Here is a 72,089-nt window from a genome sequence, read left to right as displayed (position 1 = left end):
TTCTCAAAGGAGCGGGTAACTTGCGTTTCCACGTTGGAAGGAATGGGCTTCAGAGTGGGACAAGGTCTGATTGAAAGGTAATGACCTGCATTCTTTATTTTGTCAGTTGATGAAGGCTGCAAGACATTGAACTTAATCATTTTGTCCAGGAGGTGGCACTATGAAGTAACTGTTGCTCAGAGCCATTAAATAGGTCCTTCTTATTAACTGTCAGCCTCACTGTATTTTGTGTAGTAATTTACCCAATAGATTGGGGCTTGCTGTCGTGTGCAAATGTTTGGAAACACCATTGAAATGACATGTTTTGGTGGTTATAAGTGGAAATAACTGAACACATCCTGTAAAGGAATCAGATGAAAGCACAATTTTTGTTTATGTTCTAAACGTAATATATTTGGGGGGGAAAGTACACGCCAGATCTTAAGTTAAATTAAGCAAATAAACAGTGCTATTACATTAAACTGTGTAAGAAGATGTTCTCCTCAGAGATTGTGTACTTGTTTTACCCTTCCCTTACACAGCCTTTACATAGGCCTCTATCTAAGCTCTATAAATGGTATTGTCGTAATCCTTAAAACCCTCTGGTGGGCGGCAGTAACACATACAAGGCAAACTTTGTATATGTGCAGTCAGACACCATTATAATGATGCGATAACATGAAGCTGTTCATTCTTTTCAAAGATTTACAAAAGATTGTCCCACCTTCAAAGATGACTTGGACATCATGAAGTTCGTCTGTAAAGATTTCTGGACCGGTATCTTCAGAAAGCAAGTGGACAACCTGAGGACCAACCACCAGGTCTGACCTTTTTTTTTTTTTTTTTCTTTTCAGAATCAGAATGCATAAGCATGACTCTTTTGGAAGGATTCGATCTGAACATGACTTCTCTCTGTCTGCAGGGCACGTATGTTTTACAAGATAACAAATTTGCACTGCTAACTCAAGTGTCCAGTGGAAAGCAGCACCTTGAAGAAGCTCCTAAGGTAAGACCACATTAACACTGTGCAGTAGTCTTGGGCAGGAATATTGCTTTCTGGAGCAGTCTTGATCAGTGATACTGTTTCGGTGTTGTGATGGTAACTGCCAACTTTGCTAACTTGCGCACATAATGATGCAGAACAAGCTGTCCAGCTGCCACACGCTACGCTAACCGACCATTACGGAAAAGAGCATCTGCTAAATATTACACTCTTACAAAAAGGTACTACAAAGGGTTCTTTGAGCGATGCCATGAAAAAAACATTTTTGTAAAGGAGATGTGATGGACCTTTAAATTTGGTTACTTTTACATTCACTCCTGTAAACTTTTAAAAGGTTCTTCCCACACAGATCTTTTCCAAAAAGGGGAGTGTAATGTTTACATCATATATTAATGTAACATATTGACATTTTGAACCAATAAATAGTTGCCAGAAAATTCAAATTCTCAGAAACTAGTGTGCTTATTTGACCTTCTGACCCAATTGATAAAAAAGAAATAAAAATAACATTTGGTATATATGATTTTGTGGTAACATATTTGACATATTAGGAATTTATTGCTCACATCTGTTTATTATTATGTGATGAATAATAATAATAATAATAATAATAATAATAATAAATCATTATTTTGTTATTAAAACACAAAAACAAAACACAAAATAAGTCTGTATGTAATTTTCTGGTGCATGGGTAATCCAATATTTTAACTTTCTGAGTTATCCTTAGGCTAGGCCATTGTAGGCAAATGAGACTTCCAAATTCATTGATGGATTCCTCTTTTACAGTATTTGGCGTACTCTTGTGGGTTGATTCGAGGAGCTTTGTCCAACCTGGGTTTGGAGAGTGTGGTGACTGCTGAGGTTTCCTTAATGCCATCATGTGAGTATCCGCTAGGATCTTAAAGAGTTTACAGTTTGTATGTGTCCTCTCTTGTCCTATGATTGCAAAAATGGGATTATTGTGCTCTTATTTTTTTCCCAGGCAAATTTCAAGTTGTGATTCAGAAAACCTAAAAATGGACTGAAACGACTGTGGATAACGTTTGGTGTCTGGTACTCTCCAGGTCAAAATATTGTGAATGTAAATGAAATATGTCTTTAACGTTTACGAAACAGGCAGGGAGTTTTCGGCATATATTTTTGATAAAGTGATGTTTGTCGTTGATAATCGTTGTGGACAATGTTACATACACATTTTCTCACGCGTGCATAGACTTGCAGAGGTGGAGGTAGAGTAGTAAAATCTGTATTCAAAGTGGGGGAAAAATACTAAAGTAAATGAACAGTAGCACTTCTAAGTTAAGTAGAAATAAATAAATAAAATAGCTAAATATCGGTTAAATAGTTTTCTGATCATTTGAGCCATATTAAGATCAAGAGAATCCCCCCAAATGTTAACTTGCTATTTTTAGTCTTCAGCACCATGGATAAAAGTTATTGGATCGGGACATGCCTACTAAATAGTGCCCAACAGTACTGTGAGTAAGTAGTCCAAATATGGCAAGTCAGTCAAGATGCCTTTAGTTTTCACCATTTAATTCTCTTTGATTGGTTATCATCAGGGTACAGTTGGCAAAAATATGTTAAAACGAAAAGACAGAATATGGTTGTTAAAAAAAGTGCAATATGGTCAAATGAAGGCTTTCACTTTAGCACAGTTGAAAATAAAAGAAGTACTTGTTGACGTCTTGGTACGTTCCTTTGTATTTCATTACATTAAGCCAAACATACAGTGGCATGCCAACATTGTGGGCACACCTGGTCAAAATATCTATTAGTGTGAAGCTAAGCGAGTAAACAATGGCCTAATTTCCAGAAGTCATGAAGTTAAAGATGATGCATTTCTTTATTGTTTTAGGCAAGATTATTTTTGTCATTTCAATCTTTTTGAGGTTTTAAAATAACAAAATAAAGACAAATCTTTAGCTTGCATCTCCTGAGGTAGTCCATCGTGGATTTAAAGGTGTGTCATTATCCTGCTGTAGAAGCCATCCTCTTTAGTTTTCAGCTGTTTTTTGTTTGTTTGTTTCTTTGTTTGTTTGTTTTTTTTTGTTTGTTTGTGGGACTTGCTTCCAGAATTTGCTACATTTTATTTGAATCTAATGTTCCCCGTTCTACTGGCTGCAACACTAGCCCAAAACATAATAAATCCACCCTTTGATGGTGCTCAACAGTTGCGGAGGTGATATTTTCATGCAATTCTTACTCCAAACATACCTTTACTCATCAAATGCATTAGGGCTTGTTTAGATGTTCCTTTGTCATGAGGTCACAGGAAAGGTTTTCTTCTGACTCTTCAATGAAAATGTTGAATTTTAAGCTTTTTGGAGACAAGTTCAACATGTACTCACTTAACTATTCACAATATGAGAAACTTTGACCAGGCTTGTCCACGCATTTTTATGCCATTGTCCAAATATCCACCAAATTATTTAGAATGTACTCGTCTACCTCGATTTAAAAAAACAAACAAACAAACCAACCCTTAAAAAAAATTGTCGCTGCCAAATAGTGTCATAGAATTTTAAATGAATGAAGAGTCCTGCTTGATTATAACTGAATTGACATGTTGATGTTCCCAGTGTCATATGTATTTGATGTTCTTTCTGTAGCATTAGTTCTGAAGTCTTAATCGTTATGCTTATAGAAAATGAGGTCATTTGGTTTTTGCAACCACTTGCTTTGCTCAGCTGTAGGAGCTGTGCATCATAATCTATCTCACTGGGAGGGCTGATCATTTTTGATTATGTGGTACTTCAGGACAGAATGGATCTCTTGAATGTGATGTTCAGATCTCTCTGCCAAATTAGGCTGTCGAAAAGAAAAGTAGAAAAGTCTGTCTAATAGAAGCCAAGTAATGTCCTCCAGATGGTGCTTGCATTAGCAGCCTCATTTGCACTCAGACCTTTTTTGTGGTTCCGAATCAAGCAAAGCTTAATTGGTCCATTATTTCATAGGCATTTGTGGTAAAAGCTGATGAATGTAAGTCTACTTCGTCTACTTTGTTCACTCGCGTTTTCTTTTATTCATTCTCTCAGTCATCAGTGTCTGCTAAACCACAGCCGGGCTGATTTGTTGCCGCTACGTTGTAGTTCTGATAGGAAATGGAAACAAATAATCCCACAGATGGTATTCTAAAGCTTAGCTACACGCATATGTGCACGTGAAAACGAAAGATAAGCAGAAGAGAGTCCCAGCTCGGCAGTTTTTCTTTCTGATGGTAGCCAGAGCTCCAGATTATGGAGTTAGTTTGCCCTCAAATTGGTCATATTTGTCCCTCGTGGTGAAAACACAAACCTTTAGAGCATAGCTGTTGCATCAAAACCTCCTTAACATTCTCAATATGAAGCTGAAATGGATGTAATTAGGATTTCTATGATGTTTTCAAACATGTTCGGTCTTACAGGCAAGGCAGTTGATGCATGTACACATACTCGTATAGTTTTAAGAACATTCGGATCCATTTGGTCCGAGCATCATGACAAATGACTGCTGCGGCTGAGACGAACTTGGCTTTCTTGCGAGAAATTGATTTATTTTTTGTTTTTTTGAGTGTGGACTGATATGTTTATTTGTTTTTGGGGGGTTTGCAGGTTGATACATGTGTGTAACTCCCTCTACTGAATTAAATTCATTTTTGTTAGTGTGTGCTTGTGATGAACTTGTCTATTTGAAATGTGAAAATGTGTAGTTTTAAGCCATGTTTCCTTAGACTATTTCGGTCCTCTTTGGTGGACCTGAGTAAAGAGCTATGCAATTTCTTGAAATGAAATTGACTTTTTGTATTGTTGTAAAAAGAAAAATAAATGTTATTGGTTTGGATTTATGGAGCACTTATTTTTTCTGCACGCTTGAGGTATGTTGAATGTTGTCATTGGGAAAAGTTTCTTGTTCTATCCAAAAAAATATGATCTAGCCATCACACATTGAACTGTCCATTTATTTTTATTATTATTATTATTATTATTATTATTATTGATTAATTAATTAATTAATTATTATGTTACCAATTAAATTTAGCAAGTTGATCTAAATTCTTTCTTTATCCTTAAAATGTTTGTCAGACACCAGAGGACGTATTTTCCTCGACACAGAACAACATAGAATGTTTCAGTACCACATATAGTATATATTATTATTATTATTGTTTTTTCCCCCACATCTCCAGTTATAACCAGTCCACACAAGCAGTAATGCTAGGGTCTCTATTACCCAAAATCTGTTTGCTGCAGAGAAATGCTGCTGCTGAAATGCATCATTCTACTTTCCAAAATTAAAGGAATTTACTATTTTCGCATAGAGTCTTAGCTGTTTAGCTCCATTCAGTCTCAATCATTGAGGACTTGCTTGTGGGTCATTTTTTATTTTGATACAATGGGGGAAATGGGAAGTGGCCAGACTCTCCATAAGCCATCTCTGAAAGCAGTACTAACAGAACTAACTTGTATAAAATGCTAGCTGTACACGGAAGCCAGGGTGTTTTGCCCCTGTTAATATAGATGATTTACTGTACCTAGAGTTTCATTCAGCCGGTTCTGTCTAGACTGAAGATATTTGGAATGTAAAAGGCTTATTATTTGGTGCAGCATTGAGTTGTGGAAGAACGGCATTGCAGTAAAGACCGCTGTTTACCTTTCCTAATGCTCTGGGCTAAATACTGATGGCAGATCTTCTTGTAACACCGAAAATTCCCTTTGGCCTTTTAGCAAGAGACTTGTCCTGGAAAGGGTCTTGCAGAAAGAGCTTTATGCTTTTAAGTGATGGCCATCTGATAAACACCTTCCATTCCATTCGTCGCTTGGAGCGCGGTTATCTGATGGTCGCGACACAAACAAGCAGTTGCTGGAATGACCAGTCCAGTCCCTTTGCAGTACAGGTGCTGGACATCTGCCAGCTGTTTTTCCTGTGTGTTTATATTGACGTTTACTCCCCGAGCCTCGCTGCGGCTAAGGGACTGGGCTAGAGTTCTCTCCACAGCGTCTAGGGAATTGGCCTGCGTCGATCGAGACCATCAAAGCAGTAACTTAAGTAAAGGGATAACCAAGTTTTGTTGGGACAATAAAGTTCAGGCCCGGACTCATAGCTCTTTCTCCCACTCCCCTCCCGCAGTCGCCCGTAGCGCTAGAGCAGGGGAGATTAATGGAAGTATGGGAATTTGAGCCGTAGACGAGCTGCAGCTGGTCCATCAATGCAGCGGGAGGAACACCAAATCCCCCTCCATTACAACCCAGCTTGCCTGAGTGCTGCAGTTTGCTGCCTCCATTCAGCTCTGCCGACTGAGTGTGTTGCTACTCCGAGGCAGAGGCATATATCGCATGCCTCTAAGAACTCAGTGAGATGTTTTTTAGCTTTTTGGTAATACAGGCCTAAAAGGAAAGGCTCCTGAATGGATGTTGGCGTAGACTTGTGTGTGGGAGTTCTTTGAACTTCAGGAAGGTTCTCAAATGGTTTTCAAAGGCTGCGCCTTTATTTGCTGTAGCCCTGTGTATAGTGTAGAGTCGGGTTGGAGCACAAATCTGGTCCCAGAGGACTGGTTCGAGAACCACCATCCTTTCGAAAGGTTCTTCGGGGAAGCAAAAACAATAAAGCAGCTTTTTTTTTAAGAGTTTAAGAGTGGAACAATGTATTAAACCTTTGCTGCCATGTATATTATACTGACATCTCCAGATAACAGTCCATTGTCCTCTTATGGCTTTTTTTTGGGGGGGTAGCTTAGTGAGTTTGGGCTAATTTATGTGTCAGGACAGCTTAACAGCATAATCCCCCGAGTTACAGCCCTCTACTTCACTAAACTATCTGAACGACAATTTGACATGTTGACTAGGAGGAAGGTGTGTGGAGGGGGAGGGGGTGGTGGCTTTTTTCCCTCCATTGTTTTCTCCATAAATCTTTTAAGATGTTAGGCAGGAAAGACCAAGACTAGAAGCCTGGGTTGAGGGGCGGGCACAGAATGTTGCATTTCAAAGTGGGAAACAATAACTTCTAATTTGCCACTCTTATTTCAAAAGAAGCACACAGGGCCGGCCTCTTTGTTGGAGAGGGAGAGCGGGCCGCGATGGCAGGATGTCCGTGGACTTTTCCTTTTTCTTTGCAGTTTGTGAAAGGATTAGGAATTTGAAAAGAAGCAGGGCTAAAAAAAAAAAAAAAAAGAAAAGCAAAAAGACCTGTACCTAATCACTTCCCCTGGTAATGCCTCCTCTCGATTAAAAGAAGGACACACTGTTAGGGGGGATAGCCAAAGGATTTTTGGACTCAGAGTCTGGCCGGGATACCTGAGGACTAGGCTTTGGAGTGCATTATGTAGATTGAGGAGAGTGAGAGGTGGATGGGGGGGGGGGGGACTCTGCTAATGGATGAAAGTTTTCAGAATGTGTTTTAGCTGAAACAGTACTGCAAAGGAAAAACATTGCAGTGGAATCGTCTGTTCAGCGCCAGGTGGTGGAGTGGTGATTTGCTGGCATCTGTAATGTATTTGTAAGTATGTTAAAGAGACACTCCACTCCAAGCAAAATGATAAAGGTAACCAATGCTACATCTGTAAACATGCCTAGACGCCTCCGCCAGTGGCACGCAGTAGTCCCCAGAGAGGGATTGATCAGTGGAATAGCAAGGAAAATGCCCTTCCGATGACATAGCTTGAAGGGAGAAGCAGTTTGTGAAAATGTACAACTGCTCTGAGCTGTTTTTTAAGGGCTGTTTAAATACAATATATACAATACATACATTTAAACCAATGAGGTCGAGGGATGCAGTGCTGTGCGACGGAATACTACGTAACACGGCAGACTGTAAATGCTCAGAGTCCAAGCTCAGAAATGGAAGCTTGCTCAGAAGATAGCACAGTTAGTTCCGTAATCCCCCCTCCCCTCCCATTTTTAGGGTCTTTTTAATGTTCGTACTTTTGGAACAATAGACTTTGAGCTCACTTTCGTGTACGTTCAGCCGGTAGACTGCCATTATTTACTAGAAATTATGAGTGGATTGCAGAATATTACAATGACCATATATTGAATCACTCTCACTTGTTTCGAGATACTAGAAACGTCGCTAAAACACAGACTATATAGCTGTATTTAAAAGTGCAGACACAATCCCAGCCAAATGACACATTTAGATGATTTTGACAAAGAAAAGTGACAACAAATACATACACACTCTGCAATTCTCCTGTAAGTGTCAAATCTCAGTTTATATTTTAACTGAAAATATAAAAAGCTAGTATTTGTGGCATGTGCAAATGTTTGGACACCCTACTAACTACTACTAAGTCAATAACCCAGCTTGCAAACAGATTTCGTGGCCAGCTAGGAGTCGTTGTGTTCTTGTTTTAGAAGTTTTAAAGGTTAAAACCCAATTTAGAGCCTGTGGTGTGCACTGATGAGGTCTATCCACAAGCGAAGATCCAAGAATTTCAAGGAACTGGAAATATTCTGCAAGGGAGATTGAGAACACAGCATGTGTTCTCCAGCATTCAAAAGGTAATATTCATTTTGTTCCATCTACCAGCATTTGTTCCAGTGTGTAAGAAGATACATAGACATTCACAAGGAATATGAGACCTCGCAATAAAGGAGAGCATTCGCTACTCTTGCTTATCCATTCCTGTTTACCTACTGAAATGCTGTGTCAGTGGTAATCCCCACATTGGCAGTTAGTCAACCTCACCGAGTCCTTCACAGCTGATTCACCCTATGTCATCGCCAACAGGGGTCCAATGGGATTCGTCGGAAAAGAAAAAACACAAAGAATGCCCCCCGTTGTCCATCACCTAACAGCACACCCTGTCCTCCCCCTCTCCCTCCACCACCCCCCTCCCTTCCTTGTTCCATTTGGCTTCTCCATAGCAACAGGAAACTTGTATGTCTCCTGGGTGATGGGGGGCTGTGACGGCTTCTCTTTTGCCTGCCCTTCGCTCTCCACCGCATGGCCTGGGTTGGAGCTCCAGGGTCCTTTGTGTGCGCCGGGACTGCGGCATTCTCCAGCTCGAACTGAATCAACAGGATTCCTGTTAGGAGGAGTGCAGTGGCGGCGGGGTCTGGCAAGGAGGTCAGAGGGGAAGGTCGTGGCCCCCGACCCTGGCGCAGTACCTGCTGAGTATGACCTATGTGTGTCCGGCCCTTTGGAGCTCGGCTGAATCAGAGCTGTGTTTGTAATGAGTCCCAGCTGGAGCATGGCACTGGTCCTGGGTGAGCAAAGAGAAGCTGGGCCATCCGGGAACCAATTACAGCTGAGAGGACACAGAGGCTTTTTACTTGCAGGCTGACAAGTTGCATCACACCTGGACAAAAAAAGTGGATGGGCCAGGACCTTAGAATTAGGCAAAACAAGCGTCTCTGCCTAGTGTAAAGAAAAAAAAAAAGTTCTATTTAATTGTAGATCATGTACTTAAGTACAGTTAGAAATGCCGTTTAGTCCAGTAATAGTCCTTAGTAAAAGTCTAAATAACAAAGAAATGGGGAACAGTGTACTTTAGTATTACAATTAGAAATACTTATTTCTATTAAAATTTCTATTAAAATATATTTCTATTCTTAGTTATACTATTTATACAAAGTAAGCAAACTGCACCGTATATTAGAAATAATACGGTAGACCTCTGGAGTTTCCCAGTTTTATATAATCAGTAGGAAATTAAAGCCCTATTTGGACGCATTAGTTTGACATGAGAGATGTCAATGTGATTTTACCAAATGACGTCTGTAAAAGTTATGAGCGATCCACGTAAGATAAGACATGTCGGCATAAACGTCATGATAACCAGTCTTTTAACCCACTTACAGTAATAATAACATTTAAGTCTGAAAACTAGCAGCTACATGTTCATAACAGATATGTAGGCTATAGGCTATGCTACACAATGACTTGCCTGAAGCTGCCAGAAGCGTCACGCCTCTGGGGAGTCAATTGACTCGTCCTCTGGATTTGATGGAGGTTTGGCACAGACTTTGAACGACCCAAGGTATCTGCCATGCACAACAACACTAAATTCCTCCTGGAGCGTCTTTGTACTTGAGAAAAAAAGGAATATAAGGTTACTTCTGAGGTTAATTTTTCGTCTTGTTTTGCAGAAGGTAAAAGACGGCTGAATCGTTACTGGCCCTGGAGCATGGAGTCCAAAAAATGACTGACATAGCACATTCGAACATTACCCTCAGAAGAACCATCCATTGAAAATTTCTTTAGGGAACCAGTGATTATTTTGTGGGATCACTTCAAAGACCCCCCTTGTTTTTAAGAGTGTTCTTATACTTCTCTGATTCTGGCCTTCTGTATTCACCAATATGAGCTTGAGCAAGGAAAGAATGTGTACATTGCAATTCCTGAACCAGGAATGATCTAAATAAGTAGAGATAGAAAAGATTTTTTTTAAAAAGTTGTTATTGCAACCACAATTCTGCTTTTGTAGAAGCACAACAGACTGGAGCTCTAGGCAGCTTCCCAAAGGCTGCTTCAGAAACAGCACTAAGAACTATGGTGACAAATGTTGGGGACCCTGCTCGAGAAAATAACGTTAACATAAATCAGAGGCCTTGAACCTTTAAAGTGAGCACGTAAGGAGAGATTTAGAGACTCCAGAACACTCAGCATGACATTTCACGACACAGACAAAACTGGTAGGCTTACAGGCATACATCTGCCTGACACATTTTCCAGGACAGGAACTTGCTTTATCTAGTAACATCAAAAAATCAATAAGGAGAAGAAAAGGAAAGCTCGGCTCCTCAGCTTAAAGATACGACTTGAAATAGGAGGCAACGAGAGAGAGAGAGAGAGCTATGTCTGCAGTAGCACCTAAGCATTTCCATATGTTTTGACCCATAGCTCATCTGCCTTACCTCTAGCTGAGGGGCAACTGGAGGTTTCGGGTGGAGCGTTAGCCTTAATCTCCACCCAACCCCCTGCCTGGCCCCTGCCCCTCAGGAGTCGCAAATCAGACCAATATCCAGACTATTTGTCAAGTCTTCTTAAGGGGGAATATACAACAGGCCTGGATAACGTGGGCCTGGTCTGGATTTCTGAAGTCATCTGAAGGCCAGGTTGTTGAAGCGTGGGATGGGGTGGCTGGGGGGAGAGATATGGGGGTAGGGTTGCTTCTAAAGGCTCTTAAAGGCGTCCTGAAGAAAAAGCAATTTCTTGTTGGGGTGGGAAAAGCCTGCAGAAGGCATTATTCAAGTTTGGAAAGTTGCAATGAATTGCTGGTGGGATGTTCTCTGAAGGTTAAACTTTCAGATTTACGATGTAACAGATGTGCTGTGAATAAACGTTTATATTTACATTACAATAAAAATGGCAGCATTTCAGCTTCTGTTGCTTCTGTTGGACTTTTTCATCGAATAGAGGTAATAATTAACTGGGGGTAGTTCATTAAGTGAGGTTAACTCATGGCAAAGAGCATGTTATGTTAAACCTAACATTTCAATTGCTTAGTTATAGCAAAGAACGGCCTGACTACTACTATTTGTCTTAGTAGTCTGAGTACTGTTATTTAGCTCAAAGCGTGATCTCCTGGTCATCTTTAGATGGGCTTCTGGAACCTATGTCACAGACCATTATTCTTCCACAATCAGATTAGTATGTGCCATGTGGTATGTTGGTTATGTAACCATGAATATTTGCTAGCGTCTCATCATCTTCAAAGGTAACTGCTTTTAGTCCTTTGTCGATTTTAGAAGAATTTAAAATTTCTGGAGGCCTCTTGTGTCATTGCCTTTCCTGAAGACCCTTCTTTCTGTGTTCACTTTCCATTTGGGCTCCCTTGGACTCCTCATCGCTAGTAGGCACCACATGTTGGCCTCCATTTATGAACAGCGCAAGTGCAACTAGTGTAAACTAACAGACCAAACAAGTACACAGTAGACTATTAACCAATATTCAGAAGAAAATAGGAAATGCACTAAGTTTTTCATTGATGCGAAGGACCCTTTAACCAGGCAAAGAATGATTTAAGCTTTCAGATTGTTCATTGAGTTATTATTGAGTTATCATTGAGTTATCAACCCCTTAACACGCCAAGGCTTATAACACACTAGAGCATATTATTCTGTGACTACAGGGACTTCTTTTTTGGTAACAGAAGTTTGTGATAACACTTTCGGACCGCCGGAGGGCCATAGGCTGTTTAAGGGCTTAAATATGTGAATGCGAACATACAAAAGTTTGGGCACCCAAACCTTTTACTACTGTGAATATTAAAGTGAGTAAATGATGAAATGAGAGGCAGTAAAAAGGAGATTGAATAATTCTTTCAACATTTTAAGCAAGATTCATGTATTATTTTTAGGCAAACCATGCAAAAGTTTGGGCAGAGAGATTTTACCAGGCTTTCCCAAAGTCTAATTATTTTGTCAGGGCTATGGTTTGCTCACAATTACTCATCAGACCTCTAAGTAGCTGCCTACAACCCTAATAATGACAATGAAAAACTAAACTGATGCCTACGAAGCAGGCGAAGACTATGAGAAGGCAGCAAAGCGAGTGCAGGTAGCCATTTCTTCAGTTATGTAATGTAATTAGGAAATGTCAGTTCAAGCTGAAGTCTTGTAGACCAAGAAGACTTTTTAAAAACAACTGTAAGATTGCTAGAAATCACAATTCAGCAGATTCTTGAGTGACGGTGCACTGTTCTACTGTTGAATAGAACACCTCTCAAACTGTTAAGCATGGGGGTGGATCAATCACGGTGTGGGCTTGTGTTGCAGCCGGTGGGAAGGAATCAGTGAACATTTCGCATAGAGGTAGGGTGGATTCAATTCCATACCAGAGAAAACGACACCAAACAAGAATGGCTACAGTGTTCATGAGCTGCTATACTTGCCAAACGGTGTGTTACTGTGGTGTGTACACAAGCATGGTTTGAATGGCACCGTGTCTGGGGGTTCTGAGAAAATATAATATAATCAGATATGTATAGTACAATGCAGAATATGATGTATACATTTGCAAAGCAAATATGCATGCAGAAGGGAGTCAGGCAATAGGCAGCAATAAACAAATATGGGGGCTTTGCAAGGCTTAGAAACAATGCCATCTTTATTCACAGCAAGTATGGTACGCTGTAAATACGCCACTCCAGGGCTTATTACACAGTAAGGTGTATTATTTGGTAACTACAGGGACTTCTGTGCAATCTGGTGGGGCTATTCCTTTTTCTGTTTTCAGACCCACCAACGGGCTATTGGCCATTTAAGCGGTTAATGTATGCATCTGTGGCCTCTGTACTGAAGACCTAGATATCAATACACCATAGAGATACTGCCATTCGCTTTGTCTTTCACTCTTAATACAATGGTAACACTGCTAGTATCATTTTACAGTATGATATAAGTAGTAGAGGGTTCTTCGTAATACTTTCAGTAGTTATTTTTAGAATATAACTACAACATATGACGACTTTGTGACGTTTTTCTTTACTGTGAACAAAACTTTGCTAATGAAAGTGCTACGCTGTTCTTTGAGGTGAAGCAATAATAAGGAAAAAAGCATCTGTTAAGCTATAGAGCAAAACGATTAGCGTAGAGAACAAAGAGAGAGGGTGCGGGGAACGGGCTCATAGTGCTTTTAGTGAAGAACGTAATGGCCTCAATTAAAACATATACCATTGTGTCGCTGTCTTTTTAGAAGAGGTTGCTCTGTAGTTGCAACCCAGCTTTTATGAAGTAGAGAGAAAGAAAGAGAGAGAGAGGGAGGGAGGGAGGGAGGGAGAGAGGGAAAGAGGGAGAAATCCCTGCAGGAGCTTTGTTTGACGGGTGAAAAAAACACACCCGCGTTCACAATGCCAGCGCTCAGGCAGGCACTGAGAGCCAGATCTCCAGGGGCTCACCCATATCTCATTAGAGGAGTTTCTGAAGTTTATTATGATTGGACGGCCCATGTGAAAGGAAAGGAAGAGGGCTCTACAAGTTGGGGGGCGAGCTGGATGTGTGCATGTGTTTGTTTTTGAGCGTTTTCAGGGGGGCAAAAGTGCCCTGACTTTGTAGGAAACCTAGAAATTAAACAAGGCCAATGTACTAAATGGTCATGGAAGCGAGGTTGCGTTGAGATGTAGACTTACAGAGGTTTTGCTGCAAATATAAGTATTTACATGTTTTTGGTCGCTGTTGTAGAGAAACCTTGTATCTCCAACCTCTTATCTGTACGGGAGAAGGAGATGCATCATAGACTTTTAATGTAAGTTAATGTAACAACATTGTTTGGACCATGGCTGTTGGTCTGTTCTGCATGAAATAGGTTTATGACGCATGTGTGATGGTGTAACTGAAATAGCTTAAAGCAACACAAAGATATATGTATGACTCCATGTCCTGACATGGTATAAAAACATGTCTGTGTGTGTTTTGGTGTGTGGGATTGGGAGTAAGGGGTGGGGGAGACTAGGAGTGAGGTGGGGGGTGGGTGAAATCTCCATGCCTTTACAGCAAGCAGATGTTCTGCTATGGCCAAATAGCTTCAGGCACTAAGTGCAGCCTTAAACGTTGTAACCATGCGATACCCAAGCACCCTCAATAGGACACTGTGTATGGGGGTGTGTTACCCCCCCTCCCCTTTAGTCTACCCACCCACCTATCACCCCCCCCCCCCTCCGTCCCTTTTACCCTACCCACCCACCCACCTATCCCGTATAAGTACACATTTCCATGCTTCTAAATAGCCATTAAAGAGCTGGTCATAAAGGAGGCCAGCAGGAGCAGACTTTGAAGGCAAATCTGCCCGATGCAGGTTGAGATTGGGCCCTTGGTAGGGAGCGAGCTGGAGTGCTGGGCACAATGCACAGCCCCTAAGACACTTCCTGTGGGACCTGGTCTTTAAATTTGGAGGAAGAAAAAGGCTATTCCTTCTGCTTAGAAAATAATTCAGTGATAATTGTCAAATACCCTACAGTTCTACTACAGTTTCCTACACTAGATAAGGAACACCCATTTAAACAAAATTTCAATGGCACAAGAACATTATAGTTTTATGTTTATTTATTGAGGAAAATATTAAAAGATTTTAACCAAACATTTCTGGTAACTAGTGATCAATACTGCACAACAGGTTTAAGGAATTTAGGCCTGCCGCTACTTCAACTCAGTGATGTTGGTGGGCTTCCTTGCATGAAGCATTTTTTTAAAGGTCCATCCACATTTCTACTGGGTTAAGTTCTGGACTTCAGCCATTCTAAAACGTCAAATCACTTACGCTTTATACCATTTCTTTGGAGACCTGCTTATGGGCTCAGGGTCATTGTCTTGCTGCATGAGCTGTTTAGGTTTAAGCTTCAGTTCACAGGCAGATACTAGATTACTGTATCCTAGAGACTTTTCTAAAATAACACATGTACCATCATGCTTTATGGTCGTGGTGAGGTACATATGTTAATATCCAGCATTTTCAATGTAATGCCATTTACTTTCATCTGTGCACAGAAGATTCTTCCAACAGGCTCCTGACTTATCTACAGAAGAGCAATCTTTAGATGGGTAGCAGTGGGATTTAGCTGAAGATCTGATCTTATCCTCAGGTTAAATTCATGCAGAAAAAACAAAAATATTAAAGAGTTCACAAACTTTCTAGTATATAAACCTGGCTCGAGTTTCACAAAGATCTGTTGTTTGATTTTGTGCAACAGTTGATTCCAACCGCTAAGGGTTGCTAGGTAAACTTTACTCTAAGTCGCTGAGTTGCAAAAAAACATGAAAAACATACCTATATCTATATACATGTCTATATGTATCCATTTTAAATTGTGCCCATTAAATAGGTGCTGTTGATAGAATGGAGCTGCCAAACATGAGGCTAAAGCAGAACTGCACTTTCTGGAGTGATGGAGCACCAGTGAATACCTTAGGTGTGGGAAAATCATCCAACTTTATTACCTGAAAATGGCCTTATTCAAAAATAAAGAATTGTATGTAGTATGCAGACACTATACATGTATATATATATATATATATATATATATATATATATATATATATATATATATATACAGTATATAAATATTAAAAGAAAGCTGCAAAAACAATCTATGTAAATTCACTGTTTCTGAATGTATCCTCCCACTCAGCCAGCAGTAGTTTAGCCCCACCGATTCCTACTGAATTTATAAGGAGCATTTCAGCACAAACTGCTTTTTGAATGAGGTGCTATGCAGGACAGCTAGTCAGAAGAGCGATTACATTCACATTAGCATTAAAGGCATTTTGTGGACTCTCTTCTTCTGCTTATCTGTCTACTCTTAGCTAGTTTGCATCAGCTAGGGTCCAAAAGATCCCTCTAAACTTAGCTACTACTAAATACAAAAGTCAGTATGGAGATTACAATACTCCTTACATACACTACACTTTAGCAAGTACTCTTGGAAGAAATGGACAGCAAGCGACTCCGCCGTTCGGACACCCAGTTCAGTGCCAAGACAGAAAAAAGTCTGGATGCTTGTCTTTTGTGGATCTTAATAAGATCTTAAAACTTAAATAGATCGGCTTTTGACCATTGGCATCAATATTACATATACGTATCAGTAATATTATAAAGGGGAAATATAATAAAGGGAAAATAAGATGTTTAAAAACAGCCATAGGTTGGTAAACAATTCATGACTCTTTTTGATACATAAAACCACACAAACTTTAAAAGTGGACCTCACTGAAAAAATTTAATGCATGAAAATTGGAGGATGTGGGCCCTTTAAATTGTAGAGCGATCATTATGACAAGACTTTTTCTACAAAGTAAAGCAAAGAGGATCTTAAAGAAAAACACGGTGCTTTGAGCAAATGGCAATGTAGATCAAAGCAACAAATGTACCCTTTCCGAAATTTGAGGTCACTGTGTCAGGATGACAGTTTTCATTCCTAACCGTCAGATGAAACTGGGCAATGACCATTTGGATGAGGGTGGCTAATTAGCCTTCACTTCACACAAGCTCTCGGTGCTGCCGGACTGTTCCTCTGTTTTCCCATATGGTTTCACCATTGACATGTTCAAGTCAACATCGTTAAGGACAGCACAGCAGTGACTTCATGGTCATGCGGTCTACTCAAACCTCTGCCTACTGTTAATGTGGAGTGTACTAGTGTATTGATCCTTAATCATATTTCTTTCACAATATTGATAATGCAGGAATATTGGTTATACATACAAGACCATTTTTAATGCACATGGTGGAGTTATGGTGAGGTATGTATTGGATCACTTTCTAGTAACTGTAAAAGCCAGCCTCTTTTCCATCTGTCCGTGCAGGGTTTCCTGTGTCACTACTAGCTGCCACTACCTTCCTTTTTTTCAAGCAGATCTTTTCAAACTTGTCGCGAATACATGAGTCCTACCAAGAGGGTAGGGCCTAGGTTCAACCATTTATTGTTTTTCCTTACTTTCCTTGAAACACAAACACTCAAGCATAGAACAACAAGGCTTTCTGGATCCATGGCAATTCACCATGCAGAGGAACACCTGCAAACACTGAGCCACTCTCACAGGAGAAGGCTTTTTAGCTATGCAGGATATAAGTCGAAGGAGTCATATGGAAAAATGAACCAAAAGGTAGACCCCAGACCCAAGAGATCAGTGCTCTGGACAGCTCCCAGGCTCGAAAACAGCTTTCACACTTGACCAGGCATACCAACCTACTGTGCAAATGCCCTAAAATGCCTCTGGCATGTAGATATTGTTTTTGGTACTTCAGATAATGATGAAGGTTTCCCTCCGATGACTCTTGCGTGTAGATTTGTTTTTTTTCATGCAATCAGTGTTGGCTAGATCGTCCTGCAGGTCCTTTTCTGCCATGTGGGGGGGGGGGGGGTTGCTTTGTCTTTTTGGCCAGCATATGAGCTGCCTAACCAGTCCTAACAAGTCAGTTAAGGACTGATAAGTGGAATGAATGAATTCTGATAAGGCAAATCTTCATGCTTGTAAGTTAATCAAATACACAGAAGGCTGACCGTGCAGGTGCAGGAAAAGTACAGTCATTCAAATATACTACAAAACCTATGATGTAAATACAGGACATCTCCCCCGATATCCTTCACCCCTCTGAGAATCTGTGAATGCTTAGTGTCCGTACAGTATCAGAACAAGCTGCAAATGTAGTGAGCATTTAGTGACCTATTCCCAACAGTCTGATAGCTCCAAGTGGCCAGCCATTGTCTTAGTGTTTACTGTGTTCACTGCATGTGCGGGCTATCTCTGCGAGGACTTGCCTCGGCCTCCGGACTTTTCCTTTAAGGTAACTGGACACCTGTTGCCCCCAGGACTAGGATTGCTGGCCCCTATCTCCTAAACACACGCTTTCAATCCTTGAACACAAACACACACATACACACTCTAGGCACTTAACCTCCAGGCCAAGGCAGAGCAATGTAGAAGGTTTACCTTTCAGGTCGTCATAAGAGCAGATCGTTTTGACTTGTCTAAGTGCCCCTGCATCACCTGCTCCTAGCTGTGTCAGGCCTTGAGAGATTGATGGTCCTACTCCGGTCCAAAAGGCTAAACACACTCTACTATATCACTGCTGACTTTCTTGCTAGCTCACAGACCATGCTTTTACGAATGACATACTGACCGAATGACAAAGGACATCTGTTTTTCGGCATTGGTAATGTCTTGAAAAGCAATTAGGACTTGTTTTGAATTTTGTCCTCCGGTAAACAGGTGCTCAAATGGGAACATTTGTATATCGGGGTTCAGAGGCGGGTAATAACTAGTTACATGCATTATGTGTGTTACAGGGCTACTACAGTTTGGGGGGATGAGTACTGAGTTCTATTTCAGTTTATTACTGAGGAAAATACTTGACTTTTTCTTTCAGGCCAGTTCATTTAGTTCATTTAATTCACTCATATAGTCAAATAATTAGCTAGTAACAGCTGTTGTTAATGAGATGATGGGAGCATGAGATCACCTAGGCAGGTATAACATATAAAATGTGCCATAACTGTAGTACATTAAAAAAAATCACTATAGTAAAAACAGAGGTGAATATAAATAACAAGCATATCAAAAATATATATAAAAATATAAAATATATATATAATATATAAATATATATAATTAATTTTAATATGTAATAATATCTCACCTAACATGCCCATGTGGGGCCTGGATGGCCACCAGAGTAAATGATGGGACTAGGAGGGGTTAAGCATGAGCCCCATCTGGGCTGTCCACTGCACACTAGGCCTAGATTGAACCCATGTGAGATTAAAGTGGGCTGTAACATGGGGCCCATTTGAGAAGCCCAACTGGGTCCCAGTAACAACACATGCTGTTGACCCAACCTGAGCATGTTGGCTTGGATATGTTAGTGTGTATATACTATGTAGGACTATGTATTTTTTATTTATGTGATGCTACATAAAGTACGGGTGTGAATGACTTTAACTTCATCAAACTTTACTGCCGCCGCTACATTTCTACAGCTGCTCTTACCAAAATGTATGGTATGTTATGTTAAGCTGAAGGACATCTGTTTAAATTTAGCCAATAGCTAGGCTACAGGTGTAGGCCCAAGCAATTGTGCTTGTATGCTTTGGATCAATAGTTCTGCTTAAATGTTAAATGTCTGAATATACTTTATTTCATGATATATGAGAGGGCATGTTTAGGTCAATAAAGACGTCTGATGCATGCTCTCTGCTTTAATTCAGGTTTGCCACCATACTAACATTAAATGAGTTAACTCTATAAGTAGCTAGTATCTAGGTACGTCCCCCCTGTCTTTGACTTTACCAGGGTTGGCCACAGTTCCCATAGATGCTTCTTCGGCTAGCTTTATGCTAGCATTACATATAGCTCAGATACAGCCTGAACCACAACAATAAAACAATCACAAGACAGTAATCTCTAGAGTCTGCCCTCCAATGCATTCATTCTGTCTATGATAATATATATATATATATTATTTTTTTATTGAAGTCATCAGTATGATCTGAGCAAAAGTTTGAGGATTTTTGTTAATTATTGGGAAATCAGGCCTGAGACCAATTGTAAATAGGAACTGTCCGTTACATTGACATTTTCAGCATGCAGTTTGTACAGTGGAGACTATTATTAAGAAATTGCAGGTCAGGAGAACTATTAAGGTCAAACTGAGATCTGAGACATAAAGTCAAACTCAGAGGTTCAAACTCAGGAAGGTTTAGCTGAGTCAAGAGGATGGTTCACCGTTCTACTGTGCAGTGTTACCTGCAACTTACTTTCATGGAGGAGTCAAAAAAGGAAGCCTTACATGTGACCTCGTCTCAAAACTTTGCGTTCAAAAGATACCAAAGCTACAGAACGTGACAACAAGGGCCATGGACTGATGACTCTTTGGCCACAATCAGCAAAGAACACTTTGCCAACTGTGAAGCATGATGGCTGGATCTGTCCTGCTTTGGTACTGTGTTGCACTGTGCCAGTGGCACTGGCAATATTGCATGGAAGAATGGATTCCACAAAATACCAGCAATTCCTGAATGCAAATGTCAAACCATCTGTTAAAAAGCTCAAGCTGAAAAAGAGGACAGCTTCTACAGCATGCTACGAATCCAAAACGCTGTCACCATGACACAGTGACCTCAAAACCACCATTAAGACACACAGAAGCTTTTGAAATGGCTGTCACAGTCCCCTCACCTAAACAAGCGCTCAGGGAAAACACATGTATAAAATATCAAGCTAATCTGCATCCCACGGTTCTCTGGTTGGACACAGCTTAAGGCTGAGAAAAGAGTCTCAGTCTATACCAAAATGTTATTAATGCAAGCAGGAAATAAATTATTTTCATCTATTTGGGATAAGTGGCATCTTTACTCTGGTGGGTTTACTATGAAAGAAGTGGACTGTGTAAGGATCAATGGTTCACGATCAATGGTTCGAAAAATAGTTTTATTAGCCATCATTCTATTGTGTTAAACACTCGTAAAAACACATTGCGTGGGTGTCAGAGTGACAATATAGGTCATCAAAAGTTACCAAAGACATGTATCATATGCCCAAGACAGTTTTTTTGTCTATGTGTGCAGCGTATAAAGCTGATTGAAAAGCTTTAGTCATTTCTCCTCATTAGCATGAGAACAGCTGTGTGAAGCGAGTGTGAAATATCCTTTTCGTGTTCTGTTATGAAATGAACGAGACACATCTATGTCGCTCTGACTCGAAATTCCGAGGTTACCGTTTAATTTACAGCATTCGGCTGCCTATTCACAAGGCCGGGCCCATGCGGCTGTGGCTGCAGTTTCCATTTACTGTTGATTGACATCATTCTCTGAGAGTTTACACATCATTTGCGGTGGAATGCCGTAGTGCGCTATGCATGAGTGGATTTTGATGGCATGCAAATGGACTTGTTGGGCGTCTGACCTCATTGTTAACTGCAAAATGATACGATATGATTACATAGAGCACGCACGGCAGTGCCTCCAACATTTAAGGACACTGCAGTTGTCTGTGATACTTTGGAAGCCTGTTAACGATGATCTTTATTGGCCTGGAAAAATCACACCTCATTTGCAGTGGAATGTCACAGTCATGTGAATGGATTCATATGGTATGCATTTGTAGATGTAGAACATAGGGCCTCGTTCTCAGAACTTTTCACATGCAAAAACATGGTATCCAAAAATGACCTGATGTGATTATATGGAAGGTCTGTGATAATGCTTCTAAAAGACAGAGATTCAGCGACTGGTTTTAAAACTCTGTATACATAATCTAACCTAAGTTGACTGGAATTGTTCTCTAGATATGTCTACCTCATTTGAGTGTCTTGAAGTAAAGAAAGAACTGTGACTATATAAATGTTATAATGATGCTTCTGACACAAGGCAGTGGTATTCTTTTTAACCCACTAGTGACTGCAAACATCAAATGCCAATATCACAAATAGCATGATGTAGTATAGCTATGCAAAAACCATATATCTCCAATAATAACTTTCATCTGGACATCTGGAATGAGCTAGTATGTTGCGGAATCCATTCTTCCCTCCTCCTGTGAAATATTGCCAATGCCACTGGCAGCTACACAACTCCCAGGCATGATAGACCCACCCTAAAGCTTCACAGTTGGTAAGGTGTTCTTTACAATGTGTACTTTTCATTTCCTCAAACATACCTTTGCCTTTATCACATTGACTTCATCATGTTAGCACTTGTTTCCAAAGCTCATCTTGCTTCGTTGCGACGTTTTTTAGCATGCATTAAACATTGAGATTTGTGACGAGGTCACAGTTCTATGTTTTATCATGCTGCTTAACTGAAGACGACCCATTAACAATTGTAATTTTAGGCCTGGCAGGCATTCCTTCACACCCACACCCACAGAGTGACAGGCGCTCTGGGGTTTGTCTGTGTGGTCATTTGGGATGAGTGATTTTTTTTTTCAGAGGGGGAGGGGGAGGTGGTGGCGATGGCGCTGGGGGGTGGGTTGTATTTTAGGGCGGCATTCCTCTTTGCCCCATGACACTGTTGTGATTAAGGATTAGAGCAGAGAGGGCCTTCAGCCATCTTCGCTCTTTCCCTAAACAATCACCCCTTCCCCCCTTCGAACCAAAGCCCCTGCACTCTCCCCCTTGAGGAAGAGGAGGAGGGGGGGGGGTGCATTGTTAGCCCAAGAACTTTTTACTCATTATGTTCTAAAACCCTTTTGCTCAATCAGTCGAGAAGGACACACACACACACACACACACAAACACACACACTCAAACACACTGCCAGGCTGCACCTCCCCTAACCACATACCCTGCCCTCGCTTCCCTGATTAACAACAGTCTTGCTTCTAATATAATAACAGGTCAATTAATGCTTGTAAGTAACTACTCCATTGTTTTTAAGCTGGACTATTGGCCTTGGTACACAAGCCATTGGCTGTAAGCTGACACCTATAGTGCCTATCTATGTTTCCATGTTTTGCTGAATATTCATGTCAATTCACAGAGTGTCCAAAACGTACCTATATTTCTCTCATTAAGATGTAAGCAGCCCTTCAGAGTCATGTGATGTGAAGTGGTCAGGTTAAGAGAAATGAATTGCATTCAAATTGTTCACAGTGGTGTTGATAGGAATCAGACGTCCAAAGCGTTTCGTGCCTTTAGAAGCTCCTTCACAGAAGGTTATTACACAGCATGGTTACACATAAGCTGCCTGATGCCTGAGACGTGCTTTTGACAAAAGGCCTTCCAGGTTCACTGGTGGGTTTGTGGAGTAAATAAGATGTCCATGTTTGTGTTGTAGACGCAGTGACCCCTGGTTTCCAATACGAGCACTGTCAAGAAATCGTATTATAATCGAGTCAGTAAGTTTCTCTACAATGAACCCCTCTGAACACCAGAACAACCTCAACCATCAAATGTATATAGAAGAATAGGGGGGATTCTCATTGTCTTGCAATGGCATATGAAACAACGTACCTTCATAAAAAACAGTCTACAGGGTTCTATGGTTTGTTTTGGGTACTTGCTTTAACTCATTGAAGGAAGCCAGGATATAAGAGGTGGTTAAGGGAGTTCTGCAACACTTATGCAAGTTGATTGTTGTTTTCAGAGCTGATCTGAACGACAAAAATAAAGTTTCCTTCTCTGCTTTTGTTTTGGAAATGTATTTACCACCTCAATTAGCAGAGTAAATACAGGTTAGCATTTCTTTTTGTGAGATCGAGTTACGGAAGGTTTGGAAGTGGATGAGACTTGGTTAAGCCGGCTCCCAATAAAAGAACTCTTATGTTTCAACAAGTCCTTGGTAAGCTGATGTCTTGGCCTGGTCTAACCCTCTTTCTTTTGTCTGTTTCTGGGGACAATGGAGGAAACCTTGTTAGTGCGAAGCACTTCAAGGCAAAGAGGGTAAAATTACAGTCTCCAATAAGCGTCTTGTGTGTGTGTGTGTGTGTGTGAGGGTCTATGCAAAACACTTCAAAACCTACAGAGGGAACGGCAGTAAATGGAGACTTGGAGGTGAAGAAGTCAGTCGCGGCTCAGCTTTCGGTCTTCTTTAGATAATTACAGTAATGTTTCGTGGGGGCATGTGTACAAACATGCAGAATTGTTAGCAACAGAATCGTCAGATCGTGCTTAAAGAAGGACAGCTTCAGCTCAGACACTGTGGGCTGCATCCCTTATCTTTTAACAACCGTTACACCACCGTGGCTCCTCCAGGCGGCTGTCCTCGTGCTTGGTACTGAGGCACGCAACCGGCTTCCTATCACAGTGGGACTACAGCGTCCATGTCTGCTGCCACCAGACCGTGGTGTATAAAACGCCTTTAATGTCAGGTCACTAACCTGCTGGTGCAACTTTCGACACCTTCTCCAGGTCATATCAAAGGCCCTCTGGGGTTCTTCGGCTCTGGTTAAGACAACACCCAGGTGGTAAGGCACCTTGAAGGAGTTTGTCTGAATCTGATCACATGGCACAGTGAGCCTGTTTCTCTCTGGGTTCCATGTTTTAGAGGGAAAATGCTAAAAAAAAGGGAAAACCCTGTACATTTAAATAGCAGATTTTCTCAATGAATAGCGAATCATAACAAATTACTCATAATTAACAGTTAAGTTTACATGCACACCAGTGGTACTGCAGTACTGCACAAGTAATGTCAGTTTTTATGAGACCAAAACAAAGGATTACTTTGCTACATACCCTTCACTGGCTTCCTGTAGCAGCTACATCAGATATGTGACATTTGTAGGCCCTGACACTGGCCTACAAAGATCCAAGTCTTTGGAAAGCACTTTAATGAAGCACTAATATCTATTAAAGCTGCTTTTGTACAGTGTAATAATCTCTACATTCAGGTTCTAGAAATTAAGCATTGCTTGCAAACTGTTGCATTAGAGTTATTGTGTGGCTCATTTCTGGCAGTGTCAGGCCTCAAAAGTATCTCAAATTTATGGACCTGTCGACACTAGCTTTGGATATTCATAGTGAATGACTAAGCACTTTTGTACGCCGCTCTGGATAAAAGTGCCTGATCAATGCCATCAAAGTGTGGCGTCATTAGACCAAATTTACTGGGTGCACATACCTCAACTACAGGCACTACATTTCCCATAATGCCACAGCATCTTTCCAAAAGCTTGAGCAGGTTATTTCTACAATACACTAATTAATGCTGGTTATCGCCATTTGTAACTGTAAAACCTACCAAACATACATATTAGGCCACGGGCATCATTTTTATTTATTTATTTATTTTTGCTAGCTAGTCGGGCATTGATAACACAAGCTTGTGATGAAGCTTGTAGTTTACCAATATAAAGGTAAAGGTGCATGTATTTGTCACTGTACAGTGTACAGCGAAATGTGTCCTCCGCATTTAACCCATCTGTGGTAGTGAACACACACACACTAGTGAACTAGGGGCAGTGAGTACACACACACCCAGAGCGGTGGGCAGCCAACTCCAGCGCCCGGGGAGCAGAGAGGGTAAAGGGCCTTGCTCAAGGGCCCAACAGTGGCAGCTTGCTGAGCCCGAGAATCGAACCCACAACCCTGTTATCGACAACCCCTGAGCCACCACTGTCCCCAATTCCATAGCATAGCCATCACCAAGCAAGCACTTAGTCAACTACTAATTTTAAAAGCCTGCATTATCTAGCTGATGATGCAAAGACAAAATCATAATTTCACATATAATTAAGGGATTATATTACTAATATAGCTATATTTAAATTTTATTAACTGGTGATATGATTAGGCAAACAAAGGGGTACAACTATGCCCCTCTAAATTCTGCATACGTCCCACTACAAGAAGTAGTCTATTGGCATAGTAACTATTTCCAACAATAAATATTACAATAAAGTACTTTTGCTTTGTTCACGCAACATATCGGCCGCATCCAGCCCTGCGTGGACATACTGGTGGTCTGCAAAAAATACCTCAAGCTGTTTTTACGCAGCACTGTCCGCAGAAAGCCCATGTCCCACCAAATAAACGACGCACGCCAGCGTGCTCAGGGCCTGTGGGACGTCACAGCTAGTGGGCGTGGACGCGCGGGGGAGGGGGTGTGACCGAAGCACCGCTTCAAAAGCCACACGTGGCTCCGCCAACAACTTTCGCGTCCAGGAGGGAAGTTTTGGGAGAAGCCCACCGAGCTCTGAGCTGGAGGAACGCATCGTATGGTCTCTTGGCGCGTTCTAACATGCCGTCGTACGCCCTGAACCAGTTCGTGGATGTGGACGACGTGTTGTGCAAGGTAAACACAGCTCTGCGCTTCTCGCTTCTGACTTCGCGCTAGCCAGCTACTTCGTTCGTGGTGGCGGTGTGACGCATGCGCCGTTTCCGAGCTGTGCACTTTCGCCTCGGTATGACGCAAAGATTCGCTCGTAGTAAAAAGTTGGGCGAAAGTTTGCACGGCTAATTTCGCTCTCGGAGCCTCGAGTGTGGGTGTAAAAGTGCGCTAGCGGACTAACTTCAGCTGTGCGGTGCTGTGCGGCGCGGCGCGGCGCTGCTAGCTAGCACTAACGCTGTTGCTCACAGTGGGCCACGAGTTCGGCTCGACTCGACCCCCCGGCGTCGTTTCGGGGTTTAAAAAGTTGTGAACTGACGATGAAGTTCGCCAATTATTTAGCAGCTCTTTGTGATTCGTCAGAGAAATGCGATGGGTGAGGGTTTTCGGTGTTTTTTGAGCATTATGAGGGTTTATTAGTTCAGAGTATCAATATTTGAGCGGCTGCTGCAGTTTGAAAGTAAACAGCTCGGACGCGGCGAGGCTCTACGCCAAAACACACACACGACGGACTTCCAGGGGATCGTGTTTGCACGCATTTCCAAGCGTTTACCGGAGTCTAGTATCGTGTCCAGACGAATTTCATCCATTTTAAGAGAAATTGTTGCAGTTTGACCCAATCTGCTGGAGGACGGCTGCTCTGTGTAGTGCTAGTGCTGCCGTTGTGGTCCAAATGCGCAAACTAGCCACGTTAGCATCTTAGCTACTAATCAGCCTGCAGCGTTATCGCCAGTGTTGCGCTGCTGGTGTCTGCATTGGTAGCTAGATAGCTAAACTCGTGCTAAAACTACCTTTTTGCTTGAGAATGTGCAATTCAGTCTGTCAACACGTCTATATAATTTGGTTCTGAGGCATATAGTGGTCTGAAATGGCTTATTGTGGAGAAACTTGGCTGCCTGCTTGGATTTCTATGGAGTGACGTTAGATAGCTAGCAGAGGTGGGATGAGGTGGCCAACGCATCCCAAGTGACCAGTGTCCCATTTGTGCCTTCTGAATAAATTTTTTTATTTTTATGCAATATCAATAGTAAAATGTTGGTGGATAGCGAGGAGATGTCTCCATGTATTTAAAACAATTTTTTTTAAGGTGTTTAAAAAAAAAAATTTAAAAAAAGCCCAAAACTCATACCCGTACCTAACCAGTGCTGTCCTTCTTGCCTACAGCAACTTTTGGGCCTGGATTTCCGAGAGCAGCCCAACTCCTTGACGCTCCCTACTCCAGCAGTTGGATATAAAAAGCCAGGAGCCGCCCCTTGTCCGTTTTCCTCATCTGGGACGGTCTCTGAGGCCAGGTCAGTAACCCCTCAGAGCTGGACACAGCACAAAGAAACGTCACTGCCGTCAAGGTGGAACAAGATGGCTTTCTGGTCCGAGCGGGCGGTCAGCATGGTGGAAGGGGACACTGGAGGGCTGGACTGGGCCTCCATAGAGTCCAGTATCGACAAGCCGGCAGCGATGCAGAGTGCGCTTTCCTTACCCTCATCCGTGCCTTCCCTCTCCACTTCTGCCACCGCTTCGTCTCGCTACAAGACTGAGCTGTGTCGCACCTTCACTGAAAGGGGGGTGTGCAAGTACGGCAGCAAGTGCCAGTTCGCCCATGGGCAGGAGGAGCTGCGGGGCATCAACCGGCACCCCAAGTACAAGACGGAGCCGTGCCGCACCTTCCACTCGATCGGCTTCTGCCCCTACGGCATCCGCTGCCACTTTGTGCACAACAACGAAGACGACCTTGCCCAGGCCCCCTCCCGACCCCAGGCGCAGGCCTCTGTCCCAGCTGCCCCGCGCCCACCTCTCCTCAAGCAGAGCTTCAGTTTTTCAGGCTTTCCGTCTACTTTCCAGCCACTTGAGCCTCCGCTTACCCAGTCCTCGTTTTTCAGTGCCCCTTCGGTTTCCACAGCCTTGCCCCCAGCCTCGACCATCATTTCAGACCTTTTGAATCTGGCCTTTCCGGAGCTGAGCACTGGGTCTGGCGAGAACCAAGCTTGGGAGTCTGTTCCTCAGTTTCTGCCGTCGCCTGACTCTGGATGCTCCAATGGAGAACTGACGCCCACCTCGTCACCCTCACAGGTGGCGCTCGCCCAGCCGGAGGCATGTCCAAGGCAGAGCCCAACTTGCGGGATCTCTCCTGGCTCTAGAAGCCTGTCTCTCACCTCACTTTCGGACCATGAAGGAGGCTGCAGCAGCTCAGCAAGCAGCCTCAGTGGTTCTGAATCTTCTGCTTTTGATTGTATGAACAGGAGGCTTCCCATCTTCAGCCAGCTCTCCGTGCCTGATGACGGCTTCTCCAGTGAGGGCAGCACCAGCAGCCCCAGCTTCTTCCTGTAGAGCCTCAAGAGCCCCAAAAGAACTGAACTGTATACTGGGGGGGGTGTATATACGGGGAAATACTTGACATTTGTAGCTAAGCTCAGAGCAAAGGCTCACTTGTTGTAGTACTATCTGCTACAAAGGTTGAAAGTCTTAAACTCAAACCATGAAGCAAAGTGGGTTTTTTTTTTCTTCCTTTTCCTGATGCTTTTAAGTGGAGCAATCACTTTTGTTTTGTTTTTTTTGCTTTTGTTTTCTTTAAGTGACTTACAAAAGAGAAGAATGTAATTTGGCTATGTAACTGTGCGATGGTGATGCAGTATTTAAGTATTTAAATCACTATCAGAAGATTATATTTATAAAAAAAAAGCCAAAGAGTCTGACCAACTTAGCCTTGTCATGTGAATGTTCCATAGATTCAGTGTTACTTGATGTATCAGGATAGGGCTCTTTTTGTCTTGGTCTGTACACGTCTGTTTTCATGCAGGTTTTTTTTCCAACAGATTGCTGTGTTTAGAAAAAACTGTTTATGTAAATTGTTAAAGTACTGTTGAGCAGACCTAAAAGTTTTTCCTTCCTGTTTAACGATTGTTTGGGTTGTTTCCAGACTTATGGTTGGTGAGGATTTTCTAGCTGGCTTCCAGCAACATATTTGGTATTGGTTTTGTTGACCTCCTAGAGCTCATGCTATTGTAATAGTAGACAGGTTTGTGTGTGAGTCTTTAGTATTTTTTTTTTTTTTTTTTTTGGTCATCATATTGCCTAGATGGTTCTGATGGGTACCTTTTTGTATCTGATGCCCTACAAGGCTTCCATGTTATGATGTAGTGATAAAGAATCTTTAGCAGCTTTCTTTTTTTAATTTATTTTATTGTATTTATAGAAAACAAGTTTCATAACGTTTTGTATTAAGTTTAATATATTGATTCTTTCTCTCCCAGTTTTTTGTACTGAAAATAAACCTTTTTTTTAAAAATGTAAAGTTTGTGCCTTGCTTTCAGACTGGGGTTTTTGTGCCCCAACATCCCTGCAGCGGTTTTATCAACTTTACTTCAGACATTTGAATATTTTAGTAGCATATACACATTGAATGTGGATCTTAACAACAGGAGTCACTTTTTCCCCTTCGGTTTGAAATGTAGGCTTTTTGTTGCGATGTTGGTTTTGGATTGCTGATTGCGTTCCCAAGCCTCATACTTGATTCTTGGACATGCCCCGGTGTTGGTATGGCTCCGAGGCCGAGCGACACCCATCTGTGAGGTTGCTGCGGATGCCTTTTGTTATTCTTAATGCGAGGTGGGGGGTTGCAGGGTTGGCCGATCTAATCTGGTATGGAAATGATAAAGCTTTTGTTTCATTGAAGTTTACTCTCCCTCCCACCTCTCCTCACTGCATTAAGTGCTCTCTGGTGCATGGCCTTACTGCTGGGTCATTTACATATTTGTTCTACACGAAAGGCACAACTGGGAGGATGAACGGCTTCTGCGAGTTTCCTGAATCCTGGGGGGGCGGGGTGGGGGGATTTAAGTTGATTCAAATGGTCTCTCTCTCTCTGTGCTCTGGTCCCGCTTGCTGCTTCGGTCTTGGCAGCAGTGAAGCAACAGTTCTTTTTAGAAGCAACTGATCTGGTGTGTAGGTCACTGGTGTATTTCCATTAGGGGTATGACAATACAGCATATCTTGTACTGAGTTCTTTGTGTAATGGTCTTTGATGGCCAGTGATGTACAAGTGTGCCCCCCTTCTTTTTTCCCCCCTTAAAAGCAGCATTTTATACTTGCACACCTCTAATTATGCTTATAGTACTGTACAATTAACACATCTATATATACAATAATTAGTGCTTGATCTGTTCATGCTCCTAAACCAAAATTCCCTAGTTTTTACTTAATTGTTCCCTTTAAATTAAAAATACGAGTAACAAACCACTACCGGGAGTCCTGCTTAAAATATTAGCAACAACTTTCGGCTAATACCTTTTTTTTTTTTTTGTGTGCCGCCACTGGCAAATCCTATATCCTGTCATGTCTATTAATGTTATGATTGTCAACAGTGCATATAGAGTTCTACCCAAGCCTCATAGCCTGTTTAAGGATTGTGCCACCATAATGGCAGTTCCCGTACATGCTCTTGCATAGTGTATGTGGAGAACCGGTATTTTGTCATAGTTACCCACCCCACCCCATGTAATGGAATTGTATTGGGAAGACCTGCCTCCTGAGAAAAGATGGGCTAGGGAAAGGGTTAAAGTGCCTTACTGTTGTCCATTGTGCGCAAGAAAGATTCTCCCACATCGCCTAGTGAGTTTGTACAAAGGCAGGCGCATTCTCACACAGGGCTCGGATCATGTGGAATCCTGAGCAGATGGCCACATTCACCAGCACTGTGGGTCAAACATATGCTCTCCCGCCTCTGGGATACAATGGAATCTCTCTGAGAGCGAGTGTGAGAGCTGGAAGTTGTTGGAGGCCTGCGTGTGGATTCAGTGGGCTATATAATAATTTATAAAAGCTATATATTATTTTCCCCCTTTTGTTCTCCATTAAATACATGTTTATACTCCATAACCCCTAGTGCTCTTTAGGTCAGCCATGTAAATGGGCTGTTTCACGCTAATAGGTGGATAAAGGTTGTTAAACAGCCCTGCAACCAATGGTTGAATGTAAATGGCATGTTAGAAACCACATAGATTCAGCCCATGTGCTTTTTAAGGGTTTTGGCTAACTTAAATAATGCCCACTGTTTTGAGGCAGTGAGGGGCCTCTACCACTAGAGGGCAGTCAAATGATAAGTAGAAGCTAAAAAAAAAAAAAAAAAAAAAAAAAAGAGGCCATTGAACCCAGAACCATTCCTCAGGAAAAAGCTACTGCCTTTTGCTTCTACAGGTTTATGTGTAACTTTGATAGTCACCACAACATCCTGCAGTTCATTATTGTTTAACCATTACGCTGGTTAAACTGTTACCACTCGAATTAGAAAGTACTGTGCTCTTGGCTTATAAACTGTAGATCTCAGCAGTAAAACCCTCAGCTAGACGTAGCAGTGGCACACCTGCAGCTTTCATCCTCCTACATACTGGATGGGGATGCAAATACTGTACATGCAGTTGCTTTTTTACTGTACTAATTAACACTTACTTCCCAGATGCAGAAGACACAGGAAGGGTTTTTTTTGCCTGACATTATGCAAAGTGTGTCTTTCTGAAGAGGTGGATTTAGCCTCTTGAACAGTTACTCTTTAGGTTTCATTCTGTAGACTGCACACTGTAATATTTGCTGTCATATATCAAGCCTTTTTACAAATTCCACCTCAGCAAGTGTTATGACAACTGACACTTGTTGGAAAAAGGCCTTTATGTAGGTCTTGTAGCCTAATAAACACTGCCCTTTGGTAAAGTGTTGCCAAAACAAAATCTGGTGCTTCAAATAGTTCATTAAATGATTCCATGCAACAGGTTCTTCACATTTACACGTTACGAACAGGATTCTGAACCATTAAAGAACCATTTAAAGCACCTTTATGTTGACTGATGCTGTACTGTGTCTTTAAATGACTTGAGAATATTAATGTTTAGGCCACTAACTGTGGCTAAACTGCTAAACTGTTTGACGTTATCATTCATATTTCCTTGATGGTATCTCGCATCGCATATTTTGAAGGAACATTTAAGTTCCACAACCAGAACCGCTATACTGTAGGTGTCTGGGCGTCATATTTTTGCCATTCGGTAACAGTGCAGCCGGCCTAGCTGGCCTAGTGGTCCAGTCTACGGTTCCGTCACAGTGTTCTTCCAGCCAAAGTAGCAGCTGTCAGCATTGCGTTGAGAGTCACAACTGACCAGTTTCACTTCCTTTCCCCTCTTGCTTAATTTCCTCCCATATGTACGTACATGCCAGTAGCACTCAAAACGGGAAGTGTAGCCTGAAAGCTAATGCAAACATTAGCCAGTCCCTCTTTTGGTACCTAGGGTTTTGTCATAAGTCATTGGTGGTGGATTGAATGGCTAAAAGGATTCGTTCGAGACAGATAGAGATATATTTAGGGTTGTGTAGTTATATACGCCCTTGTGATGTCATGGCGCTCATCAGGCCGTGGGTCATTACAGTATAAACTGCTCATGCTTATTCATTTCCTTCTCACATGGCGTATGAAGCACAGCGAAAGCTGCTCCCCTGTGGACGCATACGTCTGTTGAAATGTGTTCCCCGCGATTTAAGTAAGCGTGTGGCGGGCAGGGAGTCGTAGGAGTGATCAGAGGTAACTGGCAATGGAGTGTCATATAGTCTGGGCCCCGAGACAGTGCATGTGTCATCCAGCGCATCACCTTCAGTTCCGAGTGGCTTTTTATGTCGAAATTCAAATGTCTGTTACCGTAAAACCCCACAGGGGTCCACGCTTCAGCTCCTCACTCATACACAACCTTGCCAAGGCCTACAGCCGAAGGGGTTCAAAAGAGCTGCGTATCCCGGCAAGTTAAGTGTGGCGTTAACAAATGCATCCAGTCCGTCTCCCAACATTTTTAGGACATTTAAAACAAGTCAACATATCGTCTCGACCTATGCAAACTCAGGGCCGCTGAACTGTTCCTAGCAAATAATGCTGATTAGCCAATTCTCTGGAACAAAGCAGGGTGTTTCCCTGGAGTTTGGTCTGTTAGGTCTGCTTGACTGCGCAATGCCGGTCAGTGACGTATGCTCTGTGTACTTTACAAGCCAGTTAGTACATCTCCTCCCCTCTTGATGCTTAAAATGAATGGTATGCAGTTTAAGGTTAAGTGTCCATATCCCAGACTCCCTCCTTTTTTTTTCTTTTTTTTCCTTTTTTCAGCACTCCTAATCCTGCTTGGCGTATAAAGCTGTAAACAGCATTAACATGCACCTCATTTGAAATGGTCATCAGATAAAGGTTCATAGTCATATCACTGTCACATATCAAAACCTTGTAAATGTTTACTTAGAGGGAACCTTGATGGTGAAGATTATAGGCTTGCTGAACATGTCCAGTACTATTCAAATATGGTGTACAGTCAGGTCCATAGATATGTGGACAGTGACACAATTGGTATTTTGCCTCTGGACTATATCTCAATGGAATTGAAATGACACAATTGGGATAGCTCACTAGTAATTGGACATTCGACTAATCTCATTATGGTTTCACAGCCATGGTTTCAAAGCCAGGTCTGGCGAAGTCCCTCATTAATTCATGACAAATTATGGAGATAAAAGGTCTGAACAAGGTCTGAAAGTGTTGAAATTGCTCATAGCATCTCTCAATATGCGGTTCAAAGAAGTGTCAAGAAGGCTAGTGGAAGTGACTGAGGTCGACATAAGACTGACATACTAGAGAGAGAGAGAAAGGAGATCCTTTACACTGGTGAGCTCTGCAATTCCAAAGAGTGGGATGGCCTTGGAAGACAAAAAAAGTAGATGTTTACTGAATTCTTTTCTTGGTGAAAAACCCAACACGTGGTCAAGTGAAGAACACTCGAGGCGGTAGGCATTATCATTGTCAAAGTCAGCAGAAAAAGGAAATACAGAGGGCTTTCTTTAGTAGACAAACCACTGGAAACTCTCAAGGTCAGATTAGACTGACAGAAAATATCCATAAAAAGCTGGGCTCAGTTCGATAACAAGCAAACATCTTTGCACTGATGAAAGCCAGCTTGAGTATTAAGTATAATGTAGTATTATGAGCTGAAGTATACCGCATCACCTGTCACACTTGGTGGCGGTAGTGCTATGGCACAGGCAAGTAGGGTCACTGCTCTTTATTGACGAAATGACCCCTGATTGAAGTAGCAGGGTGAATTCTGCCTCTTCCATTAAAAATGAAAGTCAACACCTCAATCACATCCTGGTTGCTTCGTTTCAAATCCATGGGGGTGATGTACAGTGGGGCAAACTAACCTTAGAAATGGTTCCGAATCTAAATTCTTCTGGAACTAGACTGTATATACCAAATAGAGATGTGTGGTGTATTGTAAAAAGACATGACAAGTACGTCACTATTATTGCAGTGTGATGATGCTGTATGGTTGCTCTGGCCAATGAGTAATGTTTCTCTTTCAGATGATGTCACGCCCTAGCTAAAACTGTAAATGCTGAATTGTAAATTGGACAGTATTAGACAGAGTGAACTACCATTTGATGCAGCAAAAAAAGGCAACCTACTTGTATTATTATCATCTGTTTTTGATATAATAAGATATATTGCTTGGTTCCTACAACATGTTTCTATAGTTATTGGACATGAATGGCATACTAAGGCTTACGTGGTTTCATTTAAAAACGTAATACAAATAGAAACCTTTACATTGTATAACTTCTTATTAATAAATGGTCAAATCAAGATTCAAAGTTCAAAATGAAAATATATATTTTTTTTTGCTTAGAGTGTATTTAGAAAACAGAACCTGTCCTTTAGCTCAGACGTGCTGCTGGATGGGCTCTAATTGTGCTTTTTGTTTTTTTAAAGTCTGTGAAATGAGGAGCAGTTTTGGCATGGCGGCGCAGGCAGAGAGGAAGTGGGGCCTTCAAATGAAGAGAACAGGAAGTGGGAGGCAGGTTTTTGAGCTTGGGGGGGGGGGTGTAGAGGGCGTTTGGTCGAGCTGGGCTGTGGCTAGTTTCATATCCTTTCAGAGCTGAATGACCGTCTTTGTGATTCTCACACAGCACCTCTACTTCCCACATGTGCCTCAGAACCAACAGCCACTTCCCACCCACCCCTCCACACTCCCCCGTAGGAAAGAGGGAGTGGCGGGCAGACGCTGGTTCCACTCATCTACTCAGCCCTGTTTTTCAGGGCCCTCTGCTGACTGCGTGTGCGGATTTGTCCCGATGCCCGGAGCGCTTAGAAAAAAAAGAATGTGAATGAATTGCTCAATCTTGTTGTGCTTATGGGGAGAATGTGGTTTTCATAAAGATCTGGCAGCGTGGTTTATAAGTCCAGTTGTTACCAAACGCAGAAGTTTAAGAGATAGACTAAGACTGACACCAGGTGATAAAAAAAAAGCTTTGAGATTTGATCACCACATTTCACATACGAGGCAGTGTAGATGGTGGCCCTTTGCTGACGAAATTAACTCTCTGCGGACTATCAGTAACCTATAACACATCAGTCAAGCAGCTTTAGAGAAGTCTCTGATATGTTTAAGTAAATTCAGTAGATTATTAACCTTAGGTACTTATTGTATCACGTCAATAACATGACTAAGTAAGATCTCCAGTGCTCCAAAAGTGCTCCAAGGATGGACACTTAGGCTCACTTAAGAAGCCTATGGCCTGCTGGCAGGCCAAAAGATGTATCGAAGTTATTGTATCGCCTTATTTTTTTATGCTAGCTAAGTCCTGTAAGTTGCGAGGTGTGGCTTCCATAGATCGCATCAAGGACTTTTGGGCACCCATTATCCTGTTCCTGGTCCATCGAGTTGTCCTTCCGTATACCACTTTTGGTAGGTACTGACCACCATGTACTGGGAACGCCTCCCAAGACCCCCCAAGGCTATTCTAAAGAGGTTCTCTGCCCCACTTGTCTAACTTCAGCTTTGTCAAAGTGTCTCAGATCCTTCAACACATCAACCTCAAGAACTGCGAGTTCACTTGCTGCCTAATGACTCCCACTCCTTGACAGGTGCCGCTGTAACCTGATAGTCTATGTTATTCCCTTCGCCACCGGTTTTAATGTTATGGTTGATTGCGGCCTATTTTAAACTTCGAACAGAAGTGTATATGGGATATGTAGCAGTGATATACGGTGTATGTAAAGTTTAAAGAGTTAAAGTTGAGCTCTTTCCGAGACGTATCCGAGAAGTCCAGTCTTTCTGTGAATGAGCAAGCAGGAGAGGGGGAGAAAAAAAGATCAACACAGGCCGGAAGCTGGAGAATATTGTGTACTATTGAGCAGAGTAAATAGATCCGATTATCTAATCTGTTTTGCTGACTGAGTGGCCTGAGATTGAACGTTTGCTGTAGGACTTCGGGTCTGCCTTTCATATAAACCGAACTGTGCTATGAGTGGTTCCCTTAACGTACAAATGAATGAGCTTGATTCCCAGCCCTGTGCGCTCTTTTGTTCTCACACCTTCATTTTGTCTGTCAAAATATTGCAAAGCTGCGAGGCACCTTCTGAAAGGGATCGCAGAGAAGATAACAGGTTATGCGGTTATTAGAGGATTAGCTGACTTCAGGGAATTCATTCAGCTAGCTTGAATGGTACTTTGGCTCAGAGACACCCATAGCAACAAGAACCAAGGCAAGATAGATTTTCTCATATACTTAGGGCTCTGTTTCCTGTTAGAACACTCTTGAAGGGTTGTTTTGTTTCTGTGGTAGGGAACTTTGCTCAGAGCTTTACGTAATAGCTCTTAAAAGCTTCTTTTGGAGAGAGAGAGAGAAATGGTTCTTGAAGGGTTTCTTTAGTAAAGGCAATGATAGAACCATTTCAACCATCAATGTTAAAATGGTTCTTTTTATAGTTGAATATTTCTTCTTCTTTCTCTTGTAGATGTGTTTTAAAGGGCCTATATAGCACCGAGAAGGGTTCTACTGTACTGTATCAAAAAACTAAGAGATCAGTGTGAAGAACTTTCTTTAAAATTCAAAGAAACACTTAAGAACTTTCTTTTTTAACCGAATACAAAAGTAACCACAACAACTACACCCTATAAACGGTCCTATAAAGGATACAATGTTGTTAAGTTTTGATTAAACTAAATATAAAAGAAATAAAAAGTCATTACTTGCTTCTCTCGTTGACCCGCAAACAGTTTCAAAACACTGGAATGTCAGAAGGCAGAGTGTAAACTGAATGAATTGCAAAGCTGGCCTAGATTTTCAGGGAAATTACGTAAGCATGTGATGCAAGCACCAGCTTGCTGCCTAGCAATGGTAGCGATGTGAATGCTCTGTTTTGACCGGGACTGGCTCTGTAAACACAGCGATGTCAAAAGTGTGACCTCACACCTGATGTCAGCACACAGATTTGAGTTTTGCTGATGTAGCGTCCCCACCACTCAGCAGCAATGTGAAACTTGATGTGTTGACTGACCCTTGATTTTTTGGTTAAGGGTCTTAAAGAGAACATTAGGAGAACAGAACTGAGGGAGGGTAATTGTGAAGAGAAAACATGACCTTGAAGAAGAGTAATACTCAATATTATTTGGAGTTCCATGATCAATTGTGGATGATCACGCCAACCTGTATCATCTGAACAGTACATTTACATTTACATTTACGGCATTTAGCAGACGCTCTTATCCAGAGCGACTTACAAAGTGCTTTGCTATTTACCCAAGAAAAGCCTTAGCTAGTTAGAATAGGCTAATAATTCAAAAGAAACCTCTAAGCTTTAGACATTACTAAACACAAGACAATAAGGTGACCATAGTACTCTATTCGTCCAAGTACTCTTGGAAGAGGAGGGTCTTTAGTCTGCGTTTGAAGACAGCGAGCGACTCGGCCGTTCGGACACCCAGGGGCAGCTCGTTCCACCACTTTGGTGCCAGGACAGAAAAAAGCCTGGACGCTTGTCTTCCGCGGATTTTGAGGGATGGCGTGTCGAGCCGAGCCGTACTTGAAGCTCGAAGGGCTCTTGGTGCGGATTGGCTTATGACCATTGCCATCAGGTATGGAGGGGCTGGTCCGTTCTTGGCTTTGTAGGCCAGCGTCAGGGTTTTAAATCTGATGCAGGCAGCTACAGGAAGCCAGTGGAGAGAATGCAGCAGTGGAGTGACATGGCTGAATTTAGGGACATTGAAGACGACCCGTGCCGCTGCATTCTGGATGAGTTGCAGGGGCCTGATGGTGCGCAGAGGAAGACCAGCCAGAAGAGAGTTGCAGTAGTCAAGTCTGGAAGTGACGAGAGACTGAACGAGCACCTGGGTGGCCTCTCTAGAGGGGAAGGGTCGAATTCTCCGGATGTTGTACAGGAGAAATCTGCAGGACCGAGTTACGTTTGCAACATGACTTAAGAACGATAACTGATCATCCATCACTACACCAAGACTTCCAGCTTCTGTAGAAGGAGTGACCAGTGAGTTCTCAAAGGTGTTAGGCTTAGTATTTGCTCTTCTAATACAAGGCTGTTGTATTGCTACTTTTGGTCCTACTTAATCATATAAGAGCTATACAGCAGGGTCTACAGATGGTTAAATTATTATAAAATGTGGTGAAAATCTGGTGAAAGTTTGAAAGTGTTAGGCTTAGGGTTGGTTACGCATAGCAGTATGGTTATGTACTCTTACACTTTAAGAGTACTCCTCACTTTATTTCTACTCTTACAAGTAAATAAAATGAAAAGAAATTTGCCCAAAAGAGTTCTTAGTATGAAGAACCACTCTTGAGTTCCTAAAAAAAACTTTCAACAGATGGGTCTTTTGCAATTTCAGAGTGGGAGGAACTTTCTTAAAGTCTGAAGTTCTGAAATTCCCACCCTATTAAACCATTAAAATCTAATGTTGTTTCTCCTTGCTATTGATATTTGTTTTCTATGTATTTGTACTCGTCTCTTTGATATGGTAAAGGAAGTGGAGCGAAGACTGTCGCATTAATGTGTTTTAAAGTTCATAGCAGTGGCATGTTGACTCCACATCACTGCCGTGGCATTAGTCAAGGGGCACCACCACAGTGTTTTTCTTATCACTATCGCAGCGTTAGCATCACTGTTGGATCGACTGCCTGGCTGCCTCGCCCAGCATTGCAATCGCAGCCTTAGTCACAAATCATGTTCATGAGGTTCTGGGCCCTTCACATCTAAAACTAGTAAATATGTGGTCTTCATCTTAAGGCAAGGCTTAAGTGGCTAATTTATGCCATAGCACTTTTTTTCAATGCCATTGACGATTCTATGCAGCCTGTGGTGGTCCAGCAAAACTTGGCTTGTCTAAACATGGTTTACTGTAGCATTAAAATTTGTACCAAATAAAAAAAAAAAAAAAAAAAAAAAAACAGTTTGAGTGTAAGTGAGTATGAGTATAAGGGTCTACAGTTCACAGCCATTTCACCATCACTGAGGACCATTTAGTCATGAATAGAACTGTTTAAACATTCAGACGTTCTTTATGCAGTCCTTCGCTGTAACTTCGTCACACTGTAAAATAGTACAATAGCCACCACAAGCGGTTCTTTGAGAACTAAAGGGCCACAATGGGTTCCAAAAGGAACCGTGTTTACATGGCAGTCTGTGTTTACATGGCAGCCTATGTAAAAATGGCCTTTCAGCCGCCTGTCCAAACAAGCGTCTGACCGCTTGACTTGGATACATTTTTCAAAGAGGAAATCCATATCGACCTCTTTTTTTATTTTGACCACCTGCACGCCACCCGCCTTATATAACCTGCATCTTATATAATCTGCGGGCAACTACACTCATTACCAATATGGTTTCAGAAACCCGAAGTGGAATTTTGTCACTCCAGAGCTTTGTGTGGGCTGCTGAATTTTGCAATGTTCGCAGATGAGCGCTAGTCATTTATGCTCTTACAACTCTGACCACAGCTTCATGTTGCAACACTCTGGAGCAGCTTGGGGTTATGTTGCCTTGCTCAAGGCCACAGTGGCAGTGGTCAGAAGAAAGACGCTTTAAAAGAAAGAGCCCAGAGCCCTCCAGTAAGCAGGTCATGCTCCCTGCTGCCCACCCACAGATCACACCAGGAACCCTTCAAAGTAATTAAACTGAATTAATTGGTGTCACAGTGCATGAGCATGGAAACTGACAAAAGGACTCCTAGTAGCAAGTTGCGTAGGTTTGACGGAGGAAGTAACTATAGGAAAAGATTGAAACTATACATTCAAGTTCCTGATGGGTGATTATAATAATAATAATAATAATAATAATAATTAATAAATGTTCCATAACAGGTTCTATGAATCTGTGTCTTCTAAGAACCTTGCGTCATTCCAACTTTTCAAAATTCTGCATAATAAAATGACTAAGACATAAATAAAGCCATTCAGCGTTTGTAAAAGCCCAGTTTTAAAGAAGCTAAGTCATCATTCTTTACAGTGGTGGTGAACGGAACCAAACACCCGAAGAGTATCATGCCTTGTAGAGCTGCATCACAAGCATTGGTTACATGGAATAGTTACAAATGTATTGCCTGATTCTCCAGACGTTGTTTTTGAGTACCCAAAAATATGGAAGTTGGTGTTGCATAGTGGTCAACAGCACTGCCTTCCCCGTGGCAGACAAGGATTCAGTTCCCTGAAGATTCCTTGGGTAAAATTCCTAATGTAACACATACATACAGAAGCAAAATAGTACCCAGTATTTTATATATTATATTATTATATATATATAATTATAATTATATATATATATATATATATATATATATATATATATATATATATATATATATATAAGATTCATGAGTGGTTCTGGCAGTTCTGTACGTAAAAAGGTTATCCAGACCCCTGGTCCTTATCACCACCACTGTAAATCAAAGTTGGTTACTTTCTCTGCAAACTCTTTTGTGCCTAACCACTCCGAATGACTGTTTACATCTCAGCAATTGTTGTGCAGGCATTTCGGCAAGTTGATGGAATTCCCCTTTTTACCTTTTTATAGTTCACAGAATATAAACGTTCTTCCCCAATTGAAGGTTTTTCCTAGGATTAGAAATCTTGGCCAGAAAGCATTCAAGAGCCGTTCATTTGAACAGCGCGTGGACATTCATTTTCTCTTCGCTTTGTTTCCTGTCTTACTTTATTTCTTCTAATTGAGTTTCCTCCCTTGCTGCTGAACTCTGAAGTAAGTGCTAGAATGGAAGACTTCTGCTACACTGAGGTGGAAACAAATGAGGCAAGCAGTACACTGTGGTCACCGAAGTGGTTAGAGCCGTGCCACCTCTGAATGGCATAATGGAACTGTGTTGTTTTTGCATGAATCAGAGGTCTTATTGTTTGCACTGGAGTCAGAGTGGGGTAGAAATACAGTAACTTTTAAGAATCTTTGAAGAACTGGCCGTGAACCACCACAACCCCCCCTCCCCACCCACCCAAATCCCATATTTTCCAGTGACCTCAAAGTTGGGCCCTGTGCAGAAGTCTTTAAATAGACTTGTTTTTTTGGGGGGTTTTCTTAAAACCAAAGCATTCCTTTATTCCCAACAAGGCTGACTACACAATCTGAAGCTAGAAGGAAGACCTGTCCACAGTTACGATGCTTTCTTTGTTTGGCAAACCAAAAGGATGCACAGATTCTAAGTGGTTTTCCCAGACAGATGTCACTCCAAAAGAAAGTAGCCCAAAAATGAAGCAGATTTAAATGTTAAAAAATGTAAAAATGTTTTTACATGATGTGGAAGTGCTTTAAAGTACAAATTTCTGGCAAATTTGAGGTCATAAATAAAACAGAACAAAACAGAGAATACATCGGGCCCTATCTTACACCCTGCGCAAGGCGTGTCGTGATTGTCATTGCCATCTTACACCCCACCAACAGTCTATTCTCACGCCTTCCGCCGCGTCGTTAAATAGCAGCAGATGCTTGCAAATATATCTACACTGATGGTCGTGGCGGTCTCGAAATGCAGTGTGTTCAGGTACATTTCTGGTGTATTGCTATGTATCTTGGCAGTGGAAAACACAGGTGCACCACTGACTGAAAACAACCTAGGCAGATGCCAACAGTCAGACGGTTATTGCTATCTTGGCAGTGAATTGTCAACACAGACACGTGCCCAACACGCTTACACCCCTGCTTTTTGCGCACACTTGGATACGCAGCAGTGCACATACCCATAGCTCACGCCAGTTGGAATGGCGAGTGATTGTTTTATTGTACGTCAAGACCAAAAGACACCCATGAACAATAAAGAGACTTAGTACACGCCTTTTGCTCGTTTCGAGCTGTGCAAGGCACACTTTTCCCATTGTCACGATGGCAAAGACACGCTGACATGACCTAAATCAAGCCGCATGGTGCGCGATTGGCGGCTCGCCTACAGATCGCTAAAATAGGGCCCAATGTCTTTACGTATTCTTTGAGCTTTCCTTGAGCAATCATGGAATTCCACTAGAACTGATCAGCTGTACAGCAGGCCAGCAGCTGAACAACTATACAGGTTCGGCTGGTCTTTTCTTGCACTGACCTGTTGTGGCGTGTGGGTTTTTATAGTGTATTGTACACAGTTCAAATGCACCCTATCATTTCATATCATGTAATTTTCCATGATTACTTTTTTTTCCTTTTTTTTTCCCACACTCAGGAACGATGAAATTCGCCGCTCTTGACTTCTGAAAAGGCCATGACCATGGTATGTCGGGAGGGGGAGGTTGGGGGGAGGGGGTTGGGGGCCTGCTCTGTTTAAACCACACACTCACATTCATACTTCCCTCTCAAAATTCACACACCTGTTCAAATACCCAAGTCGACCGCGCTGCTTTTAAAGGGGAATTGTTCCTCACCGTGCACTTGCCATGCCATTTGCGCCATTTCAAAATATACTACTTATTTTAGACTCAACAAAAACAGAATTGTAATTACTCACTTGAAGTACGGCCATCTGGCGTTCTTGTGAAAGACTGCATTTTCAGCAGAAAAAAAAATATCTATGCCTTCAAAAAAAAAAAACCAAAACTTAAAAAAACAACAACAATGACTTGAAACTAAAGGACACTATTTTACACTGATACTGACAAAACTATGCTGGATATATGACATTTTCAGTAATTAGACTGGAAGTAGGTGGGGTTTTTTTTGGTACCCCCCCCACCTCCCTCCAAAAAGACTCTTTCTTCAGAATGTCTTCAGCTATAACACCAGGTCTCAAAAAGACCACTGGTTAAATATTTAAATTATGATCATCTAAATATATATATATATACATATATAAATACATTAAAAAAATATAAAAAAATCCCAGGCCTGTGGCTTAACATGAAGTTTGTCACATTGTCATGCACCATGTTACCATGTTTCACAAAGGAACCCGAAAGAGGAAGCACAGGCGACTTCTGCTGTTTAAGTCCAGAACAGAATGTGTTCTTTTTATTTTTAGAAATGACAGCAACACAGTATTATTCCTACAGGGTTGAGTAAGAGACATAATGTGCTGATGATCAACAATGTTTTGAATTTAGAATTAGCCTTGTTATAAAAATACAGCATAAGCAAACAACAGTAGCCTAGAGAAGCTCTGTGGTGCACCCATGATCAACTATGCAGATAGTATAACTATATCACTTATTATAATTTATTATTTATAAAATGTTACTTTACAGCATTCGACTGAGCATTTGACTTGAATTAATACTACTACTTCTATCAGCAGTCCTATCATCAACAAACACCAGTGACCCAGTTCCATTGGCAGCCATACATGCCCATGCCTTAACACTGCCTCCATCATGACCCATCATCCCCGTTCATGCCTTAATGTTGCCTCCATCATGACCCATCACCCCTTTCATGCCTTAACGTTGCCTCCATCATGACCTATCACCCCTTTCATGCCTTAACATTGCCTCCATCATGACCCATCATCCCCGTTCATGCCTTAATGTTGCCTCCATCATGACCCATCACCCCTTTCATGCCTTAACGTTGCCTCCATCATGACCTATCACCCCTTTCATGCCTTAACATTGCCTCCATCATGACCCATCATCCCCGTTCATGCCTTAATGTTGCCTCCATCATGACCCATCACCCCTTTCATGCCTTAACATTTCCTCCATCATGACCCATCATCCCCGTTCATGCCTTAATGTTGCCTCCATCATGACCCATCACCCCTTTCATGCCTTAACGTTGCCTCCATCATGACCCATCACCCCTTTCATGCCTTAACGTTGCCTCCATCATGACCTATCATCCCTGTTCATGCCTTAATGTTGCCTCCATCATGACCCATCACCCCTTTCATGCCTTAACGTTGCCTCCATCATGATTCATCATCCCCTTTCATGCCTTAACGTTGCCTCCATCATGACCCATCATCCCCTTTCATGCCTTAACGTTGCCTCCATCATGATCCATTATCCCCTTTCATGCCTTAACATTGCCTCCATCATGACCCATCACCCCTTTCATGCCTTAACGTTGCCTCCATCATGACCTATCATCCCCGTTCATGCCTTAATGTTGCCTCCATCATGACCCATCACCCCTTTCATGCCTTAACGTTGCCTCCATCATGACCCATCACCCCTTTCATGCCTTAACGTTGCCTCCATCATGACCTATCATCCCCGTCCATGCCTTAATGTTGCCTCCATCATGACCCGTCATCCCTTTTCATGCCTGAACGTTGCCTCCATCATGACCCGTCATCCCCGTTCATGCCTTAACGTTGCCTCCATCATGACCCATCATCCCCTTTCATGCCTTAACGTTGCCTCCATCATGACCCATCATCCCCTTTCATGCTTTAACATTGCCTCCATCATGACCCATCATCTCGTTCAGGCCTTAACATTGCCTCCATCATGACCCATCATTCCTGTTCATGCCTTGACGTTGTCTCCATCATGACCCATCATCCCTTTTCATGCCTTAACGTTGCCTCCATCATGATCCATCATCCCCTTTCATGCCTTAACGTTGCCTCCATCATGACCCGTCATCCCCGTTCATGCCTTAACGTTGCCTCCATCATGATCCATCATCCCCTTTCATGCCTTAATGTTGCCTCCATCATGACCCATCACCCCTTTCATGCCTTAACGTTGCCTCCATCATGATCCATCATCCCCTTTCATGCCTTAACGTTGCCTCCATCATGACCCATCATCCCCTTTCATGCCTTAACGTTGCCTTCATCATGATCCATCACCCCTTTCATGCCTTAACGTTGCCTCCATCATGACCTATCATCCCCGTCCATGCCTTAATGTTGCCTCCATCATGACCCATCACCCCTTTCATGCCTTAACGTTGCCTCCATCATGACCCGTCATCCCTTTTCATGCCTGAACGTTGCCTCCATCATGACTCGTCATCCCCGTTCATGCCTTACTGTTGCCTCCATCATGACCCATCATCCCCTTTCATGCCTTAACGTTGCCTCCATCATGACCCATCATCCCCTTTCATGCTTTAACATTGCCTCCATCATGACCCATCATCTCGTTCAGGCCTTAACATTGCCTCCATCATGACCCATCATTCCTGTTCATGCCTTGACGTTGTCTCCATCATGACCCATCATCCCTTTTCATGCCTTAACGTTGCCTCCATCATGATCCATCATCCCCTTTCATGCCTTAACGTTGCCTCCATCATGACCCGTCATCCCCGTTCATGCCTTAACGTTGCCTCCATCATGATCCATCATCCCCTTTCATGCCTTAATGTTGCCTCCATCATGACCCATCACCCCTTTCATGCCTTAACGTTGCCTCCATCATGATCCATCATCCCCTTTCATGCCTTAACGTTGCCTCCATCATGACCCATCATCCCTTTTCATGCCTTAACGTTGCCTTCATCATGACCCATCACCCCTTTCATGCCTAAATGTTGCTTCCATTATGATCTATCATCCCCATTCATGCCTTAACATTGCCTCCATCATGACCCATCATCCCCTTTCATGCCTTAACATTGCCTCCATCATGACCCGTCATCCCCGTTCATGCCTTACTGTTGCCTCCATCATGACCCATCATCCCCTTTCATGCCTTAACATTGCCTCCATCATGACCCATCATCCCCTTTCATGCTTTAACATTTCCTCCATCATGACCCATCATCTCGTTCAGGCCTTAACATTGCCTCCATCATGACCCATCATTCCTGGTCATGCCTTAACGTTGCCTCCATCATGACCCATCATTCCCGTTCATGCCTTAACGTTGCCTCCATCATGACCCATCATCCCCGTTCATGCCTTAACATTGCCTCCATCATGACCCATCATCCCCTTTCATGCCTTAACATTGCCTCCATCATGACCCATCATCTTGTTCAGGCCTTAACATTGCCTCCATCATGACTCATCATTCCTGTTCATGCCTTAACGTTGCCTCCATCATGACCCATCATTCCCGTTCATGCCTTAACGTTGCCTCCATCATGACCCATCATCCCCGTTCATGCCTTAACATTGCCTCCATCATGACCCATCATCCCCTTTCATGCCTTAACATTGCCTCCATCATGACCCATCATTCCTGTTCATGCCTTAACGTTGCCTCCATCATGACCCATCATTCCCGTTCATGCCTTAACGTTGCCTCCATCATGACCCATCATCCCCTGTCATGCTTTAACATTGCCTCCATCATGACCCATCATCTCGTTCAGGCCTTAACATTGCCTCCATCATGACCCATCATTCCCGTTCATGCCTTAACGTTGCCTCCATCATGACCCATCATCCCCGTTCATGCCTTAACATTGCCTCCATCATGACCCATCATCCCCTTTCATGCCTTAACATTGCCTCCATCATGACCCATCATCTCGTTCAGGCCTTAACATTGCCTCCATCATGACCCATCATTCCCGTTCATGCCTTAACGTTGCCTCCATCATGACCCATCATCCCCGTTCATGCCTTAACATTGCCTCCATCATGACCCATCATCCCCTTTCATGCCTTAACATTGCCTCCATCATGACCCATCATCTCGTTCAGGCCTTAATATTGCCTCCATCATGACCCATCATTCCTGTTCATGCCTTAACGTTGCCTCCATCATGACCCATCATTCCCGTTCATGCCTTAACGTTGCCTCCATCATGATCCATCATCCCCTTTCGTGGACTTTGACAAGGGTATGCCTACCTCCTTCTTGTGGTACCTCCTAACGCTGCTACCTCCTTATCGTCTTGAGTAGATATTGTGAGGAGTTTTTATTTTCCCCACCAAGGAAGAATTTCCGCACTCATCTACCTTAGTGGTCTTCCAGGCGGTTTGGTGGTGCTGAGCTCCCAGTGCATTCCTTCTGTTTAAGAATGCACCAGATTCTTGCCTCTTAAACCTGGACCACATGGTGCGAGTTCCTAATTGACAGCTCCTAATTGCTTATTCAGCACATAGAATCTTCTCCATACTGTTCATCTCCTTAAATATGAGGGAGAAGGCCATGCCTGGTCATGAAACTGCTCATCAGTGAATTGTGTAATTACTTGTTAGCTTGTGAAGATTTTGGGACTGTGTACAAATTCCTAAATAGCTAATGCAATATATTTGTTAATCTATTTGAATGAACTGAAGCTGAAGTTCTAGAGTTCAATCACATCTTCATTTCAGATCCATTCAGCTCCAGTAGATCTTCAGATGCATTGTGGTGGTGCACATAGGCAAAATGATACATATTGGGAACTTGCTAAGGTGATTTTTGGATACCTAATTTGCCCATAATTCAACTCTTTCATCTCTTATAGCTTTTGTCCTTTTATTTTGTTCATTATAATTTTATTTATTTATTTTTTGGTTTAGATAACTAGCTAACTAACTTCACGTCCGTGTAGCAACAGAATTAGTGCACCCCGCTTATGTCACATATGATACAAAGAACAGGTACAAGTAACACCCAACCGACCACATGGGGTGCCACATATGCAACTACCCAAAACGCCATAGCAACCACTCGAAACACCAGAGTAACTGCCATCACAACCACCATTTGTGTCATAGTATTCACCTAGGAACACATTAGCAACACGACCGCAACCAAATCGGACACCTTCGCAACAACCTGAATTACAACAGCGACCGCCCTAGCAACACAAGTGCAACCATCGTCGACACCTTAGCAACCTTAGCCAAAACAAGTAAGAACAGGAGAAATCTTAACTCAACCTTTGTACTTTAGACTAGAACAAAATTTATCCACCAGATCATGTGACTTTTTGCTGTATGATCACTTTACTCTAATAGAAAATGTGCTTTTACGGTCAGAGACACATTTACTGCTGAGACAAACAGTTTTGTAACAGTGCCTGGGACTTTTGCACTGTACCGCGAATAACAGTAGTTCCACAAGAGTACATAAGCCGCATCTCCACAGTCAAATGTTTATGCGTAATCATCACGCTAAATCTGGAATGACTGGCCTCTTTGTAGTTGTGCCAACCAGTGGTATGTGTATTACCTCAAAACCTTCCTAAGCGTTGATTATCTTGGTGTTACTGTGTGGTTGCTTTCACAACAGGACAACACTGCTATCAGTTTCTACCTTGATTGTGACACACAGGTTGACACACAGTGACACACACAGGTTAAATAATCCAAGCTCGAGCAGGCTTGACACATCCACTCTCAGGCAGTCTATTGAGCCCGGACAGGAGACTAGGGGAAGACAGCTATTACTCACATGATTTATTAGTCATGTAGCAGATCTGAAGACAACACGGCTTTGGAACTGGAATGTCAGGGACTGCGTCTGTGATAGAGTGACCTTTTACAATGCTTGGAAACGCAGGGATAAGATGCTGATTTGCAGGCAAATGACAACGCTATGCACATAAGGGCAGGACATGTGAGCCTTGTTGCATTTTGTACAACACAACATAGATAATGGATGCCACCATAACCTCTCAGAGGACACAAGGAGCATATAAAGACAAACAGAGCTGTGCAGGCGGTGTGCAAACGTATACAGTTGGCTTACACTTACACTTACGGCATTTAGCTGACGCTCTTATCCAGAGCGACTTACAAGGTTGTATTACACAGGTGGGCCAATGTAGTGTTATGAGTCCTGCCCAGGGACTCTTATTGGTGTAGCACAGCATACTGTCACCCAGACTGGGAATCGAATCCTGATCTCCCACATGGTGTGGTAGCTCACTGGCAGCTAGTGGTTTTATCTGTTGCGCCACACCAACCACAACCACTGCTTGCCTTTGAGTGTTGAGATCTCAATAGACATTAAAACCACTTACCTAATATTGTGTAGGCCCACATCAAGCCACCGAATCAGCTCTGATATGTCAAGGCATGGGACTCCACAAGACCTCCAAGAAGGTATCCGGTGGTATCTGGCACCAAGTCCTGTAAGCTTCAGCGGTTCATTGCTTGTCCTTTCTTCCGGAAACACCCCATAAGACCCTCCGGTTGTTTTGGATGCTCTGACCCAGACGTCTAGACATCACAATCTGGCCAGATCATCAGATCATTAGGCTTCCCTATTAACTAACTGTTCACTTGCTGCCTATGTATCTAGATCGTTAATATTCGGTGGTTTTTATGATATGGCTGAATGGTGTTTACAGGATAGTGATACGTAGAGACGTATCTTGCGCAGCTTCAGGTGTTCCAAAACAGCCCAAACTAGCTTTTCCACCATGTTGGATGAGTGACTAGAGGTGAGTAGGCTTGATCCTGGTCGGCTGTGAGGATAGCATGGCACACTTTTGTGGTTGCCCAACAAGAAAATTGATGGTTGTTCAGTTTGAAAATGAAGTGTGTTACACAGCTAGAGGAGGGTGCTGGAGAGAAAAGGCGTTGCCTGAAAGATCCCAAACACTTTTATTTTCCAGTTTTGGTGAGAGATGCCGTAATGACTTGGCTCACTTTCTCACTTGTGGAGATATCTGTTTTGATTTAGCTGTGTACAGCATGTGCACAGTGACTAAATTTGACATAAATCCAAAACCTCCGCTTCACCACCCACAGCCTGAGTACATCACCGTTGCTAATAAGTCCAATAAACCAAAGAGAGAAAAATCCCTAATACATCCAGAACCATACAGGCTTGATGCCACAATCAGTCTGCAGTTTATTAGGTAGTCTACCTTTTGCCAACACTCACAGGTATACAGTTTCTGGCTGATGCTAATTTGTTGCTAAATAAGGTATCAGCCACCCTTTATCATGTCCATCAATGGATGTGAACCACCATAGGACTGCAATGGGTGACGGACCTGGCGTAGAGGCCCAGCAGCATCACTGGGTTTTTAAAGTGTTATTGTTAAGGCAAGAACAGTCCACCACAAAAGCAGCACCACTTTCGGCTGACATTTAAGGGTGAGAGGATGATTGACGCAATTTGTACCTAAGCCCAAATTGGCCTTGTTTTTTAATACCTTTGCCTTTGTCCACCCAGTTCTGTGAATCAGTTGCGAAACTGGCCTTAAACAAGAATGCATGGCATTCCTCTTGTTCAAACACAATCAACTAACTTCCATCTAAAGACAAAGGCAAAAAAATGCATGATGGCATTGTTTAATCGAATTGCGTATTCGTAAAGAGGAACAGCATGGGGAAGAGAAGAAGCAACAGGCGGCCTCCATTTCCCTTCTGCGCAGGGCAGCCGAGGGAAGTGCAGGGAAACAGGGAAATAGTTGGCCTCTGACGTCAAAGCCTCAGCAGTGGAAGTAATTTCCTTTTATAGCCACGCTTGCTCTCTGGTACATTCCTTCCTCCAGTGGGACTCATCTCGGCAGCCTGAGGAGGAGAGGGCCTGCCTGGCTGTGACGTAAACGATGCTGGGTGAGGGATAGCGGGAGGAAGACGGGAGGAAAAACCCTTACTTAAGCTTTTACTTTTAGTCTCAGGCCACAGACAGCAAAAGTAAAAGTACATCCTAAGGCCTATGAAGAGTGCAGGTCTAAGCTTGAATCATAATAGTATGCATTGTGGCGGGGCCTTGTATTTGTCTACCTGTTAATATATAGGTAGGTGGATCCATGTGTCGTGATTTCGCCCGAATCAATGCTATGCTATAACTGACTACTCATCAGGCCCAGAATCTTCTCAGTTAAGGTCCACAGCTCACTTCTAGCTGTGTTGATCCTTGATAGATTCACAAGTCGATGCTGCATGATAACTGACTACTCATCAGGCCCAGAATCTTCTCAGTTAAGGTCCACAGCTCACTTCTAGCTGTGTTGATCCTTGATAGATTCACAAGTCGATGCTGCATGATAACTGACTACTCATCAGGCCCAGAATCTTCTCAGTTAAGGTCCACAGCTCACTTCTAGCTGTGTTGATCCTTGATAGATTCACAAGTCGATGCTGCACGATAACTGACTACTCATCAGGCCCAGAATCTTCTCAGTTAAGGTCCACAGCTCACTTCTAGCTGTGTTGATCCTTGATAGATTCACAAGTCGATGCCGCACGATAACTGACTACTCATCAGGCCCAGAATCTTCTTAGTTGGGGTACCTTCTTAGCTAAAGTATACACAGATCAACCATAACATTAATACCACCTACCTAATACAGAGTAGGTCCACCAGTGTTCCAAATGTTGTGAGGTGGGCCCTCCATGAATCGCATCATTGAGGCTTAGGTGGCCATGTCCCTTTTTCACCATTTGTCAGTGGAACTGGCCACTGCAGGCCAGAATATTTGTATTTTTAAAATATGCCTGATGTTTAGATGAAGCTCTGACCCGTCACATTTTGGCCTTTGCCAGTTTTCCAGCTTTCAACACATCATCTTTAAGAAATGACTGTAGAATTTTTGTCAATTCACCTGTCAATGATGGTAATGTTATATCTGATTGGTGCATGGCTCACTACTGTTTAGCTCATCAGTCCCAGTATCTTTTCAGGGAAGGTATAAGGTTAACTTAGAACTGTCTTCCGGACTGATTCCAAATACATTGAAAAAGCAAGGCCAGTCAGGGCCTTCTCAGTCAAGGTATCTCAACAGCATGAAAATAATGGGACTTTTAAGCCACCACACTGACTTGGTCTCCTAAAATAGATGCAGCTTCACAGGAAGCTCAAATAGGAGTGTAACATTTAGGGATGGAAACCACCCCTCTCACCCACACTGAGAAATACTTCACTATGCATGCAATGGATTTGGCAGCATCTAGCTCGGATTGCAGCCTTCTCTCCCTCGTTTCTCATACTTTTGGCTGTATGTGTTCTCCGCAAAAGCTCCAGGCTGGGACCTGACTCCATGTTGTTCTTGGCAGCCAGCGCTCTTTGACAGGCTTTAACAGCGCCTTGCACAGGCAGAACAGAAAGCAGATGCGTTTCCATGACGCTGTGCACGTCTGCACTCGGACCACTTTTGCGCAATAGCCTTTAAATTGCTACCTCGAGCATGAGGCCTACTTCCACTTTTGATACCACGTTGCATCTGGCACCTTAAAAATGTGCCATGAACCAGGAAAAACGCTTGTGCCTTTCACTCAGTCGGGGCTTTTTGTGCTTTCTCTGAACTTTTGCCTCTTCTGAACTTTTCTGAACTCATCAGAAAAAAAAAAAAAACACGTTTCTTTCCCAGAAGGATCTTTCTTAAAATAACCATTGTGTCATGTGCGATTTTGAGGACCGTTTCCAGAACCTCCTTAAAAATGTACAGCTTCCTCGAACCATAAGTCTAAGGGCCATGTAAAAAACTTGATTTTTTAAGAAGGTCACACACATTTCGAAGGAGTTGGAGGAATGTTGCATTTGACGGTGCAGGAAAATTGCTTAAAAAGGCATCCGTCACAATGTAGTCAACAGAGAAGCTTAATGAATGTTGACGTAGGGCTTATTCCTATTTGTTCCTCTTTCAGCAAGGCTATTCACTGCAGGCTCACTACAAACAGGTTTTCTTATATTCATCAATCACCAAGACGGCTGTTTGCCTTCTAGTGTATCAGGCTGAAGGTTTATGAACAGGCGTGAGGGGTCAAAGTGCAACATAAGAAGCTCTGCACAGTTAAACATTAATAGCTATCATGGGGGTGACGGACCACTGAAGCTGAACTCATCTCAGGAATGACTTTCAGAAATAGCTAGTTTCCCAGGAATGTGTCGTTTTTCCCTTTGTCATTTGCAGTAAATATACAGTACATTGATTACTGCGCTAGTTTTACGGACACTATATGAACTGAACCCTCGAAACACTGACATAGCCATGCTTTCATGTCCAGTAAAATAACAGTGTTACCATTACCAGTCATTGCAATGGTGTGACAAACCGTCTTCTGGTATGACAATTACCAGGAATGGTACAGTGACTCTGTTTTATTACTGGACATACTCTGTGATGACAATGCAAGACAACAAATGACGTCTGTCATGACTTGTTTATGGTGTGATTATTGGTGGAGGGTTCAAGTAAAGTGTAAATGAATAGTCTCGCCGAATAACACGACGTGACTTCTTTTGTGAAACTGAAATGAGCAGCCATATATCGTTTTTTTCCTTTTGTAAACAAGCTCTTGTCCTTGCTGGGCTACGTCATGTCCACCAGACCCAGGTCAGGGGTCAGAAAGAAAGGACATGGAAATTTCTTACATCTATCTTCACCCTGCTTACTTTGGAAACACCTCACAGCCTGTGCCAAAGCAGTGAGGACATCCAACACTGTGAATCTTCAGTGAATCCCGGAGCGCAACACAGGAAGGCAAAGTTATAAAGGATAAAGGAGACTTTATTGTCATTCGCATAACATTTGGTACATGGGGTGGAGCTACACCCAAAGAGCAATTACTGAATAAATAAAATAATAGAATATAAACAGGACAAGTGGGAAAAAAATAAAATAAAATAAAAAAGTAGAAGCAATATGGTCACAATATGAAAAGAGTGTAGCAGCATAAATGAATCTATAAACTCTACACTGATCCAAGGCCAGTTTACTGTATTTAAAGAGATAAATACAAGAACAACTAAACAGAGCACATTACTGGATGTTATTAATATGATGATATTAAGAAGATTCAGCTTAATAATTTCACTGCTGTTTAGCGATGGAAGCCCACAGCTCAGTGTTTTGCTCAGTGTTTTGCTCAGTACCGTGAAGCTGTTTCCATGATGTTTCATATAATAATGCGCTGAAATGATGCAGGACAGTTCACCACTGACCCATAAAAGGATGCACTATTAAATGTGACAAATATTTGTCGCCAGCCTTTCAGAACACTCCACCCTGACAGCAGAAAGACATGCACTCAAGGACAGCCCGCTGCTTTCAGGGTGTAAATAAAATACGTTTATTTACTCTCTTTTTTTCCCTCCCTCCTTGAGGGCACTGTCAAAATACCGAGGCAAAGCGTAAAATACAGTGAGGTAATCACAGCCTGCTCACTGTTATTACAGTGTTCAGGCCATGCTTTAAAAAAAACCCCATAAAACAGCTGCTTCTGTTTGCTGTGTCAGGCACACCGAAAGCTTCCATCCACCAGACCAGAATACACCCCTGCGTGTGCTTTCGGCTAGTTATTTGCTTTAGCTGGACCTTCTCGGTTGTTATGGTAACACATCCGGTGCATGTGTGTGTGCTGACATATGAAAGAAGAAGGGCTAAATGGACTATTGGGTGTATTGAACTGGTTACTGGCATCACAGTTCTGCTAAAGACCAGAATGTGAAAGAAGAACCACACGGTAAACAAGTTTTGTACAACACTTAGTTACGACACAGCTGACATAACCAATGAGCCAAAACATTATGACCACTATGACCATTATGATGCCTGATATGCCGTTGGTGCTCCGTGTGCCACCAAAGCAGCTCTGACCCGCAGAGGCATGGACTCTGCAAGACCTCTGAAGGTGCCTGTGGTATTTGGCACCGACGTGATAGCAGCAAATGCCGTAAGTTGAAGTTGGAGCTGCTGCGGATCAGACTTCTTATTCCAGATCGGTTCGCAAAAACATATCCATGAGGCCGCAACCATGTTTAGGTAGGTAGCAAATGCCTAAACTAAGGAACCACAGGCTCTGAACTAGAGGTCTGCTTGACCTTGAAAGTGAATAAAATAGGCCTTCTGTCAATTTGTTGTCCTCACGCATCAATGAGCCTTGGTAGCCCAACGCCCTGACGCTGGTTCGTCCCCTCCTGGACCTCTGTCTTGTTGTTGTTGTTTTGGTTCATCCACTTCACTCAGGTCATCACACCTGGCCATTTCTCCCACATTCAACAGGTTTACTACGCGAACCAACCGCTATTCCGTATTCCAGACCTTCACATGCACCACTTTATCTCTTCATCAAATTTCTATTGTGCTGTTTAGTAACTTGTACAATAATATATAATATTTTATTGTACAAACCATGTATAATTCTGTAATATTCCATTTTTTTCCCCATGAGGGTATGTGCGGTACACTCCCACTGCCTTTTATATTGCTTTAACAGGACACAATGGTGGGAAAACCAGAACTGGAAACACTGCTCTCGAGTTTGTGAACACCCAGGTCGTTTTGGTTCATTCGTCCATATCCTCATTTCCAGCCACAACGTATCATGTGATGGGTACTTCAGGTCTGCTTTCTCATGAAGATTATACTGCTGCTGTTCATGTTCAGCCTGTCACTGTCTATGACTCTGTTTAAGAGCGCAGTTGGCACATAGCAGGGAACTTCTGAAGAAGCGAAAAGAGATGGAAGGAGCATGTATGTAGACGTTACAGACAGTGGTCACCCGAATCAGCACATTAAGCATTTTGAGTCATTTTTGCTTTTCCTCCACTCTGACATTACCTGACTCAGCCCAAAGTGACTGCGTTAGCTACCTGCTGCCTGCTGATTAATTCAGGTGTGCTACAGCTGGGAAAACACAAGAAATGCGGTGTGGGGCGAGTCATTTGGACTGAGAACCGCTGAACTTCACTGTTAGGAATAAAGGCTCATACATAGTTCTTGGATTGGTCCTGTTCTAGGAAAAAAAAACCTGGTATAGAATCTCTGCATCTTTGCATTACACAACACTGCTCACAAAAACAACATTTCAGGAAGTTTCAAAATGGCCCGAAATCTCATTTAGGGAACCAAAATTAGTTGTTCCATGACACTGCTACACAGAAGACTTTACTGGAAAATCTGAATACTGTTGTGACCATAGCTCCCAGGCTGCACCTGAGGGTTGTGCATGCTTTGTGGCAATATGAGAACAAAGGATGCTCAATTCTTATGGGATTACATGCCCTCTGCAACCGCATGAGTGCTATGGCCATGAACAATAGTAACCAGGAGGGGACGTTGACTTGACAAAGCCAGTATACAATGTTGAAAGGCAATTTTTAAAACGTTTTTATGACTGTAGATGTATAGCATTGGACGGCTGAATGGTTAATATGGCATATTTGGTGGTTGCTAGCAGGGTAGATATGTGGTTGGTATTGGCAGGCATTGTTGGTGGTCATTATGGTAATGTCTTATAGTTTATAAGGTAGGGGGGTTGTTAGGTGTTGCTTTGGTATCCCAGGCCAGTGTGTGGACATATATGACGTAGTAGGTGCTATTATTTGTGCTTCTGGGGCAGTGGTGGCTCAGCGGTTAGAGCGTTGGGCTATCAATAACAGGGTTGTGGGTTCGATTCCCAGGCTCGGCAAGCTGCCACTGTTGGGCCCTTGAGCAAGGCCCTTTACCCTCTCTGCTCCCCGGGTGCTGGAGTTGGCTGCCCACCACTCTGGGTGTGTGTGTACTCACTGCCCCTAGTTCACTAGTGTGTGTGTGTGTGTGTGTGTTCACTACCACAGATGGGTTAAATGCAGAGGACACATTTCGCTGTACAGTGACAAATACATGCACCTTTACCTTTTACCTTTAAATCAGCTAGATCCTGAAAGGGTCTGAAAGGTATCTGTGGTTCTCAGAATTGCTGGGTATATTACAATGGCCTGAGCACCTGTAACGCAGGAAAGAAAAAGAAAAATGCTGTGAATTAGTGACTGATGTCTACATATCTACATATCTGTCAGAAGAAGAGGCCGTCGGGTCGGGTCAGGGAATATTTGTTATGGTATGAAATACGGCCACGTGTTCCAAATATTGTCACAACCCCATATCTTCTGTTTACAAAACACTCTTTCCAGGTAAGGTAGGCTGCATAGATTCTCTGACATGGACTGCTGAATTTGGACTGAACTCTGTTCTGAGGTTTCCCCTGGAACCTAAGCTAGCTAAGCTAGTTTGGAGGATGACATCTATTCAAACTGACAGAAGAAAGAAAGGATCAGTGCTGTAAGATCTTGTGAAACAATACATCCCACTGTTGCTCAAGATAAAGACATAGTTCTGCTTCATTTAATGAAAGGCGTTATGTGCTCATGTGCTTTGTGTCGGCTATTAAGTAAACCCATCAATACACAGTGACCAACAATATTATGGATTCTTCAAAGCAGTGTCATGAGGAGTCACCTGGGATGCTTGCTTTTACAACAGCACTGAAGAAGGTCCCAGGTATAACTGACCACTTGTTGGTTGATTAAGGTGGGTGGGAACATTTGATGGGGAAAGAACATCTCTATTCACATTTCAAGCCTTTTTATCATGAAAAACATACGACGGATCCTCTTAAGTGCGATATCGGCACCCGTGAGTGCAGTAAACGATACGCTGTAATGTAGTCTCAGGTGGCAATGAGTGTTTTTGTTACTTTGTTGGGTGATATGCTCAGGACAAAGTATTGTATTGAGTGTTGTGCTTTTTGTTTTTGTTTTTTTTAATGAACAAGACAACAAACAGCCAAGAGTTATCTTTCCACATTTGGTATTTATTTCATAATTTTGGTTCATTAGGAATAAATCCATCATTCTGTGGCAACACTTCTCGTACCTGGACACACTGGTTGATAAATAAGTACAAAATACATTGTTATTACTTTGTTTTTAATAAATACTTAATAAATACTTTAGATAAGTCTATACAATTACAAAACGATGCAAATAAAAGCAACCTAGTCTAGAGAAAATACTGTATCGTTACAGTCCCTGATAAAGAAAATAGACAAGTGTTGAGTAGAGACCCAACTCGACAGGTCGTCGTCGTCCAACAGTTAAATCAGAAAATACATTGCTTTAGGATTTGTCGTGTGCTGGGGGACAGCAAGGTCAAAAACATAAAGGGAGGTCTGCCGAACGGCTATTCTGGTAGAAAAGTCAGAACAGGCACATGAGATCATAATGCTTTGGTTAAATGCTACATTTCTCCCAGTACATAATGTGTAAAGTGCATTTTTTAGTGAGTACATGAGAATATAGCTATTCAGCATTTCTTATTGTTGTTGTTGTTTGTTTGTTTTTCAAGTTTGTCACATTGCTGGTTTAGGATAGTTTCAGTTGTCAGCTGACCGCCGGGAATGAACATATACAGACACAAGCTCAGCTTGCGCCATTATAGCACTGGTTCTGTCACTGTATGGCACTGTATGCAGTGTTGCGCAATGCCTTGTTTTGCTGTAGAAATGCCACAGCCAAGCAAGCAAAATGGAAGACATGACTTAAGAATACAAAACACGTAGCTTTAGACTGCCCAGCAAAGCCCCCAGTGTCGGGTAGATTCAGAGGGTGTTCTTTAGGCTCTGTCTGGGCTGGAATGAACACTGCAGAAAGTTGCCATGTCAGCCTGACAGGCCTCACTTCACAACACTGTGGACTCTGCTGTGCCTGGAACAGTATTAAAAGGTCCCTGGCCTGTAAGTTATACAAATACAAACAGCATTATTAAGAGCTGACGGCATAAATTTGCCTCTTTAAAAATCTTTGGCTGGGGAAACAATCGTTTTTGGCGGCTTTTCGGAGGCCGTTTTTAAGTCCTGAAAAAACAAGGCAGGCTAGCTTTACTCAGAGAGCGACATCCGGGCAAACACAGTGAGGCGTTTGCCGCTTGCGCTGTCGAACGTTGGCGACTCGGAGCCGCTCGCGCTTCCCGCGCTGCTGTAGCTCTCGCGGTCCGACAGCGACTCGTCGGAGGGGAAGCGCTGCATGTTGGGCCGGTTCTCTTTGCCCTGCGACGCCTGGAAGCCGTTGCCGTGGCCGCACATGCAGCACGACGACCTTCGGGGCTCCAGGATGTGTGGCGCGCCGTGTTGGTGGTGGTCCACCTCTGCGGCGGCGCCGCCGCCTCTCCTGCCCTGCTGGAAGGCGAACATCTCACGGGACGGGTCGCCGAAGACGGGGGACAAAATGTCAGCCGGTGGCGGAGAGACCGAGGGGGCGCGAGTAAAGCCGGCGGGCTCGTAGGACGTCGGCGGGGAGGCGCTGCGAGCTCCGAGGAAGCCGGCGAAGCTCACGCTCTGGCGGAGGAGCCGCGGGTGCTGCGCGGGGATCTGCTGCTGCTGCTGGGCCTTGCGGTCGGAGACCTTCTCCTCGTGGATGAAGTGGCAGCGCGTTCCGTACGGGCAGTATCCAAAGTTGTAGAAAGTGCGGCAGGCCTCCGTCTTGTACTTGGGGTGCCGGTACAGGCCGCGCAGCTCGTTCTCGCCGTGGGCGAACTGACACTTGTTGCCGTACTTGCAGCTGCCGTGCTCCTGGTAGCTGCGGCACAGCTCCGTCTTGTAGCGGTTGGATGGCGCGGGCGCCAGCGGGGGGAAGCCGGGAGGGGGCGGCACCTCAGGAGCCTTGGGTCTGCCGTAGTTGGTCAGGTAGCTGTCGGTGAGGCTCATGGAGCGGTCCGCCCTGAAGGGAAGCTGAGGTTTGCTGGGCGAGTTCTCGCTCCATATGTCGGCCGGCCACTCGTCGCTCAGCTGCTCAGAGCTGAGGCTCCTGGGCGAGAAGAGCGACGGTTTGGCGTGCTGCTGCTGCTGCTGCTGGAGGAAGTGGTCGTTCAAACCAATGTTGACCAGATTCTGGAAGCAGAAAAGAAGACAAGCCAAATGTCAACAAAGTGTAGGAAGTTTCCACAAGCACGACGAGCTCCACAGACAGCGCTCAGCTGCCACGTAGCAGAGCCAGCGAGCTGAGCTAGGCTGAGCTGAGCTGAGCTGAGCTGGGCTGAGCGACAGCGGGGACACCGCAGCCACGACCGGCGCTGAGCTGCCCGGCAGCAGAGGCCGACTCTGTGGTAAACTTACCCGGAGAATGTCGTCGTACGAGTCGGACATGGTCGAGTTCTGGTCGGTGAAGAAACAGTGTCAGTGAGAGCTCCGCCGGGTGAAGAGTGTGAGTGAACTGTATGAAAGGCTCCGGCTTCAGAGGCTCGTTTTTATGCTGGGGTGGGAAAGGGTGACGTCCAGTTCCCGTTCTCCCCGCCCATTCACACACGTACACACACACACACACACACACACACACACACTTTCGTACACAAGGCCAGGCGGCTCCGGCTCTCGTAAACTCCTGTGTGTACTTTTAGGTGGCAGTGAAAATGCTGCAGTTTCACCAGCGGGAGCACTGGAGCACAGCGTTTACTGTAACCCGCCGCCGCGTTTCTCCCCGGAGGGACGGAGAGCGTTCCCACGCTGCCTGCAGCCGCCAGCCGGAGTGTGGAGGGTTATTACAAGTCATATACAGTAGATGAGACCCTCTGTTTTACTGGCAACGGAGTTCGTGATCTGTGATGAATGTGACGTAACGATACAGTACAGTACTGAGTACAGTACAACAGTCCTAAAAATTAATATAATATAATATATAATAAAAAAAATATATATATATAATATACAAATATAAATATTAATATAAACTCATTAGCTCACTAATTTGGAACATTATATATATACACATATATAGTATATGTATATCAAGTCAAGTCAGATTTATTTGTATAGCGCTTTTTACAACTGTTGTCGTCACAAAGCAGCTTTACATAAATAGTGATCAATAAAAGACAGAGACAAAAAAATAAAGAAGAAAATAACGTAAGACATGAAGGATCAAAGACCCTCAGTGAGCAAACCAACGGCGACAGTGGCAAGGAAAAACTCCCTCAGAGCTGGAGGAAGAAACCTTGGGAGGAACCAAGACTCACAAGGGGGACCCATCCTCCTCTGGTCAGAAATTTTATATATATATATATATATATATATATATATATATATATATATAAAAATCAAAGTTAAGCAAACCATGGTCATTTTGCTAGAAAGAAAGAAAGCCCCTATTAGGGAATTTTGGGATTAGAGAACTTTTCTGGGAAGGTTAGGTGTCTCTCTTTTTTTTTAACCCAATTTCTTTTCAGATCATAAATGGTACCCGTATAGTTACAAATATAAATAGTAATATAAACTCATTAGCTCACTTTATTTTAATATAAAATGCGGAAGTTGGTGGAATTTGGAACATACACACACACACACACACACACACACACACACACACACACACACACATATATATATATATATATGGAAAAATTATGTTTTATGTTTTTTTTCCCCACCAAACATCAGGGTGATTTATCTGATTTATCTCAAATCAAAGTTAAGCAAACCATGGTCATTTTGCTAGAAAGAAAGAAAAAAAAAAAATCAAGAAAGCCCCTATTAGGGAATTTTGGGATTAGAGAACTTTTCTGGGAAGGTTAGGTGTCTCTTTTTTTTTTTTTTTTTTTTTTTTAAACCCAATTTCTTTTAGATCATAAATGTTACACCTTTTGATGTTGGACCTTGGTTTCTCTTCCAGTATCAGTCTGAGTCATGTTGTTATGTGAGCACTTTGCTTTATATTTGTGAGAAAGGAAAATGCCAGTTCACTCGCGGAAATGTCTCTCAGGCTATGTCATTTGTATCATCAGTATATCCTGTGAAGTGTTTTGACATATCCTGTAAAAGTACAGATGTGGAATGGACCATCATTGTTCCATAGTCTGTACTGTAACATTTATTAAATGAGAGAAATGAGGCAGGGACAACATGTCCACAACTCGTCAGTGCTGGACGTTTTCCATGTGAATTACAGCAATGTAAAACTAGTTGGCTGCAATTACAAGGCTGTGCCGTTTATGTTTTGAACAACTGTGAAACTTGAAGCTACTAAATTTCGTTTCACTTCAGTGAGTGACTTGTCAGCTGTGCTTTGGGCATTTGCTTTTCCAACTCATCTAAATGAGTACATAAATACATACTGACATCCCAATGAGTCATGATATTGAAAAGCATTGAAGAGGGGTCCCAATAGAAAGTATAAAAAAGAAAGCAAAAATTCCCTCATTGCTCCACACAAGAGCTAGGCCGTACCTTTTTTTAAAGCACATGACCTGCCACTTCATAGCTTTTGTATACTGTCGGGAATTATGAAAGCCAAGCCTAAGTCTCTATTGCTCTATTGCTATTGCTGCATTAAAGCATGAGCTAAAAACAGGCATGCCTTCTCATGTTTGGTTATAAATAGCTGTCTGTCCCTTCACCTTGCCCAATTTGGCTTGGAGTAAAAACTTGGGAAAAAAGGCGTATGACACATGGTAATTTTCCCTCGTGTCATTCAGATTTTTTAAAAGTTCAGAGCCTATAGCCGTTAGTCTGAGTGTGGAAGGTTATTACAAGTCATATAGGTGTTACCCCCCCCCCTTTTTTTTTTACTACAAAAAAAAAAAAAAAAAAAAAAAAAAAATATATATATATATATATATATATATATATATATATATATATATATATATATATATATATATATATATATATATATATATTAGTATGCCCATATAGTTACAAAGATAAGTAGTAATATAATAACTCATTAGCTCACTCTATTTGAATATAATATGTGGAAGTTGGTGGAATTTGGAATATGTTCTATGTATAATATAATATAAATTATATATGTATATATGGAACATTATATTATATTTAAAAACTTGGAAAAAAGGCGTCTGACACATGGAAAGTTTTCCCTTGTGTCATTCAGATTTTGTAAAGGTTCTGAGCTCTCCTGGCTGGCGGCTCTTCTGGAAGTATGGAAACCCACCCTAATGCTTGTGGCCAACATCATGTGCCCACGGGATTGAAGTCCAGTGGATATCCATTGGTCACATTGTAACCCCTTATTATACAGATTGCATATTTATTACGATGAACGTTCCAATTGAGCATGTTTTTTTATTTATTTTGAGTATAATTATTATGATATTATGATATGAACAAACATTGGACTTCCACTGTCACCAATCTCATCTCAGTAAACTCATGTTGAAATGATCTCCCATCCCACTCAAAACACATCCAGATCTACATCCAGATCAGATTGACTTATTTCACACAACATAGCATGGCATACTTCAGTCACCCTTACCTAGTGCAATATACGTGGCATCACTCTGTACACTGTCCCAGTTTGAAAGTGGACTAGGACTGCAAAGCGGGTTCATAATATGGTTCCAATTTTAGCTTAAATGTTGAAATTAGGGGTATCCATGCTATTCAAGCCTCGTAACCTGAGCCTGAGTTTACAGAGCTTTTTTTTCACATTTACACTATTTACACATTTCAGTGTTTTCCCCACATTGTCCCTTAACGTCTAGTCAAAGCTTGGCATACATAAAGTGAAGCATGAACTTAGCAAGTGAGCCTGCTAGTACGTTAACTAGGCCAATTTCTCATAGGCTCTGAACTCACCCCTTCTGTATATTAGCCTTGCAGATCCTCTCTCTGATATCAGTTTACATTTCCTAGTTGTTACCATTTGGGCAGCCTCCATTGTGTGCTGGTACAGTAGGCCCCTAACGTTTCCACGTATGTGCACTGCAGTATTTGCCCGGCACGTCGTTTGTCATGTCTGCTTTCCATTTATTTCATTTTCATTTATTATATGAAGCTATGTGGCACATGCCAACGCAGTTTCTCTCTTTCTCGCTCTCTCAGCAGCCCACCTGGAATCGTTTCTGTCCACCCGATGGCCAATCCATTCCTGATTAAAGACATATAATAATAGCATTGAGCTGTGTAGGATTTCTCACAGATGCTCACTATTCAGTATATAAGGACATGTTCATGAAAGCAGATGTTCACTTGACCACAGTTATTACAGGTCTTGGGAATGTTGTACTGTGATGCTTATGTCCGGATATGAATCACACCATATCACAAGACCATCCTTGTTACACCCACACTCAAACTGGTCCCAGCTGAAATCCTAAAGAGGGGGGAAATCTGCCATGAGCAATGGCAAGTCACATTTCGAATTTGAGGGGGTTTCAGGCTATACGTATTTTGCACAGCAGTTGTGAAGTCTGCGATGTCTGAAGGCAAGCACTGCATAACTCAGCAGGCACACAGTAAGTTACGTAGCTAAATTACCCTCAGCAAAAATGAACCACATTACAGGTTAACGTGTGCAGCGCGTGGAGAATGTGGGTTGAGGTTTTTGTTTACATCCAGGTTGAAGAGGAAAGTCATCTCTGGCTCCAGTCCTGGAAAATAATCGGTAATCTCTACATCTTTCTTATTATTTCTGTTAATCCTATTCATAGGAAATGGGAGAGAAAAGCTAGAGCGAGAGGAGTCAGGAGTACATACCGTGTTTCATTTACCTTGGAAAACGGATGCTGGAAATGACGTCACGCCAGAGTTGACTGTGTTCCAGGTAAACAATCAGATAATTCCTGATTTGATTTCCACAAAAATTAACGAAATACTTCATGGTTGGAAACTTGGAATAACTGGTTAGACAATCCTTCACAATCCTTCACATACTTCTGGTGAATCCAACCAAAATATGTCCCACCTTTAACTCCCCAATGCTTATAATTATTCGTGAATATTAGACATATACACTGAAGTGAACTCACCTTTATGTTGTTTGTCACTAATGAATCCAAATCAATTATTTTGCTTTGTGTCATTCAGAGACTCATTTAACTGGGTGTTTAACAAGCCCTAGTCCACTTTGCATTGTCATTTACCTTGGGGGAGTCCCAGACGCTATCTTCTGAACTTATTCCTCATGTTATCTTCCTATCATGTTCATGTAAAGTCTTACTTTATTAGCTCAAGCGATGTTGATTAGATAAACCCTCAGAAGAGCAACAGATCAATTGAGTTCAAGTGTCAACTCTAGCAGCAGAACATGCCCAGAAATCACTGAGAACAGGTCGTCCACCCTAGAAACCCAAGAAACAGTTTTTACACTTTATAATTACAACTTTTATTTTTTTTTTACAAAATTGATTTTATATATAAGCACACAAAAGGCAACTTCAAAATAGAGAAGCAAAAGTGTGTCAAAATGTGTGTGTGTGTGTGTCTGGGGTGGGGAGTGGTGTGGTTAGGTGACAGGTGCTCCATTTACCTAATTTACTTCTTTGTCCTTTACCCCTATATTTATTTACAGTTTCAGTTTTCGGGAGGCGTGTAGTGCAGTTCAGCTTCGTTATACCGCCGATAGGGCCTAGTCAGGCCAGCCGAATGCCGTGTATTGGAGACTACACTGTCACCTCGTGTACTCTGCCCTCAGGACGTAAACGAGGTGCAGGCCTGAGTCAGCATGAGTGGGTGGCGTTTTCTGGACCTGAGCCCATATTTACAAGCCTTAAGAGGGAAAGTACCTCTCCTTCCTTAACCACTTGTAGCACAGACACTATAAGAAACATCATCCTTCTTTCACTGACTAATTGTCTGAAGCCTGTCCTCAGAATGTCTGACCAGGTCTGGCACTCTACGCTTGATTGAGCCTATCGTTTTCGTCAACAGCAAGAAATCTTATGAAGATGAATGGCTTTCTTTTATTTGTATTCTATTTGTATTTAAGTTATTTTTCAGTGGCAAACCCTATTGACTATTAGGTTAGGCTAGGTTTTCAGTTTAGGCCGTAAATGTCAAAACAAGTTGCCTTCAGTAAAACGCTTTAGGCTACTGCTCATATTTACAAGTAGTGATGTAGATTAGACTTCCAGAATGTGTAGAATTCTGGAACCCACTAGCGATAGGTAGATTGGTAGTTTATCCAAGGCGTAAGTCCATCAGTACAGCTCTTGAAGGCCCACCCAATGGGAGAGCTCTCTCTCCACTGAGGAAAAACTTTGACACTGGCCTACAAAGCCCAGAAAGGACCAGCCCCTCTGTACTTGATGGCAATGGTCAAAAGCCGATCCGCACCAAGAGCCCTTCGAGCTTCAAGTACGGCTCGGCTCGACCCGCCATCCCTCAAAATCCACGGAAGACAAGTGTCCAAGCTTTTTTCTGTCCTGGTACCAAAGTGGCGGAACGTGCTGCCCCTGGGCCCAAGAATACTTGGGCGAATAGTAGAATGGTCACCTTACTGACTTGTGTCTAGTAATGTCTAAACTTGAAGGCATCTTTGAATTTTTAGCCTATTCAAACTAGCTGAGGTTTTTCTTGGGTAAATAGCAAAGCTCTTTTGTATAAGAGCGTCTGCTAAATGCCTTAAATGTAAATGTAATGTATTTTCCATGGGTTGTTTACAGATCTTGAACATATTACAATACAATGATTTAGTTGTAGTAATTTGTCCTTGGATACAGCTGATTGTTGAGTGTAGCTATTCTTGAAAAAAATTCCCTTCTTTCACACAAAACTGCATGATTGGGATTGGTTGGTGCCTCCAGACAAAAACGTTCCTGCAAATTCATTTTTGACCTTCACACTTCCTAATTTTTTTTTTTATGTGTGTGTTTTTTTTTATAACACTTCTTGGAAAGTTTAAGTGGGAGATAAAATCTGTTAGGCCTGGAATGTCACCGTGTAACAAATATGATTTACGACATGTCAAATAATATTTAAGGAAGAGATTCTGCGCTCCAAATAAGGTGAAACTGGCTGTGTTGGAGGTTCCTCATTTATTGCCCGTGCTTGTGCCGCAATGCCTACTTTTGTGAAACATTGCGAAATCCTTCTGTTTACTTGAAACGTGCGTGCCAAATATGGCAGATGCTATTTAAAAAAGCCAAGCACTTCTTTTTTTTTCTTCCCGGATCTTTGGTTGTGTTAATAACTGGAATGAGAGTAAAGTTAACATTTGTCCCTCATGTCTTTTTTTCCCCACCGTTTTCACTGAGACTAAGAAGTCATCTGAAACTGATTTTTGGAGTGTGACATATTCTCAAAGAAACAACCTTAGCTTTATTTGCTAAAAATACCATATCTCTTTACACCAATTATATTTAGGACACCACCCATACCCCCCCCCCACCCCCCCCCAACCAACCACCCACCCACACACACACACCAAATAAAGCATGTGAAGCTGACACCTTGGGGGCACTTATTGCCTTTATAAAAAATGTCACACTTCTAAATGCTACTACATGAGTGTCAGAAAGACTCAGCAGCCATGACATTAGCTGCCTCCAGGTACTTTTCCACCTATTTGATGGTCAAAACTGAATATGGCTTTAAAGTTTGGGTGTTCATTAAAACAGTACATTTCAATGAACATCTCAATGCTATTTATAGCACTGTTTTATGACCGTGGATTACTAGATTGTAGATGAAACTGCTCAAAATGATAAGGCTATTAGTAAAGCCAAATGAAATACTTATCAAGCCCTAATGACCAAATAATCTTAGCTAGTGAGTTAACGTTGCAAATTGAAGCAATGTTCAGAAGTAACTAAAATCTGGAGGAACATGCAAGCATTTATAGCCGTCTCTGCCAAACTTTGAGCTAGCATTGGCGTTAGCTTGCTGCTCATGTTGGTAAAGCACTTGTATTATCTTATATGAGCCGCTAGATGGTTATATATATATATATATATATATATATATATATATATATATATATATATTCAAGTTAATATAGCTAATAAAGCTAGGTATCTACATAGCTTGCTAAATGTAGTTGATCTGGCAACATACGATTAGTTAGGTTTGAAATTACTACGCGTGAAGCTAACCTAAAAATATTAGTAGCTTAATGTCTGGTTCAGGTTCTCTTTTAACAATACAATATTTTAAGGAACATGGACATGGATTGGAAGCATCGTAAAACACTTATATACATATACATAACTGCACATATCTGACACTGTTTATGGATTAACCCCGCAACTGACCAGTGCAACACTATTGTTGTTGTGCAGTTCTATGTTTTGCATGGTTCATTCTAGGAGCCCTTCACACACATGGCCTCACTTGCGTGGGAACGTTGGGGCCTGCACCTCACAGCACAGCGTGGTATGGGAGTGAAGACTGGGTGCAGAATCTGCCAGCCAAGGGTGAGCTCCACCATTCAGCAGTGTGATTCTCCATCAGCACTATGCTCTCGTTCTGTCTCTTTTTCTCTCACTTCCAGACATGTCACTTAAACGAAAAGCCATTCCCAAGATAAGAAAAGGGTGTGAATACACTAAAATACTTATTCTGCCATCACTCTGCATTGAGGTTTCATTTGTAGATCATGTTTATCTCTCCTTTTTTCTTTTCTTTTAATAGGCAAATTGGCAGCAGAAAAAGCTTCTTTGTGCTTCATTAGTTTGCAATGGGAAAATGCCAAGCTAGCGGTGTTAAACACCAAGCTGTCTCCAATCTCATCTCAGTAAACACATGCAAAAAAAAAAAATATATATATATGTACACAAGTGGTTTTTATTGGGTGAAATGGATGGATAGACCAACTTTTAGCATTTCAGCTCATTTGGAGCTACATTATCATTATCACATCCTACTTTGTAGTACTATCACACACTTTACTGCCCTTGGTTTTGATGAATTGCTTAGCTGGCGTTAGGACATGCATGAAGAAGAACTTCTGGAGCCTGAATAGTAACAAGTCAGAGGCCTTACTAATTGCCTCCTCAGCTACAATTAAGAAGATATGCAATGTTACTGTTTCTGTTCCAGGTTATATTGCTTTTCTTCTTCGACCCAGATTACAGTTTAATTCTGACTGTAATTTGTCTTTTGAACATTGCTTTTTGCTGCTGCTGAAATTATCCAACATAATAGAATAGAATAGACTAGTGCAATGCTGTGCTACTTGCCCTCACTGCATAGGTTTTAAACAGGCTGCAGTATGAGCAAAACTTAGGGTTTTAACTCATATTAGATCCTGGGAGCACATCAGTCCAACTCTTAAACGACTATTGGTCGTTTGGTCGACCATTGGCTCCCAACACAGCATCGTGTCCAATATAAATGGCTTACGTTGGTTTTTAAAATCTTCACATGGCCTCGTCCCCTTGTACCTTGTAGTAGTCTGTTGCAGTCATACTCCCCAGCACGCATCCAGCAGTCTTCTCTTCTCTGACATGCTTTCGCGCAAAGTTCCTCCCTCTATGCTGCGTACGTTTGGTGATGGGGCATTTAGCGTAGCTGGCCCCAAGCTATGTAACAGCCTCCTTTCTGAGCTGCGTGTTGGTTCGCCCGCCGACATGTTCAAAGTCGGTCCTAAAACCCATCTTTTCCAGCTGGCTGAGCCAGAACGTTGTGTGTGTATTGTGTTGGATTTGTGAGGATGCTATTGTATGTCTGGTTTTATCTGTACAGTGTTCTCGGGTGTCTTGAAAGGCGCTTATCAAACAAAAACATGCAGAATGATCCCACTTACTGTGCTTAGGACAAAGTGGTATAGGTATTTCTTAGCTATGTGAAGACATTTGATGTTTTTTGTCGTACTGCATTTCAAAACACATAGATTTTATCTACTCCAAACCAATGAAGAGGAGTTTTTGGGTATTCGTTTACCAAGATTGGAAGATTGGGGGACAGTGAACTGTTATTAGCAGTCTTATGAGGTTTAGGCAGTTAGTATAGCCTCTGACATGTTACTATTCAGGATCAAGAAGATACTCAAAGCTATGCATAGCTTTGTATATCTTCTTGAGCCTGAATGAACCTGCAGTTCAACCATGGTGGTGTTTTGTGTGTCATTTAGCTAGTTCATCCCATAGACACACATCTTACATCTCAAGTGCTACAATGACAACTGCTATAATGACATATGTATAAGATGTGCTTGGTGTACAGTCAGCTGTTGTTGGTTTTTGACTGCTAAATGACCCAAAAGTCATCAAACAAAGATGCAGGAAGGTGTTCAGAGTGTGTGTTCAGGCTCAGTTTATCCTTTTACCTATCTGTGCTTTAATGAGACACCCCCAAAGCGGGCATGGAGTTGATGAGAGAAGCGATTCGGCTCCCTGGGACACAAAATTACAAGAACAGACTCTGCTAGTCATTTTGTAATGATTTCTGTAGAAGCTAAACCCTTTTAGCAGTTGCAGTTAAACAATCCTGAGTCAGCTGCAGCTCCCTCGGCACCCCCACTGACAACCTCTCTGCAACAATATGTAATAATTTCCCTACAATGTTTGTCAGCTGGAAGGTATCTGCAGTAGAGTACTGTATTATGAAATTATGGCATTACAGTGCTGTATAAAAACAGTACCCTACAGTGAAAACAGAACAGCTAACGTCCGTTATCACATCATAGTTATGATTCATATACATGTTAAAGACATTCATGCAAAAAAATCGGATGACGGCAGTGTGGCGCATATGTGAACTGCTGTATGTGTTCTGGGAATAAGCGGAATTCTACTGAAGACGCTGCTGACACTTAAGTAATACAGTCAATTGCCAGACTTTTACAGTGTATCTATGGTTTCCCTAATCATCTGAAATCAGTTGCTCATTGGACATTTTACCCCGGAGCTAATTTAGAAGTTCCCAGTGCTGGTCGTGGACGTGGACGTGTTTGCGCTACTCTAGCGCACCAAGTACAACTCAGGACAGGCTTAGATAATTAGAGGTGTAAGAGCAGGGAAAACACCACAATCAGAAAGCAGAACAGTGTCCTCCAGGGCCAGGTTGTTTTTGCTGAATTCCTTTTGCACGCATGCTGTAGTATAATTGTGGCCAGATTGGACTCTAATATCTCGACTCGTATACTTTTATACTCATGACTCATGGGCCATTATGGTAACCTAATTGCAACTGTTAACCTACATTTAAGCAGAAGTCATGTTTGTTCCAGCTAAACTAAAAAAAATAAAGGTGCTTTGAGCGATGCCATAGAAGAACCACTTTTCTTATAGAGATGTGTCCATTAAATTGATACAGAACCTTTGCATCAAGACAAACTTCACACATCTCTATGACAAACATGTTTTTTTATGGAATTAAAAAAATATATATGTATTTGTGTAGCTACCTAGGACCCCATCAATAATGCCACCAGTGCTGGGAGGATGAAAGCTAGCACATGCTTCCTTCGAGAAACGTCAATTCAGCCAGCTGGATCTTTCTGGACACTTGGAAGAGAACCATAACTGCCTTAGTGCCAATTGGTCACATTAGATATATCTGTCTTGGCTAGCATTGCACTGAATGATGAGGACAGGGGGATGATGAGCCATCATCTCCCCCCCAAGGCCACTTATGCCCTTCTAGAATGTGACGACCACAGCTTTCATAACGAAAGAGGAACTGTCCTCAATGTTGGTTTTCACTGAATGTGTCATGGGCACTGGATTGCATTATCTCTACGAGCATCAGAAGAGTGTCATATTTGTCACTTATTTTACTGTTTACATTTGTCCTTGAATTCGAGTTTCACAGCATTTCAGCTAAGCTGACATCTCCTACCCCTTATTCTTCCACGGTAACGTGCATTTCCTCTGCTTTTGTCACAGCACTGTGCGTCCCTCCCTTTCTCATATTTTTCTCTCAAAGGCAGCAAAGGAAGCGAGGAGGGGCCTTCGATTGGGAGAAAAGACGGGAAGGAACAAGGAGGGGTTTGGGGGACTAGAAAAGGAAACTGGACGTTCTGAACTGTTCGAGGGCCTGTTCTGCAATCGCTGAAATTTTCTTCCCTCTGCTTGTGTGTGACAGATGAAGAGATGGAGAAACGGATAGGAAAGGACAGAAAGTTGCGAAAGAAAGACGTCCCAGCTGATAGTGGGGAAAACATCTGCAGCCATAAATTACGACTCAGTCCCAGCCCTCTGGGCCTAACAGTTCAGAAGAGGAATGGAATAAACTCGGAAGAGAGTTAAGAGACTTCTCTAGAAGCAAAAAAATAATAATAAAGTTGAGCCTGACATGAGGTCGGAATGCAAAAGGTGAAATCATTCTTAAATGGAGAAAGTGGAACCGTGAGACAGAGAACGAAGGGAGCGAAGGATTGAGGTTAGGGAGGATAAGAGTGGGTGTGGAAACT

The 72,089-nt window shown here is 42.4% G+C and overlaps 3 protein-coding genes across 3 annotated transcripts in view; 2 read left to right on the top strand and 1 right to left on the bottom strand.

The window, feature by feature from the left end:
- Positions 1-2,669, top strand: part of trappc6bl (trafficking protein particle complex subunit 6B, like) — a 4,985-nt gene extending 2,316 nt beyond the window's left edge. Inside the window, exons 3-7 of the mRNA XM_072690717.1 lie at positions 10-77; positions 683-800; positions 902-985; positions 1,772-1,865; positions 1,968-2,669. Coding sequence (XP_072546818.1) covers positions 10-77; positions 683-800; positions 902-985; positions 1,772-1,865; positions 1,968-1,999 — 396 coding nt within the window. The 3' untranslated portion in view covers positions 2,000-2,669. The remainder of the gene's footprint in view (positions 1-9; positions 78-682; positions 801-901; positions 986-1,771; positions 1,866-1,967) is intronic.
- A 23,272-nt stretch (positions 2,670-25,941) lies between these two features.
- On the top strand, positions 25,942-29,445 carry LOC140565427 (mRNA decay activator protein ZFP36L1). Its single transcript, XM_072691326.1, has 2 exons — positions 25,942-26,129; positions 27,327-29,445. The coding sequence occupies exons 1-2, from the start codon at positions 26,076-26,078 to the stop codon at positions 28,485-28,487; spliced, it is 1,215 nt and encodes a 404-aa protein (XP_072547427.1). The 5' UTR covers positions 25,942-26,075; the 3' UTR covers positions 28,488-29,445.
- Positions 29,446-57,796: 28,351 nt separating this feature from the next.
- LOC140564995 (mRNA decay activator protein ZFP36) lies at positions 57,797-60,226 on the bottom strand. Its single transcript, XM_072690716.1, has 2 exons — positions 60,116-60,226; positions 57,797-59,890 (listed from the first exon to the last, which is right to left on the bottom strand). Exons 1-2 carry the CDS (start codon positions 60,143-60,145, stop codon positions 58,883-58,885), a joined length of 1,038 nt encoding a protein of 345 aa, XP_072546817.1. The 5' UTR covers positions 60,146-60,226; the 3' UTR covers positions 57,797-58,882.
- Positions 60,227-72,089: the final 11,863 nt, after the last annotated feature.

This window comes from Salminus brasiliensis, chromosome 11, assembly GCF_030463535.1.
Source record: "Salminus brasiliensis chromosome 11, fSalBra1.hap2, whole genome shotgun sequence".
Taxonomy (NCBI): Eukaryota; Metazoa; Chordata; class Actinopteri; order Characiformes; family Bryconidae; genus Salminus; species Salminus brasiliensis.
The sequence above is the reverse complement of the archived record's forward strand: the minus strand, read 5'-3'. Positions and strand labels throughout refer to the sequence as shown.

Bases quoted from the DNA above. Each gene is read 5' to 3' on its own strand.
- LOC140565427 (XM_072691326.1), top strand. From the start codon at position 26,076: ATGCCGTCGTACGCCCTGAACCAGTTCGTGGATGTGGACGACGTGTTG. The intron at 26,130-27,326 runs GTAAACACAGCT...TCTTGCCTACAG, and splicing joins TGGACGACGTGTTGTGCAAG to CAACTTTTGGGCCTGGATTT.
- LOC140564995 (XM_072690716.1), bottom strand. From the start codon at position 60,145: ATGTCCGACTCGTACGACGACATTCTCCGG. The intron at 59,891-60,115 runs GTAAGTTTACCA...TTCTGCTTCCAG, and splicing joins CGTACGACGACATTCTCCGG to AATCTGGTCAACATTGGTTT.